At 40.2% G+C, this 72,089-nt stretch overlaps 1 long non-coding RNA gene, 1 other non-coding gene and 1 pseudogene across 2 annotated transcripts; 1 reads left to right on the plus strand and 2 right to left on the minus strand.

Moving 5' to 3' along the window:
- The first annotated feature begins 4,013 nt into the window (after nucleotides 1–4,013).
- Nucleotides 4,014–17,349, plus strand: LOC132673585 (uncharacterized). Its single transcript, XR_009608114.2, has 2 exons — nucleotides 4,014–4,285; nucleotides 17,287–17,349. It is a non-coding gene; the product is annotated as an uncharacterized LOC132673585 (long non-coding RNA).
- Nucleotides 17,350–34,256: 16,907 nt separating this feature from the next.
- Nucleotides 34,257–34,359, minus strand: LOC132674012 (U6 spliceosomal RNA). Its single transcript, XR_009608340.1, has one exon. It is a non-coding gene; the product is annotated as a U6 spliceosomal RNA (small nuclear RNA).
- Nucleotides 34,360–36,956: 2,597 nt separating this feature from the next.
- On the minus strand, nucleotides 36,957–37,274 carry LOC144617047 (protein PET117 homolog, mitochondrial pseudogene; annotated as a pseudogene).
- Between the last annotated feature and the right edge of the window lie 34,815 nt (nucleotides 37,275–72,089).

Below are 72,089 nucleotides of genomic sequence, written 5' to 3' on the forward strand. Positions count from 1 at the left end.
CCCCATTTAACCTAGGAGCCGTGTTTCTGCAATCTACTGTACGACACAGGGCCACACACACACACACACACACACACACACACACTGTCACTGCTATGTCATTGTAAGTCTTAGACACTCCAGGGGCCTGGGGCCTGTTGGGGGAATGCATGGTTAGTGACCAATACAACCCAACAGAGCAGACATCATCATCTGACAGTCGGCTCAGACGCTGGAGACAAGTGAGGCACCCTCCAGTTTGGGGTCTCTGCACACCCTGGAGGGATGCATCTAACTCGGACAAGGGTGTGTCCCTCTGGCTGAGTTCTTTACTGACCCCTCCGTGATGCATTCCATTGCCATTGAGTGATGGCTGCATTTCAATGGGAACAAAGCAGCTCCTTTCTGGGGGAGCCATAGAGGGAACTGATGATTTAAATGTATTTTTTAGGGGCGCCTGGGTGGCTCAGTCATATGAGTGTCCGGCTTTGGCTCAGGTCATGATCTCATAGCTTGTGAGATTGAGCCCCCACGTCAGGCTCTGTGCTGATACCTCAGATCCTAGAGCCTGCTTCAGATTCTGTGTCTCCGTCTCTCTCTGCCCTTCCCCACTCGCACTCTGTGTGTCTCTCTCTTTCTCAAAAATAGATAAACATTAAACAAATAAAAAATATTTTTAAAAGTGCATTCTCATTATATGCTTTTTTCATTACTGCACCATATGAATAAAAATCTTAATCAGTGAAATTTATTATGCTTGAATATTTAATTCCTGTCCATGTAAAATTTAAATAATCTCTTTCAAATAATTTGCTTATAGCCATTAGAATTTCTTTTTTATTTAAAAAAAAATTTTAATGTTTATTTTTGAAAGAGAGAGAGAGAAAGAGCTGGGGAGGGGTAGAGAGAGAGGAAGACACAGAATCTGAAGCACGTTCCAGGCTCCGAGCTGTCAACACAGGGCCTGATGTGGGGCTGGAACTCACAAACCATGAGATCGTGACCTGAGCCGAAGTCAGACCCTTAACCTACTGAGCCACCCAGGCACCCTACCATTAGACTTTCTGAAGGACCTCACATAACAGCTCTTGCAGAAGCATGAGGACTCCTTTTGACAATAGCAAACTGGCCATAGGACAACATTTCTAGCCCTGTCCCAGCACAATGTTATTATAGGGATTCACAGCAAAGTAACAAAAGGAAAGAAAGTCTAGACTGGACAAAAATGTAGCAATCTGATGTATTCTCAGATGGGCTCTATAAGAAAGCAAATTCGCCATATTATTCTCAAGAGAGTTATGATTTAAAATGTACTACTTAAAACAGGCTTGCAAATACATGGAGAAAATTCTGCTTGGCCTTTATTAAGTGTTCAACAAAGTCAAGTTAAAATTCTAGCGGCAAATTGAATTTTAGAAATGATGGGTTTCAGCCCTGTGGATTGTAACAAGTCCAGCCCATTTGCAGGGTCTTCTGTTATAAAAGAGAATGATATATACTTTATATGGCAGCCCAGAATCTCTTCCTTTCTGTGCAGAAAGCGGGTTTCACTTCACAGGAAGCTTTTGCTATTCTTTTCCCCCAGTTCTCCTTAGGCGTGTGCTCAGATGGAAGGGCCTCCCTGTCCTCGCTCACCCCCTTTCCCACGGCCCTAGAATCTGTGTGTCCTTTACTTCCTGGCAGCAACCGGCTGCTGGGTTTCCTGAGAGCCTTTTGTGAAGGCAGGAAACACGGCCGAGAAGCCTTGGAGACGGAGGGCAGCTTTCCCAGGGCACAGCCTCTGCTCCACCCCACCTGGCCCTAGGCCAAGGGCACTGGGGCAGCCACGTGACCAAACCCGTCCTCCAGACAGAAGCATCTGCCTTCCCCCACCTGCCTACACCAGAACCCCGCGCTGGAACCAGCCCTGTCCCCTGAAAACGAGCTGAGCAGTCAGGAAGGGCTAGCTGGATACAGAGCTTCTGTGGCAACTGCAAATAGACACTTGTGACATCTCAGGTACAAAATAGGCCAGGACTGCATGCTTCACACCGGCTTGTTTAAACTAGCGTTCTCAACCAAGGGAGTTTTTCAAAACACCTTCAGCTTTTAATTGCTCTGTTGTATCCCTAGCCATGGTCTCAAATGAAATAACAAAGTGTAAATGTATCTGTTAAATATCAGTTTGGCTGGATATAACAAATTCCTCTGATGATAATGACTTACGCATAATAAAAGTTTAATTTTTGCTCAAATAAAAAGAAGCTGACTTTAAGTCAGGCTTTTTTGTAGCTCATCTTTCTGCCTAGAATGTGCGACTAGACCAGTTTTCAAGCTTTTTATTTTCGGGACCCCTTTATGCCCTTATAAATTATTACTTAAAATTTTTTTTAATGTTTATTTATTTTTGTGAGAGAGAGAGAGAGCACGAGTGGACAGGGGCAGAAAGAGAGGGAAACACAGAATCTGAAGCATGCTCCAGGCTCTGAGCTGTCAGGACAGAGCCTGACGCGGGGCTCAAACCCACAAACCACAAGATCGTGACCTGACCCGAAGTCAGACACTTAACTGACTGAGCCACCCAGGCACACTTATACCCTTAAAAATTATTAAGGCCCCCAAGGAACTTTTCCTTATGTGGGTTAGTTTATTAGAAATTAAAACTGAGGGGGTGCCTGGGTGGCTCAGTCGGTTAAGTGTCCGACTTCAGCTCAGGTCACGATCTCACGGTCCGTGAGTTCGAGCCCCTTGTGGGGCTCTGGGCTGATGGCCCAGAGCCTGGAGCCTGCTTCCGGTTCTGTGTCTCCCTCTCTCTCTGCCCCTCCCCCATTCATGCTCTGTCTCTCTCTGTCTCAAAAATAAATAAACGTTAAAAAAAAATTTTTTTTAAAAAGAAATTAAAACTGAGGGGTGCCTGGTGGCTCATTCGGTTGAACATCCGACTCTTGGTTTCAGCTCAGGTCGTGATCTCATGGTTGTGACTTTGAGCCCACATCAGGCTCTGTGCTGAACACAAGGAGCCTGCTTGGGTTTCTCCCTCTCTCTCCCTCCCTCTCTGCCTCTCTCCTGCTCACTCTCTGTCTCTCTCTCAAAATAAAATAAATAAAATTGAAAAAATTAAAAAACAATTAAAACAGAATTATTGTGCACACTTATTTAATCCATTTTAAAGTGACAATAAACCCATTGCATGTAAACACTAATAACACAGATTTATGAAAAATAATTATATTTTCTAAAACAAATTTGGTGAGAAGAGTAACGTGTTTACATATTTATAAATCCCTATCTGAAAGAGGTTAGAGTGGAAGAGAGCCAAAGCATAAGAGACTCTTAAAAACTGAGAACAAACTGAGGGCTGATGGGGGTTGGGGGGGGGGGTGGGTGATGGGCACTGAGGAGGGCACCTTTTGGGATGAGCACTCGGTGTTGTATGGAAACCAATTTGACAATAAACTTCATATATTGAAAAAAAAATAAAAATAAAAAAATAAAATAAAATAACTTTATAAAACACACACACACACACACACACACACACAAAATCCCTATCTGGCTCCCTTGAAGCAAATATCTGCTACTGTATGGAATCTATTGCAATGTATTGTTTTGGTTGAAGTTTCAGGAGAACATTCTAGGTTTTATATAAATATGTGATTGGCAAAGGAAACTGAAACCTGGGAATTTCTTGAATAAGGGTTTGGGGGATGCTGTGTGTCCTCAATACACATTTTGAGAACTGCTGCCTTAAACCTCATAGCCTAAAAATAACTGCTGAAGTTCCAGCCATCATATCCACATTGAAGATATCATGATAGAGAAAAGGATGAAGGAAGGATTAGTACTCTCCCTTTAAGAGGAATCCCTGGAAGGCTCACAGCATTCCTGTCTATAGCTCTTTGGCCAAAACTTTCACATAGCAACATTAACTTCAAGAGAAAATGTTTTAGTAGGGCAACAATGTGCTTAGCTAAAAATGTCTAAAAAGGGGGGGAGAAAGGATACTGAGAAGCAATTAGTAGTCTCTGCCACAGGAAGCACAAGTTAAAAGCATTCCAATGACCCAAACACTTCATCTGCTGTTTCCATGGCTGCAGATCATCAAAACACCACAGATCCCTTAGGAGTCCCCTGTGAAGAAATTATTGTTTACTCTGCTAACTGATTGGTCTACGGTGTTTGAGTGCATTTTAAAGCGTCTACAGAGGAGCAGGGTGTGGGGGTCTCCTGCTGAGAAAAGCGAGCAAGCTTTGGGTTCTCTCAGAAGTACTGACAAGGACCATGTTGTGAGATGGTAATGACAACCTCAACCAGAGAGCGCATCGTGGTGAGATTTTATGGTAGCCGTACAGATAGTCCTCTGTTTGGGGAAGACTTCACGTAGCACTCGAAGAATAGCTGTCCAGGACAGAGTCTGTTGGGGGAAGAAAATTAAGTGTTTTGTCTCTAGCAAAGAATGACAACGTAGGAGTGTGTGAGTTAATGAGGAAGAGTTAAGACACTAGGCTAAAATACTTTCCCTGAATGCTTACTTTGTGCCTGTCGGGATTCTAAGCAATTTACACGTATAATTGACTTAATGTAATCTTCATAGCAACTCTGATAAGAAGGTGCCATTATTATCCTTGTTTTCCTGGTAAGGAAATTGAGGCACAGAGAAGCTGAGCCACTTGCCTAGGATCCCACCACCGACGAAAGTGGCTTTGGCTCCATATTCTATGTCCTTGAAACCATTGAACAATACTCCACATACATACTGAGGAACTTGGTGCTGTGGCTGATATTTAAGGAAGTTCATTCGATGAGATATAAATTCATCAGAATACAATTTAGTGATAGGCTACATACTACCTGGAATGGGATGCTGTCATCTATTTTAAAATATATTTCAAGGGGCGCCTGGGTGGCTCAGTTGGTTGAGCGTCTGACTTTGGCTCAGGTCATGATCTCACAGTCTGTAAGTTCAAGCCCCACATCGGGCTCTGTGCTGACAGCTCGGAGCCTGAAGCCTGCTTCGGATTCTGTGTCTCCCTCTCTCTCTGACCCTCCCCCGTTCATGCTCTGTCTCTCTCTGTCTCAAAAATAAATAAAAAAACATTAAAAAAAATAAATAAAATATATGTCAATACTCCCTGTGTTTAAAAGGAAGTAGTAGGGATTGCTAACACACGTCCTTCAAATTTGTCAGAGTGGTATTTCTATAGAAGGACTATTAGTTCATCAAGGTAAGTCTCATGTACTCTCAACACTTTCATTCAATAATCCAAACCAAACACTGCATACCTGTGACTGCAGATGTCCCTTCCATCATTAACCCAATGGCAGGCATCTACAACTGGAGCCCCAGCTCCTAATAGGAAGTGGCACCTAAACAGGAAATAATCAGCCTTGTGGGACGTATGTTAATAACCCATACCTTTTCAGCAGAGAGTGCAAATTGGTAGCCCGCAGGTGAAATCTTGCTTATGACATGCTTTCTTTGGTTCATAGAGTGTAATTTAAAAGGTGTGCTGTAGATTTTTTTTTAGCCAAAATCCAAAACCAAGATTTCATGTAAGAATCCAGATGAGAGCCTCTGCTTCTTTTAGATAGGCCATATTCTCTCCAGTTCAGCTTAGCCCCTGTCACTCCTGTCCTCCTACGTTTAACCTCTTCATGCATTTATGTTACCTGTCTGTCCCTGCGGGCATTTGAGTTCATAACTCTGTCTTTACAGATATTAAACTCCAAATCATGTTAAGTCCCATATTCCATTGTAGCAGAACCTGTTCTGAAATTACTTTACCTTCAATTTTCAGTTGAACTGATTATTTAGTCACAGCTTATGTACATGGTGGGTTCTGCAATCAACGGAGACATAGAAGTTATGTTCTAAATTGCCTGCTGGTAGGTAAATGATGAGCTGAAAATGCCAGGACAGGAAAAAAAATCACAAAATATCGGGATAAATGTCGGGGGTTTAGTAATGCAGACCCTGGTACATCGTAGGTATTTAGAAACTTATTGATGAAGGTTTGATGATATATAGGCTGAGGTTTACTAAAGTGGCTGGAATTCCTGTTCTGTCTCGATGATTATTTCTGTTACTTCTGTGAATGTCACAGATGCCGTTCACCAAATATTTCTGGCTCTCTTACTTTGGGCACATGGTAGGATTGCGCTGCCTGCCCACTTGACGTTGGGTGGGATCATGTGACTAGTTCTGTAGAATGAGTTGTGAGTGGAGGTGATATGTGTTGCTCTGGGCCAGATCATGTAATTATCAGAACAAGATCCTCTAGAGCAATCTTTCCTCTGACACGGTGACCAGTGCTTGAGATGGTGGCAGCTCCATTAGCCTGGGACTCTACAGCCGGTGGAGGTTTCTGCCAAGCTGTGATAAACATGTTGCATGAACAAGAAATAGAACTTTGTTATTATAACCCAGTTAGACTTCTGGGGTTGCTTTCTACTGCAGCATAACGTATCCTGTCCTGTCACTAAATGTTTATTAGCAAGTTCTAAAAGTGTGAATTCAGTGATGTGGAGCATCATCAATTCTGAAGCACTGGAAATGCTTCTTTAGACCATTTGTCTCCAGACTCACTGACTCTAGATCCCTTTTCTGAAGCCTCTTGTCACCCATGAACACTTCTCCCACCTTCTTAGCCTTATCTTTTGTAACTGAGCTTGTCAGTAACAGAGTGTTTCTTCTTCTTGCTTAGGGAAAGATTTCCACCAAGCATCAAGAGGCAGGGGGACCTCTGAAAGCAAATGTGTAGAATCTTCCCAGAGCTACATTTTGCAGAAGGCTGACATTCACGGCCCACAGAGGATAATAATTATGGTCTCACAGCACCACAGAACCTCGGCACAATCCCTACCATCAGGACGTGTGTGTCTGGTGGTGGCCGAGCTAGGAAAGGTCAACATCCAACTGCTCTTTAGAAAGACTTGAACCTGACTCCAGTCTGAAGTATAATCCATTTCTTATGGGGTTCTTTCTGTGTGTGTGTGTGTGTGTGTGTGTGTGTGTATTTTTAACATTGCAACTGTAATTGAATTTGTCTTCTAAACTAGGGATGCATTTTCTGTTGCTACTGTCAACATTTAAACAATCAATCTCTTTTAGGTTTATTTTTCAAAACACAGGAAATATCCCATAGTATCTACCCACTTGGAAGCATATGATCTCATTTGTCAGTAGAAATTACCTATCTGGATAGTAAAGGTTTTCATCAATCCTATTTTAGAGGTTTTTTTTTTTTTTTTTTTTTTTGGCCTAAAACAAGGCATGTTTGGAATGGTCGCTAGTGGTTTCAATATATTGTTGGAAAAATTAGTGTCTAATTAGTTCTTTATTCTGAACTTTTTCATACATTTGAAAGTACAGTAAAACCTTGGTTTGTGAGCATGATTTGTTCCAGAAACATGCTTGTAATCCAAAGCACTTGTATATCAAAGCAAATTTAAGAACCATTGGCTCAGTTGTGATCATGTGACACCTGGCATCGCGAACTACTCGTATCACAAGACGATTCTCATTTATCAAGTTAAAATTTATTAGAAACGTTTTCTAGTCTTGTGGAACACTCGCAGAACAAGTTACTTGCAATCCAGTATTTCAGGGGGTGCCTGGGTGGCTCAGACAGCTGAACATCCTACTTTGGCGAAGGTCATGATCTTGTGGTTTGTGGGTTCCAGCCCCGCATCAGGCCATGTGCTGTTAGCATGGAGCCTGCTTCAGATCCTCTGTCCCTTGCTCTCCCTGCCCCTCCCCCACTCATGCTCTTTCTCTCTTTCTCTCTCTCTCTCAAAAGTAAAAATAAAAAACATTAAAAAATAAATAAAAGTATTCCAGTAAATCTAGCAAGTGCTCTTAAGTAGGCAGGCAGGACTATCCACTTGTAGGTTTCACCATCCATTTACTTAATCAACTAGGAATTTATTTAGCAGCTACTAGATTATGACTGACCCCCTCCCTGGATGGGACTGTGCCTTGTTCACCTTTATCTCTACTGACTAGCCTTGTGCCTGCAATTTAATGAGTACCCAATTACTATTTAAAATGCCATGTTAATGCATCCAGAGAAATAAAGAGGTCTTCACATTTTACGAACTAATACTCTAGTAGATTAAAGTCAATGCACCATCAACTATGGCAGTTATGAAAAAAATTATTTGAATATTAGAAGTGTGATGGAGAAGGGATGGAGAAGGGATGAGGGGTGGGTCCACAAATATTGCAGGAACTTGGAGTCCCTGGTTTTATTGAGTCTCCACTGACTAACAGTGTGACTGGAAAAGTTGTTCAACATTTCTGGGCAACTGTGTAACTGTTAAATAAAGGATTCATCAAGGTTTTCACAATTAGAGATTTTAAAAAATTATATTATTGCACTTGAAAGCATTCTTACAAATTTCAAACAATGCAGATAGAGCAACAGTTCTCCACTGCTGTATCTGCATCCCATAAATTTTGTTATGTTTGTTTTCATTGTTATTCATCTCAAAGTATTTTATGATCTCACTTGTGTGTGTGTGTTTTCTTTGACACATTTGTTACTGGGAATGTTTTGTTTCATTTCCACATATTTGTGAATTCCCAAAGTTTTTTCTGTTATTGAGTTTTAATCTCCTTCTATTGTGATTGGGAAATACATACTTTGAAACATTTCAATCCTTTTAAATTTATTGACACTCCTATGACCTAACATACAGCTTGTCCAAGAGAATGTTCCATTTACACTTGAAAAGATTATGTATTCTGCCATTGTTGAGTGGAATTTCCTATAAGTGTCTGTTAAATCTAGAGCTATTTTTTTATAGAGCTATCCAAGTCTATTTCCTTATTAACCTTTGGCTAGTTGTTCTATTTATTATTGGAAGTGATATATTGAAGTTTCCCATTATTATTGTTGAATTGTCTATTTCTCCCTTCAATTCTGCCAGTCTTTGCTTCATGTATTTTGGGCACTCTGTTTTTCACCATGTATATATTTTTTATACTATATATATGTATAATATATGTAATATTTATATATTATACAATATAATATATGTATAGTGTTTATAATATGTAATACTTATACAAGGTGCACATATATATGGTATTATATATTTATTCACATATCTATCATATATATATTTTTTTATCATATATATATTGTTACATAAATGCTATATTTTCTTGATGGATTTACACTTTTATCATAAAATACCTTTCTTTTTCTTTAACAATAACTTTTGTCTTCAAGTATATTTTATCTGATGTTAGTACAGCCATTCCAACTCCATTTTGATGTGGAATAAATATCTTTTTCCATTATTTTACTTTCAATCTATTTGTGTCCTTGAATCTAAAGTATGTCTTTTGTAGATAGTATATAGTTGAATCATGGTTTCTTTAATGTATTCTGCCAATAATTTCCTTTTGATTGGAATACTTATTCCATTTACATTTACTGTAATTACTAAGATGGTTTTATTGACTGAATCATGTCCCTCCAAAATTCATATGTTGAAGCCTAGATCCCCCATATGACTATGCTTGGATAAAGAACCTTAAAGGAGATAATTAAGGTTAAATGATGTCATAAGGGTGGGGCCCTTATCCAGTAGTACTGGTGTCCTTATAAGAAGAGAAAAAGACATCAGAGATCTCTCAGTCTTTCACAGAGAAAGGGCCATGTGAAGACACAGCAAGAAGGTGGCCATCTACAAGCCGGGAAAAAAGGCCTCACCAGAATCCAACTCTGCTGGCAATCTGATCTTGAACTTTTAGTTTCCAGAACTCAGAGAAAATAAATGTCTGTTGTTTAAACCATGTATACAATAGTATTTTCTTATGGTGACCTGAGAAAATTAATATAGGTAGGATTTATATCTACCATTTTGCTATTTGTTTTCTGTATATCTATGTTTTTTTTGTTCCTCTCTTACTACATTATTGACTTCTTTTGTATTAAATGATATTTTTAAGTGTATTATTTTAATTCTCCTGTCATTTCTTTTAGTATATATTTTTGGATTGTTTTCTTGGTGGTTGCCCTGGGGATTGTAATTAATATCTTAATTTTTAAAAATCTAGTTCAGATTAATACCAACTTAATTTTAGTAGTGTACAAAAACATTGTTGTTATATAACTTCTTTGTGCTGTTATTGTTATAAAAACGACATCTTTATACACTGTGTATCTATCAGCACAGATTTATAAGTATTGCTTTACGCAGTTGTCAATTAAATTAGACAGGAGGGAAAAAAGTGTTACAAATTAGAAAATACATTAATACTGTCTCAGTTTTTGTTTATTTGGGAATGTTTTAATTACTTCTTCAAAGGATAGTTTTGCAGGATGTAGATTTCTTGATTGACACCATTTTTCTTTTGGAACTTCAAATATATCACCACATTACTTTCTAGCTTCCACGGTATCGGATGAAAATTGGCTATTGATCTTATGGAGGATTTCTTGTATGTGATGAATTCCTACTCTCTTGTTGCTCTCATGATTTTTTCTTTGCCTTTGGCATTAGAGAGTTTGAGTATGATGTGAATCCTTTGAGTTTACACAACTTGGAGTTTATCATAAATTCTTAAATATGTAGTTAATGTTTCTTATTAAATGTAAGCAGTTTTCAGGCATTATTATTCAAATATCTTTCTGCTACTTTCTCTCTTCTCCTTTTGGAACTCCTATCATGCATGTGGTAGTATGTTTGATGATTTCCCACATGTGTCTGAGACTCTGTTCTTTAAAAAAATATTTTATCTTTCTACTGCTTTATTCCTTGGACTAGATAATCTCAATTAATGTATTATCAAGGTCACTGATTTTTTTCCTGCCTACCCAGGTCTGCTGTTGAACCCCTCTCATGAATCTTTTATTTCAGTTATTGTCGTTTTCAATTCCAGAATTCTTTTTTGGTTCCTTTTTCATATTTTTTTTATTTCTATACTTATATTCTCTATTTGGTGAGATATCATTCTCACAATTCCCTTTAGGTCTTTAAACATGGCTTCGTTTAGGTTTTTTGGATATATTTAAAAGAGATGATACAAAGTCTTTGGTAATTCTAAAGTCTATGCTTACTCAAGGACAGATTCTATTGTTTTTCCCTTTCCATGTATGGGCTACAGTTTTTTTGTTTCTTTGTATGTTTCATATTTTTTGTTGAAAACTAGACAGCTTAAATAATATAATATGCCAATTCTGAAAATCAGATTCTCTTACCTCACTCCCCAGATTTGTTATTATTATTCTTTGTTGTTGTATTTGTTGTTTGTTTAGTGACATTTATGAACTAATTATGTAGGGTCTGTATTCTTTGTCATGTGTGGTCACTGAAGTCTCTGCTTAGATAGCTTTGTAGTCATAAGTAATTAAACAGAGATTTCATTATCCAAAAGTGAGAGTTTAGGGCTTCAGGTCTTTTCTGATCATGTGAATAGTTCTGACATACTGATAGTCTTGTGCATAACTTGTATACATAATCACTGAAATTAAACAATTTGTATATTGTGGTTTATATATGCATATCTATTTTATTCTTACTAGAAAAGTGAGAACATTGTGCAAAATTCAGCTGTTTTTATGTCAGTTTTTGATACACACACATTCTATAAGTACTCTCTACCTTTAATTTACTGATGAGTAAGGAATGACTGTAAGGAAAAGGAATTACAGGTTGCCCTGTTTTCCTTTGCTGTACATCATCATTTTCAGCTTAGGTGGTTGGTTAAGGCAGGGCAGTAACCTAAGTAAGAAAGGGCATGATAGAGCTCCTAAGTTACTGATTTTTCTTAGAATGCCATTACTTTCTTTCTGTATTTGAAGCAAGTTCTGACTTAAATGGAAAGCAGCACAGCCTCTCAGGGCAGTCAGTGCCCCCATTTACTCAGGGATGTAACATACTTACTTTGTATATGCTTTGAGTCTCACTGAGCTTCCATGCATCATGAATCCACCAAAATTCTTTCCTTGTGGGGTGCCATGAATGTTGTGTGCAAAAAGGGACAATAAGACTATGAACATGCATATTGCACATACCTCCTGGACTCATCACATGCCCCATTGTCCCATTGGACTTCACTTACAAAACACAAATTCAAGGATAAAGTTATTAAGGATTTCAAGATGGCTATAACAGAGCATAAAACCAAGCATGGGGTCCTGTGTGACTACATTGGCCTCATACCCACTGGGCTGGCCCTGTAGAGGAGACACCTCTAAATACCTACCTAGCTAGCCTTCCTTTCTTCTTTATGGAAAAGAAAAATAGGTTTTCTGGTTTTTGGGGTTTGTTGTTTTGTTTTGTTTTGCTTCACTTTTGGTGTCATTGTGCTCAGCTAAGGACCTGTATATCATGGCCTCCCTTGAAGCTAGAGAGATGGTGACAGAGTTCTGACAATGAAACAGAAATAGAAGCCTACTTCGACTTATGGAAAAGTCCTTATTTCAAGACACATCCATTATTCCTTGTTTCTTCTTTTTGTTCTTGCTGAAAATAGGAACATGAGATTAGAGGATGGGCAGCCAGTTGCCCATGAGGCAACCAGCACAGTGGTAACAGCACGTGATAAGGAGGCTGGAATGGAAAGCTGAAGGGAACGTAGATCTCCCAAGGCTCTACTTGCTATGTGAGGAAATAAATCTCTGATTAAGCCACTATTTTTCAGGTGTCTGTTACTTGCTGCAACATGCAATAATAACTTATACCCATTAATTTTAAATACCACATTTATCATGTACTAAATTCCTACAGATACATGATTCTTTTTCTATACTCTGTTTTAAAAATGTTTGTTTATTTACTTATTTTTGAGAGAGAGAGAGAGAGAGAGAGAGAGAGAGAGAGAGAACACACGCACAGTGCGGGAGGGGCACAGAGGGAGAGGGAAACACAGAATCTGAAGCAAGCTCCAGACTCTGAGCTGTCAGCACAGACCCCGATGCAGGGCCAAACCCACGAATCAAGCCAAGTCCAACACCTAACTGACTGAGCCACCCAGGCACCCCTCTTTCCATACTCTTACGCCATCTCACTGATTTAAAAAATACATTTCTATGCTAAAAACCACACTCTAAATAGTTATAGACTTATAGTATGTTTTGCAATCTGTTAAAGTAATGCCTCTTGTCTTCGTTGTTGTTTTTTTAAAAAAGGTCATAGTTAATTTTGTCCATATTTACATGTATTTTAAAATAAGCTTCTCAAATAAGTTTAAATAATGAAAAAATAAAACAAACTTATCAAGTTTTGTGAAAGCTCAGTGGAATTTTGATTGAAATTACATGGAATTTATGGATTCATTTGGGAATAATGAAATCTTTAAAATTTTCAGCATTTCCATCTAGGAACAAAGCCTAATTCTCTATTTATTCAGCTCTTTCTTATATCCTTCAGTAGAGCTTTAGTTTTACTTACATAGGTCTTGGACATTCTCATTCGATTTATTGCTAGGTTTTATACCTTTGGTTCCTGTTGTGAATGGGATTTTCTCCACTGTATTTTCAAATTGGTTTTTGCCAATTTATAATAAAGTTATTGGGTTTTTAAATTAATCTTGATTTTGCATTCAGCCAGCTGGTAAATTATTCCCCATAGGTAACTTCTAGATCCCATTTCAGCTCTAAACGTGCTGGAATTTAGGTGTTAGGTGGAACTTCTTAATTGGAAGAAGTTGTATCTGGTCCAGGTCAATGAAAGACCTTCATGGAAGGAGTGAGATTTCATTTTCTCCATTATTTAAAGGTGTCTAATTCCTCTGGGGGGAATGTCTCCAAGTCTGTTTATATTTTGTGACAGGCTATTTAGGATTCCTGCAGGCTCCTCTATATTTCTTTATTGTTTAATCCTTATCTGCACAATTGTCTTCAAAGGTGATATAATATGATAGGCTGAGTGAGGACTGCAACACAAAATCCGAAAGCATCTCTAGCATTGCTCACAGTATTCTTAATGGTAGTCGAGATCCCCTTTCATTCCCAAATCCAAGGATCTGATACCTGGATTCAGATTCCCTTTACTAGGAAATATATTGAAAGGCCACAACCAAGTTTCTTATTCAACATTTTAGGTTTTTGGCTTACTAGATTAAAACCGAACTTACAATAGTTTTGGAAAGAATGGCTGTCAGCGAAAAAGATCTTCTCTCCCTCCACAGCCCTCACTCATATCTCCGAGTTCTGAAGCAATGTGTCTTCTATTGATAGTGTTCAAAAATATTTAGCACTCAACCTCCAATGCCTCGTTTTTGATCACGGGAATACACATGTGTTAAAGGGCCAGTGTTTAAACTTGGACTTGCCATGACAGCTGCATTGCATGTCATGAATGTATCTTCACATCTGGAACATTTTAGACCCTTGCAATGTGAATCCGCAGTGGGGAGAAGCAGGGAAAGATAGGAAGCCTCATTTTCAAAATAGACAAACCTCTGAAATTTCTCCTAAAAACCTTTGAAAATATCTCTCAGGGTAGTGATTAGAGAGTCAAGAAGCTTGCATAAAAACCTGGCTCTACTACTTACTATCTATGCCACTTCCATAATTCATTCTCAACCTTCCGAAGGCTAGTTTTCCTCTCACAGGAATGTTGTAAGGGTAAAATGAGATGAGGCTGACACCAGAACTATGTAAACTATAAAGTGCCATGCAGAAGTGAGTTGTTAGTAATTTCAGAATGTTGAGCACCTCTCATCTTTCTTTGCCTGCTATAACATGCTTAGGGATGTGTTGCCCAAAAGGGAGAAGAACCCCCAAAGAGCCCCAATACATGAGAAAATCATATTTAAGTATGCTGAAAACCTTCACAAAATATATAATTAAAGTAAAACTCATGACTTCATAATAAAATATTAATGAAAATGCTCAAAAAACAAGTCATAAAATATAAATGCAAAGTAGTTAGCATTGTTTTGATGTTTGAAATCTAGAAAGCAAAAAACGGTGACAGCTTGATTGAATAAGATGCACAGAGAATTACTTCATTTTTACCAAGCTCCAATATCTTTCTCTAGAACTGGACAGCACACATTGCTTTGGTCGGTTAGGTTCGGCTTTTTGATTGTGTGTAGGAGGTCCTGGTTTTCAGATTATTGTCATCATCATCATCGTCATCATTGCATTAACTTTCTATTTGCTGCTGTACCAAATTACCAAACTGCCAAAAACTTAGTGGGTAAAAACAACACAGATTTATTATTTTATAGTTATGGAGGTCAGAAGTCCAAAATGAGTCAGCAAGGCTGTGTTTCTCCTGGAGGTTCTAGGAAAGAATCTGTCCTTGCCTTTTCTAGCTTCTACAGGCTGTTAGCATTCCTTGGTCAATGACCTTGCATGTCTTTGACCTCTGCTTCCATCATCACATCACCTTCTCTGACTCTGACCCTCCTGTCTCCCCTTTATATGGGTCCTTGTGATTACACTGGCTCACCTGGATAGTCCTGGATGCCTTCCCCCATCTCAAGTTCCTTAATCATCTCAGTAAAGTCTTTTTTGCCATGTAAGGTAATATCATTGCAGGTTCCTGTGAAGGAGGACATCTTTCAGGAAGAGGCATTATTCAGTCCATCATAATTACCAATGATTAACACTTATTGAACATTTTTTGTGTATGCCAAGAACTGTTTTAAAAACCTCAAATAGGGGCGCCAGGGTGGCTTGGTTGGTTAAGTGTCTGACTCTTGATTTTGGCTCAGCTAATGATCTCACAGTTTGTGAGATCGAGCCCTGTGTTGGGCTCTGTGCTGACAGTGTGGAACCTGCTTGAGATTCTCTCTTTCCCTCTCTCTGCCCCTCCCCCATTTGTACTCTCTCTCTCAAAATAAATAAATAAACATTAAAAAAAGAAAAACCTCAAATATACTAAATCATCAAAACCTTTAAGGTCATGCCACTGAGGCACAGAGAGGTTAGGTAACCTATCCAAAGTCACTGACTTCGCCAGCAAACACTTAAGATGTAAACAGGTGGCCTGCTAGACTTAGGGTAGTCAGAAGATCTTAGATATAGTTTTTGATGAGGCAAAAGCTTTGTAACAATAATGGTAATATCTTAGAATGTTAAAATTGTGGTTTACAATTTCTAAAGCACATTCCCAGCAGTTTTCCATGAAACTTTCTCATAATCCTGTAGCTCAGAATAATTTTCTCCTCCACTAAATCCTCTTCTTCTTAGATTTATTTACGTAGCAAGGATTCATAGTGTACCTTCCACTGGAATTTGTGTACCTGTGTGTTTGTTCCGTTTCAACTGTGAGATCCTTAAATAAAGGTAGAAACAAGAACCGCCACCCAGTTAAAAAAAAAAAAAACTTAATATAGTGACTTGAATACTGAAAGTATTCAATAAATATGCGTTCACCTGGATGGTAGACATGAGGCAGAGTATTATTTGGAGGTACTATGGAACTTACAGAACAGATGTGGTAGACTGTTCCTTTGATGACTCCCATGAACTGTGTCCTCCAAGATTCATGCCTCTGTGTAGTCCCCTCTCAGTTGACTCTGGATGGAGTCTATAACTACCTTAACCAATTGAATATTATGGAAGTGATACTGTGCCAGTTCTGGGACCAGCTCTTGCTTGGCCTGGAATTTTCTACTTTCTCCTGCTTAGAGCTCTCCCTCCTGGTATGTTCTTTTTGGAAACCAACTACCAATCTGTGAGGCAGCCATGTGGAGAGGCCTAACTGGAAGAAGGCTAAGTCATTTACCAACAGCCCTGGTTGAGTTTCAATAGAGTCTCCAAGTGACAGCAACCATCACAGTTCACTTGGTGTCACCACAAGGAATTGCCCACACAACATACAGAATTGTGGGAGAATGAATTGTTTTTGAGCATCTAGGCTTTGAGATGGTTTGCTATATATCAATATATCATTGAAATACAGGAGAGTCAATTTCTGCAGCACAGAGACACCATGTTCTCTCTTCTTCCTGTTGAAGAACTGTCGTTGGGATCATAGATTCTGGGTCAAGGAGGCAGAGACTCTGAGACTCTACCTACAGACCATTGAATGAGTCTCCTGCAGGTTGGAGCAGTCTCCTTCAGGTCAAAGACTACAAAATAAAGGCTGGATGTAGCCCTCAGAGTTTGGGGATGTGAATTGTTGGAGGAGAGATTGCTGGAACCTCATGTTCGTTTGAACTCCTCAGGACCTGAGTCTCAATGTCCTCTGTCTTTTTCCTTTGAGGACTTAGTGACTGATATATGCTTTCTTTTCCCCTTTTCTATTGATGTCACCTTCTCTTTCTGGGTAGATGGTTTTGTTTCCTGTTTTATAGTCTTTTGGCTTCTTTGTTGACTTCATCTCCTTGATCCAAGCCTTTTTTTTTCCTTTCAGGTTTTAGTTCTCCATCATGAGCAAAACCAAGAAATACAGAATAAAATGGATTTGATCCCTGAAGCCAAGTGACCTCAACTGCCTAGAGAGTTGTTTCTGTGAGACTCCTGTGTCTGAGCTTGGAGGCTTTGCAAAAGGTCTGTGGTCTAGATTTGCAATAGGAACATGCAGTAGTCACAAGAAGGAGAATCAGAGTAATCATGGGGCTTGAAGAAATGTGGCTCAGGAGGGCCTTCAGAGTGGAGAAGGCACCCTTCCCATTTCATAATTCTTCCTGTCTCACACCTTCTCCCTGCCCTCTTTCTAAGGCCTTGTACAAGAAGACAAAGACATTGACCTGTGGGCATTTGGTCCAGCATGAGCTTCTTGTGCTAGTGCTTGCTTGGGGAGGGGGTGAGATGAGTGAGGGTGAATGGGAGCCTGAGAGTTATGAGGCATGAGTGACAGGAATAGTCCTGGTGACAAGGGAGAGGGAGAATGCAGCCAGAAATCCTCTGCCCTCCTCCTGGTACTTTCATCTACCACCTGCCGGCATAAAATAAACCCCATTCTCTACTGACGCTGGGGTAACAGGAGGAATGGGGTGAGGTAATGTAAACAGTCGTCTAAATCAGCTACTGCAGGAAGGGAAAAAGGAGTCTGGGAAGATCACTGAAATTACTGTACCCTGAGAAAGAACCCAGTCCCTTCCCCTATAGCCTTGCTCAGAACCTATGATTATTGTGTTTTTGTAGAACAAGGGATAGTTGTTTATGTAAAGCATGTATACATAGCTTGACAAGAGGTTGGTTAGATTTATTTACTTAGCAAGTCTTTATTAGTGCCTGTTATCTGCCAACTCCTGTTCTAAGCACTTTCCAAATATTAACTCACTGAATTCTTGTAACAGTTCTGTGTCAGAGATACTCAGAATACAAAACTATTTTTATTTCCATTTTGCAGATGAGGAAACTGAGGCTCAGAGGGTTTAAGGGCCTTATCCAGGATAGAGTTGCCAGACTCAGCAAATAAAAATACAGGACACCCAGTTAATTTTGAACTTCAGAGTAACAAATGATAATCTTGTCGTGTAAGTCTGTCCCATATATTACGCTCTCATATTTTTTGCTAAAAACCCAAATCTTGCATATGATATATGAGACATGCTTACACTACAAAAATTACCTATTAGACATTCACATTCGATTTGGCATCCTGTATTTTACCTGGCAATCTGAACTCCAAGAATAGTAAGCAGCAAGCAGTGGTAGTAAGTAGTGGACTAGGACTTGAACCCAGAAGGTGTGTGGCTTGCTAGTCCAGGCTGGCAAGTACCTGACAAGGTAGGCCCTCCAATGAAGACTGGAGTGCTAATGTGCCAAGACAAGACACTAATCAAGCCATGTTTTCTCATTGCCGGCCATCTGAGAAAGAGTAAAGGACCTTGTCTCTTTATTCCTCTTAGAAAGGTGGCCCGGGTGGGATTCGTACCTGGTGGCTTACACTTCCCTCAATCCGGGAGAGAATTGAGAAGCTTTCATTCCTCCACGTGCAGGCCCCTGATGCCCCAGGGCTGGATTTCCCAAAGTTGAGGGGACTGAATCCAAAGGCAGGAGGCTGGGCTGTTCCAGGCCCCAAGGGGGTGAGGGGCTTGCACCACGGTAGGAGGCTCTTGAATAGGGTTGGCTGCATGTTGTTTGTGGAGAGGCTGGATACATGGCCACACTTGGGAATCTCGGCCAAGAGCCTGACATCCCAACGCTGGCACAGAGGACGCAGGGCACGTGCCTCTGGGTGGATTGGTGAGGGCTCTCCGGATTCCCGGCAAGCCCGGGAAGCACTGTTGAGACCCCACCCCAATTTTTCTGAAGTGTCAAAACCAGAGAATTTGAGAATGACTCCAAAAGGAGGAAAGGGGTGGCTCTCCCTTCCACATCATGTGGTGGAAAAATCCCACCCAATATGGTTAAAATGAATACATTTAATGAGCAGTTATGGTGTTCCTGGTACCTGCATGAATTTCAAATCATTTGATGCTCTTATGCTCGCACTTGAAAACAGAGATCTATCTCAACCGAAAGTTCAGGCTCTTAGCCACCCCCTCATACTACCTCTCCCAATTCAATTAAAGTTGCATCAAATTTAACAGTCTAATTTCCTGATGCTGCAGGGTGATGTTCAAGAACAAGAATTAGGAAGGTTTTCCTCCTTAGGCTTCACGGAGGAAAATCATACACAAACATTAAGTGCTGCTTGATTAAAGAAATTATATTTCAAATAGAGTTGTTATTTTTTTTTTTCAGGATTAAATACTCTCCTTTTTAAAATCCTGGGTTTAGGGGCGCCTGGGTGGCGCAGTCGGTTAGGCCTCCGACTTCGGCCAGGTCACGATCTCGCGGTCCGTGGGTTCGGGCCCCGCGTCGGGCTCTGGGCTGATGGCTCGGAGCCTGGAGCCTGTTTCCGATTCTGTGTCTCCCTCTCTCTCTGCCCCTCCCCCTTTCATGCTCTGTCTCTCTCTGTCCCAAAAATAAATAAAAAACATTGAAAAAAAAAAAAATTTAAAATCCTGGGTTTAAAATTTTAAACCAAGGCACCCACTTTGGTAGAGCTTTAGATGACGAGCATGGGCTTCTCTCCTCAACACAAAGTCTCGTGTGATGTGACCCTAGTCTTGGCCACGCATCTCTGCATCCAGACCGCTCTGTACAGTCATGCCTGAGTCACTGCTTCTTGACAGCCAGAGCTCTGAGGACCTCGTGAAAGGCCCTGTGGGAACCAGAAATTCAGTACACTCAAAGGAGTTGAAGATGTTTACAACGTGAATCAGCAATTAATAGCACCTTTCCCCCCCCTAAAAAGTCACATCTTTCATACAAGCACTACTAATTACGCTGTTTAGTTTTGTTTTTCTAAGGCGAATGACAAGAAAAATGTATAACCAAGGGACTGGTTGACAGAAGTGAAGAAATATGAGACAACTAGAACAGAGAACAAAAAATAATGAGAAAAATGATTAAAAGAACGGAATTGTGTGGCTTGCTCTACTGGTAATGAGGCTGAACTAAATGAAGAAGTTGCATGTATTTATGGGACCTGCAGGAGAGAGGGAGGAAGTAACTTTCTCCCGATCTCTAACTGGATTATGTTTTCAAACTGGGTGGATAATATAAAAGCAGCATGAGAAATCTGTCCTGGAGGTGCCCCAGCTGTGGCCCTCTATGAGGAGCTAGCTACATAGATCACTTCCCCTTAGATTCTATTCTGCCTGGACTTAGGAAATTCACGGCCATTCACACCCAGTTCCATCTTTCCACACTAACATACACAGTGTCTCCTCCACTCCACCCTCAGGCCTGCTGAACAAGAATCTCCCTTCCACCCTATATGAACTTCCTGTGGCTGTGTAACAACCCCAAACCAGGTGGCTTAAAAACAACAGAAATGGATTCGCTCGCTATTCTGGGGGCCAGAAGTCTGAAATCAGTATGTCGGCAGGACCAAACTGCCTCTAAAGAGTCTAAGGGAGAATCTTCTCTTGCTTCTTCTGGCTTCTGGTGTCTCCAGGTGTTCCTTGACTTGTAGCTGCAGAACTCCAATCTTTGTCTCTGTTCTCACATAGCCTTTTCTTCCCCCTCTGCCTTTCTCTTGCAGGGATGCTTGTCATAGGATTTGGGGCCCATCTGGATAATCCAGGATGATCTTCTCTTGAGATCCTTGACTTAATTACATCTTCAAGGACCCTTTTGGAAGCAAAGTCCCACCCAGATGTTTTGGGTGGATACATCCTTTGGTAGGTGCAGAAGGCACCACTGCACCCTTTTCCCTAAATCCAAGGATTTCTTACTCCCTAGGTAAGAGACTAATCAATCAAAAAAGAATCCATTTATATACCAGCAAGGCATTCCTTGCCTCTTCAATTTTCTTATGAGCCCGAACTATCTAAAATCATCATTCTCTTATAGACTTCTTCTCAAATCTCATAGTCTATTTGGCTTTAGGGTTCTATCTATTCAGCTCTATTTATTCCTTCTGTAGTTTTTCTTTTATTTGTTTTACTATGCAGGTTGGTTTGGATCTCCAAACCAATGGTGGTACATGCTCTTTGCCTGAGACAGTCCAGGATTAAGCCTGCTCATCCATCCCTGTGTCCTTTCTGGTTGGTACCTTCTCTGATGCTCAAGATCCTGGTTTTGATCATACCTCCAGCTGGAACACTTTCCTTTTTGGAGGGAGGACTTGAGAAACAATTGACATAAAGGATTCTGTTTAGTGAGTGATGAGTGGTGAGAAGGGAGAGGTCTTTGCCTCAACCTGCAACTTTGGAGGCTAAAACAGGAGTGGGGAGGTTCTGAAGAAGAGAGCTGGCACACACAGGAGGCCACAGCATAGATTATGACCAGACTTCTGTTCCACTGACTAAGGGCCTCCATTTCCCTATCTGAAATAGTCTAAGAGCAACTAGCTTCTGAAGTTTCAGTCTCTGATCCAATCGTACTATTTGCTTTGGTGAAACATGGTCTCCACAAGTTTGTAAGCAAAACATTCCCCAGAATGATTTGGTGACAATTTAAGAAACTTTCTCCACACACACCCCTCTTCTACCCAAGGAACCAAGGGATTCTATCATTCAGGAGATGTGCAAATAGAACTATGGGCTTATCTTCACCTCTTTCTATTTCTCAACACTCAAAACATAGGGACATGTTTAAAGAACTCAGCATATTGTTCTTTATTTGGAGGGAATGTGCCTGACACAGTCCAATAAATCACCAAAGGGAGTATGAAATGGCACAGCCACTTTTGAAAACAGTGTAGTAGTTTCTTAAAAGGTTAAATATATGCTTCCCCTGTGATCCAGTGGTTTCCCTCTTAGAGAAATAAGATGATATGTTCATAGTAAGAGTTATACAGGAATATTGATAGCAGTGTTACTAAGAATAGCCCCAAACTGGACAAATCCCAAGTGTTCATCGATAAGAGAATGGAATTGTGATATAATCACGTAAAGAAAAACTAATCACAACTTAAAAAAAATTACTGGTTAAATCAATCAATACCCAAGTCCCGTAGATTCTACTTCCAAAATGTATCTGCTCCCTTTCTCCCATTATCTTCCTATCTCCCATTATGCTGGTCTAAGCTGCTACAATCATTCCTCCCTCTGACGATTGCAACAGTCTTCACCTGGCTTCTCCCCTTACCCTCTTTCTTCCTCAAAACCATTCCCCCCACAGAGCCAGAGTGAACTCCCAAAAACCTGAATCTGATCTTAGCATCCATTTATTATGACCCTTCAGGGGCCACCTTCTCCCTTTGGGATAAAATCTAAACTCGCTGTAGTCTACCCTTCAGAATCTGCCCCCGGCCTGATGCTCTTTCAGGGGCTGTGCCCTTATTCACTGTGCTACAGCCATCTTCCCATCCCCCCTCCCTCCCAGCCTTGCCTCCAGTGTGTCAAACTCTTTGAGGCACTGGGGCCTGGCCGAGGTGGTTCTGGGTGCTGCACCTCACTCCCCATCTTCTCCTGATCAATGTACTCCTCCTGTCTCCTCCAGAAGACATGAAATTGAGGTAGGTCCACTCTCAGCCTGCTTTAGATTAGGACTCTGTTAGCTTTCTGCTGGCTCTCTGTGCTTTCCCTTCATGGCATCCTCAACAATGATCATGAAGCGGCATTTAAAATGGTTATTTGCTCTTTTTTTTTTCCTTTTGTATTATTTTCCTATTGCTAGTGTACAAATCACCGCAAGTGTAATGGTTTAAAACAAAACAAATTTCTTATCTTACAGTTCTGGATATTGGAAACCTGACCTGGGTTCCACTGGCCCCAAATCAAGATGTCAGCAGAGTCATGCCTCTCTGGAGTCTTCAGGGACGAATCTGTTTTCTTGCCTTTTACAGCTGCTGAAGGTCAACTACATTTCTTGGTTTATGGACCCTCCTTCTATCTGCTGGTGGTGTAGCATCTTCTCTCTGCTTCCACCTCTGGTTGGCTATCACATCTCTCTGATTCTGGTCCTCTTGTCTCCCTCTTATAAGAACCCTGGAGATTACACTGGGCTTATCTAGATTATCCAGACTAATCTTTCTATCACAAAAAACCTTACCTTAATCACATCTGCAAAGTGCCTTTTACTGTGCAAGGTAACATTTATAAATTCCAGGGATTAGGATGTGGACATTTTTGGGAGTGGGGGAAGGCATTCCTCAGCTTATCACATTTGTCTTGTCTCTAAATTTTAAGCTTCACTAAAGATAAGAACCATGTCTGTCTTGTCCACTATGAACTCAGATTGTCAACCTGAAGTTTTGCACATTTCAGGTGCTAAATAATTCATTTTTGTGTAAAGTAAGCATATTGGAGCCACTTGAATGTAAATGGCTTAGATTTTATAATATTTATTTATTAATTTCATTTCCAAGTTTAAGACTGGAACATCTTTTGTTACTCTCTAGCCACTCAGGAAAGAGGGCCCATTGCACTTGGATTTCCTAATTTCAAGCCAACATTGTTCTAAAAAAACCACCTGGGGGGCACCCGGGTGGCTGAGCCAGTTAAATATCCAATTCTTGATTTCGGTGCAGGTCATGATCTCACGGTTCAATGAGCTCAAACTCCACATAGGGCTCTGAGCTGCCAGCATGAAGCCTGCTTGGGATTCTCTATCTCCTTCTCTTTCTGCCCTTCCCTCTCCTTCTCTCTCAAAATAAATAAATAAACTTAAAAAAAAAAATAAAACACCCGAACTTTGACTCCATTACTCACTATTTTTGTTCATAGAATTTTCCTGCATTAAATTCTTTTTGCCTAATCATCTAACAGGACCAAACTCCCTTGAACTCCTCCTACTTTAAAAGGGTTCTCACCTACCTTATGAACACAATTCACATGAATCAGCATGCATCCTCCAGCTCGACAGGCTTCTAAGAGATTTATGCTCCTGCAGTATTTCTCCAAGCCAGATTTCTTCAAACTCTGTTCCCAATCTCCATACACCATTTCACTGGCAACTTCACAAGCGGAAAATCTGATATCAGTATTCAGAGAACCAAATGACACCATAAAAAATGTAGAATAATTACAGCTTAATTATACTAGTGTTGTTTTAGCCCCTATCTTTTTGAGAATCTCCCAGCTCAGGAGATGAAAAGAAGAGATGGCACAAGGGTGTGTGTGTGTGTGTGTGTGTTTAAGCTGGGAACATACTATAAATGCACATTAAACCATTTCAAAATAGAAACTTTCTTAGATAAAGTGAAAGAAGTGAATTATTCTAATCTACTAAAATAAATGTAAAGAAAATTAAGTCAGCCAAACCAATTCCTTGATATCATGTGGTCAAGAAAGGAAAAATTGGTTATCTGAATCTTTAAATTTTTACCACTGTTTTAATCCTATGTAGACACAGTCTGAATGTGAAAGCATTACCCATCTGATAAAATAATTCAGCAAAGAGATTTAGGACACTGCAAACTTAATTCTGCTCATGAACATCTTGTCTCACCTGATATTTTAAACTCTTGTCTTGGCTTGCTTCACAGGGACCTTATGAAAGTCCCCTCCCCCCATAAATACAGTGGAGCAATCCAATCGTTAAGCCCATTGTCTCCACCTAGGCTTGCCTGGATATCCAGCATGATGCCTGGACATATGAGGCTATGGAGCATTATTCATTTCTCACAGAGAGGCCAAGTGAGTGGGGATTAGCCTCAACAATGAGTACTGCTATTTGCTATTTAGCCAGGAGCAAGGTTCTCATCCAACACAATGCTTGTGCACGTTCAGCTCATTGCTTGTCTGTGCAGATCCCCACATGCAGAGAGGACTTTTACAACCCAGAGTGACAACCATGTGTCCTGCGGCTCTGTTCCCACCAGGGAAGGCCATAGGAAGGCCACTGCTCAGCTCTCTGCATTTTATGTTCTCCACTGCTGAGAGTGATGCAATGATATGGCAAAGGACTTGTGTTTTCTTGGTCTATATACAGATAACTTATACTGGTTATTAAGGAATTTTCATTAATAAAGAAGGATTTTGACTTAACCTCATGTGGACACACAAAAGTATCCAGGCATTATGACAAGAACTTGACTGAAAAAAAAAATCTCTTCAAGAAAAGAGAAATATGGCCAAGAGTCCTATACAACCAGTCTTCTATTGGGGGATATTCAGGCTCATGTTTCTGAACATAAGTAAGAAGTTTGAAGAACAGACAAATTTTACAAAGGGAAAGAGGATTTTCCGTTACAGGTGTTACAAATATTATAGCATTTCTGACTCCAGGTCTTGTAAAGCCATTGCATTGTCTTCAGTCTTTGTGTAGTTCGGGTCCCCTCTGTGGGTGGGGATGGAGGATGGTGAACTTTTTTGATTCACAGGAAGCTAGTGATACAAAATACAAATACAAAAAGTTTGCATAAAATCCACCCACCATTTTGAGCCAAAATATTTATTGTAGCAAAGGAGGCTGACAAAGTAATGGGCACTTTGGATTTAGCCCTTTGTGCACCTCCTTTATGCACAGTGGTGATGATCACCACTGTATGAGGAAGCCTCCATGTGGGAAGTTCTCCCCAACAACCTCACTCTTGAGACTAGGACAAAAAGCAACCCTTCTATTCTATACCTGTTTTACTTTCCTAGCACTGCTGTGATAATTACTACAAACTTAGTAGTTTAAAAAAACACAAATGTATCACCTTATAGTTCTGAAATTCAGAAGTCCAAACTGGGTCTCACTGGACTAAAATTAAGGTTTTGGTAGAGTTCTATTCTTTCTGGAGACTCTAGGGGAACTTCTGTTCTCTTACCTTTTTCAACTTCTAGAAGTTGCCTTTAAGCCTTGACTCATGGCCCCTTCCAGAAATCCCATCACTCTGACTACTGCTTCCATTGTCATATTTCCTTCTCTGAGTCTCCAGTCTTCTGCTTTCTCTTATATTATAAGGGCCCTGGTGATTATACTGGACCCACCCAGGGAACCCAGCGTCATCACTCCTTCTCAAGATCCTTAGCTTAGTCACATTTACAGAGTCCCCTTTTGCCACATAAGGTAATATATTCACAGTTGCAATGAATAAGACTTGGACATCTCCAGAAGCCATTATTATGCCCAACACAATGTTCTTTTCCATTTTCCAACCAGAAGCTTTTGGCCATTTTTATACTTAATTCTTTCTTGACTCATCTCAACCAACCACCTGACCTTTTTTTTTTTTTTTACACCGAAGTGCATTTGTAACTTCCTACTTATTTATAAGATTGAGACTTCTTGGAAGAGGAGATACTGTATTTTACTTTATTGTACTCTTCACAGACCTTAGCAGTGTCTTGTATAAAACATGTGCTCAGAACATTTTGTATTTTTTTTTAAAAAAAGGAGAAGATATTTGCTATAGAGAGCTAGATTTTGAAGCTCAGTGTGGAGGAGAGACTGGTGAGGCTGAAAACATAATTTCACTGCAAACATGGCAGAGGGATTGGGTTCCAGGGTAATTCAATGTGTGAAAGGACAGGCTTTTCAACAGGTGTGGTGGAACAACTGGATATTCACAGGAAAATATAATCCTTGAACTTTACCTCATACCATACACAAAAATTAACTTAAAGACTATAACATTTTTAGAGAAAATGCAGGAGAAAATTTTCATAACCTTGAGAGAGGCAAAATTTTGTCTTAGATGACACAAAAAGAACTAATAAGGAAAGAAAAAAGTCAATAAAATGGACTTATTCAAAATTAAAAACTGCCCATCAAAAGACCTCATTGAGTAGTGGTGCAAAATTAGACTTAGATGGGATTTCTGCTTCCAGGCAGGTCTAAATAACAGGGACCAGATTTACCTTCCTTCCTGAAAAACTAAACAAAATACCACCTTGGTGCAAAGGTTATCAAGACTCTGGTCATTAAGCAGTGAAAGACACTGAGCCCTAAGAGACAGAAAACAAATGCAGTGAGACCTACACTTGCCCTAGTTTGCTGCAGGGAGAGTTTCTGGTCAATGTGCAGAGAGGGGGATCCTAGGCAGAATACAGTGGTCCCATGGGATAAGAGAGAAAAAGGAGTCTGTGTGGTTAGAGTCTGCAGGGCAGAGAATCAGAGATCCATAGAGAGTCCTGCTGGAGTCTTCAACTGAGTACTGATCAGTCCATGTGCGTAAGGACACTGTCTAGGTCCATGGAAAGAACTCTCTGAAAAGATTAGAGAGATGGTACCAAGAATTCACACAAAGCCAAGAATAATTCCTGTTCCTCCCAAGCAGAGTGGAAAACCTCATAATTCATGGGACATTGGGTAGAGTCCTCAAGTCCTAAGAAAGTTTCACTTTAATATTGAGACAAAGGTAACCCCTGAATAAAGATTGCTCTAGTTGTACATAACAAAGCTTAAAAGCAAGTTCTGAAAGGGATGAAGTGTTTTGCAAGTAATTCAACTGCATCCCAGAGGTTCAAGAATGCTTACAGGAACACAAAAATACCCAGCATCCAAAAGGTAAAATTTACAACATCAGACATCCGTTCAGAAATGAACAGAATTAATATTCCCAATTAGCATTTGGAAGCAGGAAAGTATGACCCATAATGAGGGCAAAATCAATCAGTTGAAACCAATGTAAGAATTATACAGATGTTAAAATTAGTAGACAAGACATTAAAAGAGTTATTATAACAGTATTCCATAAGTTCAAGAGGCTGGAGGAAAGATTGCACATGAAGACTAGAGAAATAGAAGACATAAAAAAGATCCAAACTGAGCTTCTAAAGATGAAAACTATAATATTTGAGATAAAAAATACATCAGCTTAAACATTGGAGAAAAAAAGATTAATGAAATTGAAGACATAGGAATAGAAGCCATGTAAAGTGAAATTTGCAAAGAATTTTTAAAAATTTGAAAACTAAAATGAGCAGAGCATCAGTGAGACAACTTTAAACATCAAATATACATGTAATTGGAGTCTCCAGAGCAAGGGAGGGATTATTTCTAATTCTAATCTATTTTGAATAAAGCTGCTATGAATATTCATGTATTATGTGGACATATACTTTTTTAGGGGTACAGACTCAGGAGAGAAATTGCTGGGTCCTAGGGATCATATATCTTTAACTTTTTAAAGAAAGTGTCGAACAAATTTTCAAATAGTTTTCCCTTTTTACTTTCCAGCAATTGTTCCAGCAATGTATTAAAATCCTACCTTCTTCACATCCTCGCCAATGTTTTGTGTTATCACTCTTTTTATTTAAAGTTTATTTATTTTGAGAGAGAGAGAGAGAGAGCATGGGAGGGGCAGAGAGAGAATCCCAAGAAGGCTTTACGCTGTTAACACATAGCCTGACGTGGGGCTCAAATCCATGAACCGTGAGATCATGACCTGAGCAGAAACCAAGAGTCAGATCCTTAACTGACTGAACCACCCAAGCACCTTAAAATGAAGGCACTCTTCTTAATCTTAGCTATATTAGTGGCTTTGTAGTGGTATCTCATTGTGGTTTTAGTTTGTAATTTTCCTGATGCCTAATATTATTGACCATCTTTTCATAGGCTTCTTGGCCATACATATGTATTTATTTATAAAATATCTCTTAAAATATTTTGCTTATTATTTCACTGGGTTCTCTACTTATTATTGTGTCAGTATCAATTACTTTGCATTTTCTATAATTTTTTATACATGACATCATATAGTATTTCCTTTTTTTCCCTGGCTTCTTTCAATAGTGTACTTATTTTCAGATATAGCCACACAGTTTATGTAACACTTCTCTTTTTATTGCTGAGTACTAGTCCATTATATAAGTATGCACAAGTTATGTATTTTGTATTTATCCACATGATGATGAGCATTTGAGTAGTTTCCAGGTGTTGGCTATTAAAAATAAAGCCTTGGGGCACCTGGATGGCTCAGTGAGTTGAGCATCTGACTCTTGGTTTCTGCTCAGGTCATGATCTCACGGTTTCATGAGTTTGAGCCCTGTGTTGGGCTCCATGCTGTGTGAAACCTGTCTCCCTCTCTTTCTCTGCCTCTCCCCCATTCACACTATCTCTGTCTCTCTCAAAATAAATAAACTTAAAAAAATTAAACTTTAATAAATATTTGTATAACAATCTTTGCATATATATATGATTTCATTTTTCTTTTGTCTAAAATCAAGAACTTCAGCATCCACCTTATGATGTAGAAAAAGAAGAGCAAATGAAATGGATAATAAGCAAATAGAAAGAAATAATAAAGATTAAAGATCAGGGTAGAAATCAAGGAAATAGAAAAAAAAACAATGGATAAAAATTAATGAAAACAAAATCCATTATTAGAGAAGATAATCAAATAGATAAACTTCTGGCAGACTGATCAGGGAAAGGAGATACTGAAAGATCATGTATATTTACATACATACATACACACACATACATATGTGTGTATGTATATATACTATTATATATATATACATACATGTATATACATATATATATACTATTACATATATATGACATATAATTTCACCAAAATGAAGAATGTCTACTCTTGAAAAACTAGACAAAGGGAATGAAAAGACTCAGGAGACTAGGAGAAAATATTTGCAAATTATATATCAGATAAAAGACTGTATCCAGAATGTATAAAGAAATCTCAAAACTTGATGATAACAATAATTTTTTTAAAAAAGGTAAAACACAGGAAAAACTTAAACAGTTTCTTTACCAAAGAAAATTTATGGATGGCAAATAAGAACATGAAAAGATGCTGAACATTATTACTCATGAGAAAGATGCAGATCAAAACCATAGCAAGACCTAATTATATGCCTCTTATTTATTGCTATTTTTAAGTTTATTTACTTTGAGAGGGGGAAGAGGGGTAGAGAGGGGGGGAGAGAGAGAATACCAAGTAGGATTTGTGCTGTCAGCACAGACCATGATATGGGACTCGAACCCACAAACCGTGAGATCATGACCTGAGCTGAAATCAAGAGCAGGACACTTAACTTACTGAGCCACCCAGGTGCCCCAAATTACATGCCTTTTAGACTATCCAAAGTTAAAAATATTTCTATTGGTGAGGATGTGGGGGGACAGGTAGTCAAGTCATACTTGACTGGTAGGGATGTAATATGGTACAACCACTTTGGAAAACAGCTTGAGATTTACTCAAAAATCTAAACGCACATCTACTAAATGACCCAACCGCCCTACTCATAAATATTGACCAAATACAACTTAAAATCTGTAGATCTGAATAACCCAACCAGTGGAGGGAACATCAAGTTTGTGGTTTGGTTTCCTCCCCAAGAAAGTGTTATTCAGATGTCTAATGAAGACAAAATGGTATCATCACTATCTACATCTATGTGAGTTTTCCTGTTGCTCTCTAGACAGCCAATAGCAGTCTCAAGGTTGGAATATTATTTCATGTCTTTCTAAAGTCATAATATTTTTTGAAGAGCATCCTTCACTTATTCAACATTTATTAAACACCTACTTTTATTCTTATCAGTACATTTTTTTACTTCCTTGCCTATGGAAAGACCTTAAATAAACCTGTAAACAAAGTAATTCTCATTAACTTGATCATGTCTATTTATTTATGTATTTATTTATTCATTATTTTTAACGTTTGTTTATTTATTTTGAGAGACAGACAGCTTGAGTTGGGAAGGGGCAGAGTGAGGGGGAGAGAGAAAATCCCAAGCAGGCTCTGCACTGTCAGCACAGACCCCAGTGCAGGACTCAAACCCACAAAACCATGAGATCACGACCTGAGCCAAGATCAAGAGTCAGCTGCTCAACCAACTGAGCCACTTAGGCGCCCCTAACTTGATCACTTTTAAACTCTCTTTTAATGTGCCATTATTTTGCAGATTTATCAAGTATCTATTCCTGACCATCTAAAATCCCTTAAGGCTCAGCCACATCGGGCATATTTTTTTCCCCTGGCCTGGCTGAGTTCTTCCATTTTGACCTCTAGTTCATATTTCTAGTAAGTTAAAAAAAAATTAATTACATGCATTTTCATTTTGGAGTCTTCAAGACAAAATTTCAGCCACCAGGCATCTGATACTTCAAACCTAGAAACAAATTTAGTGCTTGTTTCCTTTGTGCGGTCTCTGCTCTGGACATGAGCAGCAGCTGAGTTTACAGATCAGCAGATGTGATATGAGGAACACACTGGGTCAAACCTCTATCATGAGATCAGGGAAAATAAGTTTTCTCTCCAGTAAAAACAGAGCAACTCGTTTTCAAGTCTCACAGCTTCCAGCAAGCCCTGGTGTTTCCTTTTGGTCTGTGAAACAGTTCAGCCTCACACTCTCCTGCTGTTGTGACAGTCTGTCTCCACCCCGGCAGCACAAAGACCGAAGGAAAAAGGGATTCGGTAGCTGCTTTTCTTGCATTGGGGAGATATACATGATTTCACAGTAAGAGAAGATATCTGATCTTTGTACCCCCTTTGTTTCCTCTCTCCAAGTTTTACAGCCTTCTTTATCTGTAAATAAAAAAAAAAAGTTGTACATACATTTTCAAAATGTGCTGCATAATACAACTTCATACATTTAGGAAGCTGACAGCTGCCCTCTGAGGTATAGCCTGACAGCCTAAAACCCAGAAATCAATCATTTGGATATAGTGGGGCCGTGCTATTGCTCCCAGTATGTATTGCAGCACCCAGGAACCACTCATCTGAGATACGCCATCGGAACTCTGATAGATTAAAGCACCACATCCTAGAAACAATTGTGTGTGGTGGGGGAAAATGCTCTCATAGATCTGCCGGGTACCAGCCCAGAATCCAGCAGGCAACCGGGCAGGGCTGTGCTGAATCAGAGCTTCCAGAAACCCGGGAAGCAGCAGGATGACAGTTCTGTTCTTCAACAGCCCATTATGAACTAATTAGCATACATGAATTGCAGATTTGAAGCATTAAAGTGATGTACAAATCATTAATTTTTTGTCAAATCCGTGTCACCCTTGTGTATGCCTTCCTATTTTAATGTTGCATGACAGTGAAAAGAGGTACAATCCTCTGTATATAAAGAGGAGAGATTTGGTGTAGCTGATATAATGAGACCTATTTAAACACTATGTATTTTTCGGCTTTGAATATATCTGCTTGGAAAAATGCTACACTTGTCCTATTAGGGTTAATTGTGAAAGGATGTTAATGTATTCAAAACCCCAGGGGTAGTTCTACATGTTGTCTGAATGAAACAGGGGATGTAAGACCAACTTCACATTTGAGCTTTCTTTTTAAAAGTCCTCTTTTTGATGAATAAAAAGAGCCATAAAATCTTTCTCACTGATTATGGAAGGTGTAACTATTTAGAATGAAAGCTGAGCTTTTCGGTGTGTGAGAGCTCCCATGCAGCAGATCTGTTCTCGTTAACTCAGTGCCAAACTTAATTTATAAAGATGTATAATGGAATGGAATGGAAAAGGGAAAATAACAGCAAATCTGGGTTTCATACTGGAAAAGGCTTCTAAGCATTAATTTGTGGTTTTCCGTATTGTTTCTGTGTATTTAATTACTAAAGATATTTGTGCTTAAACAAATGCTTGGTGTTTCATTTGAATTTCTCTTTTCTTATTACAGTGGAGTCACAATGCTTAATTTGTTAGTACTGCAATAGTTGCCATGGTAACAGACTCTAACGTTATATATAAATATGTATGTGGCATATATGTGTGTGTGTTATAAATATGTACTATAGATGATTATGACTTTATTGAGAGCACATTTCAGAAGACTTAGCTCTTAAGAAACACTCTAATTAAAAATGTAGATATACTTTGTGAACCTAAAGATATATGGTCACAGACTTGGGTCTCCATTTTCACATGGGGAAGAAAGGAAGTTCTGAGGAAGGGGGAGATGTTTTCATGCTCTCTTCTTGTAGGTTTTCCTCTGTCTGTCAGCAGAATCCTCCTTGGGTCATACTCTATGGGCCTTCTCCTCCTCCCCACTCCCTTTTCCAACCACTTCTTTTAACCATACGAAATCTAGATAAAATGAAAACCAAGGCCAAACTCTAGGGGCAGAAGTTTTTTTTTTCCGAAGAACATTCTATCAAGAAGACTAGGGATGCATTGAGAAGGGAGGAGGAGAGGGTGAGATGATGTGGTCCATTCGTATTAGTGAGAGAGGGGAATTCGTAATAAAGATAACTATCCACGTATATGCTGCTTGAATTAGGGATCCCATGCACCTCTCAGGAAATATTTAGGGTAGAAAGTAGACTCTTCATTGTGGAGCTAAGGAAACTGCAGCTCAAAGTGAGTGAGTAAAAATTGTCATGAAGATTACTTCTGCCAAAGCCTCCGTTCTTTGTACAATGTCACCTTATTACTCTGAGGCCTTCTTTAGTGCAAGGTACCAGAGCCATAAACCCACTCCTTCCAGACTAATTAGCATCCCCCATGCAGTCAAATCTGGGGCAATGACAATGATATGCTTTATGCTGGAGATGACTTTGGTAGTAAACCAAAAATAAACCCAATGGAAAGGGAAAATAGCATGGCCATCTCTCTCAGTAGGTATTATTTTCAACTCCATGCAACAACAATCATACAATAGCAGCAGCTTAGCTAAATGGTTTATTTTTCATAAATCATTACAAATCCAGAAATAGGCAAGCTTAGATTGGTATGGAGTCAACATACTTAAATGGAGCATTTAGGCAGTTATTTATCTCTCCACTGTGCCGTCCTTAGTGCGAGACCATTATCTTCATGCTCATAAGATAAGTGAGTTATCTTCATGCTCATAAGATGGCCACCGCCCCACTTGACATCACAACTGTATTTCAGGCTAAAGGAAGAGGAATGAATAAAGGGCAAATAATGAGGGGGCTGAGCTGGTCTCTCTCTCTCTCTCTTTCTCTCTCTTTTTGTGGAAAAAAAAATCACAATGTCAATATTGGATGCCACATATTGTGCTTTGACTCATACAGTTTCCTTGGGATTAACCAATGGAGTGTCCTATGACCTCTGGGAACTGTGGAAAATATGGAATGCTTCAGAGATATGCATGTCATCCTTGTGCAAGGGCCACGCGAATCTCCTCTGTATCATTTTATTTCCAGTATGGGCTGCCAAAGCAAGCGCAAGCTTGTCTCTTCTTGGCGATAAACATAACTTTTCAGGAAGCCCTAACCAAAACAGTGTGCTTACGCTGGGCAGCCTGCTTCCATATGGCCACCCCATAGACGCAGAGAAGTCTGTGGCACTGAGTCATTTTAATCAAGCCTAATGTTGCCCTTGGTAAAATGGGGTTCTGTTAGTAATGAATGGAGAATGGTTATTGGATAGGCAACTACCAATGGTCATCTTCTGTGATCGATATTTCCTTGTGACTTCATCAAGAATACGCACCAATGTAGGTGTGTATTTTGAATCAGGGAAAAACATTAAATGCATATTCTGGCACACAGCTGAACACCAGCTTCGACCTTACTCATTTTCTTGCTATTTCTTGAATCTTCAGCTTCCATTTCCAGGAATTCTCCATTTAATCCTTCCAAGTGGAGTACTTATTAGCTGCCTTATTGGTACTTAACCATACTACCCTAGTATGATGGTGGCAGAGTTCACGGTTTGAGCAGCTGAATTTTGCAGAATCTGTGTAGAAGAGCAGTCAAGGGCTAAGGATTCACACAGAACTGAGTTAAATTCAAGCTTCACTTCCTATAATCTGTGGACTTTTATGTAAGTCCCTTAACTTCTCAAGGCCTTGGTTTTCTCATCTGATAAGTGAGGACAATAAAAACACCTTCTTCAGGGGGCCCTGGGTGACTCAGTCCATTAAGTGTCCGGGTTTAGATCGGGTCATGATATCACGGTTCATGGGTTCAAGCCCCACATCAGGCTCTGTGCTGACAGCTCAGAGCCTGGAGCCTGCTTTAGATTCTGTGCCTCCCTCTCTCTCTGCCCCTCCCCTGCTCATGCTCTGTGTGTGTCTCTCTCTCAAAAATAAATAAACATTTAAAGAAATAATAAAAATGCCTTCTTCAGAGGGATTCTATGAAGAGGAAACAAGTCAATACACATAAAAGACCTAGTGGAATATCTGACCCATGGCAAGTGTTTGACCAATGTTAACTATTATTACTATTGCTATTAATCAAGTTGTCCTGGATTCAAATCATGAATCTGCCATTTTCTTGCGCAAGTTACTAAAAACCTTTGATCCTCAGTTTCATCATGTGGAAGATGGTTACTGGGTAATGTTAGAGATGGTAAGTATGAAAACTACCTGTTAAACTACTAAATAGTAGGAACGCTAAATGCTACTAGTTGCCTGTCAATATCTATTCCCCATTCCCCTTCTTCCTTCCTGTTGGGATTTCACTTTGTTCAAGATGGTGATATGTCCTATTAAAATTATTCCCTTTCCTAACTCCCTTGCAGCTAGAGGATGACAAAGTTCTGGCCATGTAATATAAATGGATTTCCCTGAAGAGAACTTTATGTCTTGAATAAAAAGGCAAAACCTTATTTTGTAAAAGTTCTCTCCTCCCCTATTGATTGCATGCCTGGAGGTGCTGCAGCCGTATTGAAAATGGGGGGACCAGGACTACAAACTAATGATGACGGAGCAGGAAGATAGACTTAAGGTCATTTATTGCATCATTGAGGCCTTGTACCAGATTTAGATTGCCCAACTCCAGGTGTATTATATAAGGAGAAAAAAAAAACTTTGTGGTGTAAGACAGTATTTCTTGGGTTTTATTTTATGTGCAAACAATCAAATGGGGACATAGCTTTTTGCCATGTGGAAATCATATTAATAATCATTACCACCACCACCATCATCATCATCATCTCTATCAATGACATGGCCCCAGGATATCTAATCTGTGTTCTGTTTTTACGAGCAGAGCAAAGGGTTTGACAATGGTCCTAGGGAAGAAACTTAGTCTACAAGAAGCATTGATCAAGACTCCAGGGAACTGAAGACCTTGGAGGGAACTGGAGAAATTCTTTTCTTTTTTTTTTTTTTTTTTTTTTTTGAGAGGTTGACAATAGTTTTTATTAGCACAAATGTGTCTATGCTTTATATAAATCTCTCATTAACCAACTAAATTAACCATAAAAATAATAATTATCTTTTATTTAGGTCCATTTTACATTCATGTTTTGTTCACAGGTTAGAAGAACAAACCTTCGCATAGGAACTGACAAATCAAGGGAATTAAGAAGCTCCTTACTGGCCGGTATCCATTTTTGGCACTTGTCACAGAAGTAGGACAGCTGCTCCTCCATCCAAGACATATCTCCTTCATCACTGTTGAGGGAATCCCCACTCTGATCATGAGATAAGTCCACCGATACCTTGTCTTCTGATTCAACTATCAGGGCAGTCTCCCCCTCCACCTCTCCCTCCTCCAGCCCTTCTGAGGTAGATGTTCTCGTGGCTTTATCATCATGACGGCTTATCAAACTACTTAGGTGGATATTACTATCCATACCTTCCTCTCTTAGGCTCTCAAGCGCTTTTCACGAACAATCCTAAACTCTGGATACCAGGCTTAAAGGGGCTACTACCAAGATCACACAGGCAGACACTCTTCAGAAGAGTGACCACTTCTTTACTGAGATAGAAGGGACTTCTAAAGCAATTGTTTAGAATATATGATCCAGTGTCATTGTCTTTGGTCAAGTTTGAAAGGGCAGTAACCATGAAAAGGTTGAATACCTCACAAAGCTATTCTCCATCCACACTCACATACTCACACTTGACAATGTCCCTCAGTATTTGACATCCATTTCAAGTCATGTTTTTTGAGATCCTTTTGCCACTATCATTTTCTCTGTTTCTGCTTCAAGTTGCTCAGTCAAAATAATCTGTTCTCCCAAGAGACTTATGTTTTCTTTTTTCCAATTTTGCCTCTCAATGTCTCTGATCACTCCACCGTGAAGCCTCTGCAGGTCCTGCCGCTGCTTCAGATGCACCCGGGCCACGGTGGCCGCCATCAGCACCACCGATAGGCCTAGCACCACCTTCGGGCTCCTAGACATCCCCGCACCAGCCACCATGACCTCCCACTACCCGCCTGGGGCCCCAGGGCCACAGCTGAATGCTACTCAGAGGCTGCCAGAACTGGAGAAATCCTAACTGCTTCCGGGACTTGGGGCATGGACCAGACAATTGTCAGATCAATCTATAGAATCCTGAGGAGACTGCTAACCCAGGAAAGCTCTGTGCATGCACTGAATCCCACTGAATCTCTCTGAGTCTATAGTTTGGAGATCTATGAGTTTATTACCCACTAATTGCCTATAGACTCCTGGGTGACATTACAAATATCTGGGATGGAGGTAAAGAGAAACCAATGTTAGGTGAAGGGTAATATTGCAAAAGTTATTTTGTAGATAATGGTAACCACCAATAATTAGAGATGAATGAGGAGTAACTACCTTCCACACAACCTCTTCACCAGTTTATGTTGAAAGTAATCTCTGACAAAATTTGGCCACACATAAAGATGCATATTAAACATTTATTAAGAAGCAGGCACAAAACACTTATGTAACATACAAGCTGGTAGTTTGCTATAGTAGATATCAGACCACCAGTGGACTGAGGACTGAGTCAATGGCTAGACAAATTTTTTCTAGAAAACACCTCTGGAGGCTAGTTAGAAGACTAGTTGATTAGAAGACTGGTTGATGACTCCTAGGGAGTGAATTTTTGGTTAGGGCAAATGACCACCCTTACAATGTAACTTAATCTAATTGACATATACATATACTTCCTATAAAGTATAGTAGGGAGTTTAAATTACAGACCCCCTATTAAGTAGCCCATATAGTTAATAAATAGCAAAATTAGAACTAGATCTTGTGTCCTCTGACCCCCAAACTTGAAAGTTTTATCACTATAGTATCTGAACATGGCAATAATCCTACCAACAGTCCAAACTTGTTGCCTTAAGAGGTAACCTTCTCAGGGATACTTGGGTGGCTCAGTCAGTTAAGTGACTGGCTCTTGATTTCAGCTCAGATCATGATCTCACAGTCCTGAGATCAAGCCCTGTGTCAGGCTCTTCACTGAGTGTGGAGCCTGCTTGGGACCCTCTCTCTTTGCCCCTCCCCCACTCATTCTCTCTCTCTCTCTCTCTCTCTCTCTCTCTCTCTCTCAAAATTAATAAGCATTAAAAAAGAGGTAATATCTAAATCAACCAATTAATATCAAAAGATTCCCCACTTAAAGTGAAAATAACAAATTTAGTTGCTGATATTAATCCTGGAACAACATGTAAATGGGTATGGCAGGATTATGAAACAGAGCATAAAATTATGAAAGTTTGGACTTATAATGAAGAGTCAAATGTAAAATAACAAATAGCTGGTTATTAGAAAATTAAGAGAAGACATGATAAATGTTGAATGAGAACTTCAAAGCAAACCTCGTTTGCTAAAATCTCGCTTCGATTTTGACCCTGCAATGTTTGTATTTTGCATGACCTACTCTGATTTTATAAGCCTTTATGTTCATCTTTTTGATCATTTCTTTTGCTGTTAGTAAGCATCCACTTCACGATTTTGAATCTATTTTTATACAGGAAAATTATTTATGGAACAACAAAGATTTTGCACGTGTGATCTCTGGTTTGTAGTGGTATTTCTTATACTTTCAAAGTAGCTAAGACAGATTCTGCTATGGAAATTCAGTGGTCATCTGAAGAAATAAAGAGCATCTACACTTATGATTCCTGGGCTACTTCAGAAGTCTAGGCTCACTGCTCCACTCACACAGAGAAGAAGCCTTCTGATTCCTACACTTGCTTTCTGGCTTTATGTAAATGTGTTTACTGTTCTTTGGCTGCTCTTCTGAAGGAAAACTGTTCTCAACTGTGCTCTTTTGTTTATTCAATTGTTGTAGAAGTGAAGACTGGAGATTGCCAATACAACAGATCGAGAAGATCTCATTTTACGGGAGAGTGTGGTTCAGTAAGAACGCACACTGATTGAAGCCAAAATTATGATGAAATTGTTAGATGTCTTGAGGGAGTGATGAGGGATGAGTAGAATTAATTTCCACCTAGATATATTGGTACTTCCCACCCCCCCCAAAACAATGGTACATTGATAATTCACACTTTATCTTTGAAACGATAGTTTTTTAACCTCCTTCTTAGAAATGACAACATAAAAGCTCTTATAAAAGGCTTAGTTAGACGCTAAATGTTAAGTCAGTTCTTAATGATAATCCACTGAAGTCTTTACTGCTTGATCTTCTGGGAATTAAAAATCACTGGGCCTTCCTTGAGACTCTCCACTGGGAATAGCATATGGTTCCTATATTCTGTGTAATTAAACTTCCTGGAAAGGAGGAGGCTGGAAAAGTGTAGATCACAGAGTCTGATAGATTAGATTAAACAAAATAACAAAAACAAAAACAACTAATACATAAATGGGTTAAATAGTTAAGTGGTGATCCATCTGAGTATTAGCCCTTCCTCTATTAAACCTGGTATCAAAGGATGAATGCCATGATAAGAAGTTCAAAAGCACCCTCAGCTTGAAACAGCTTTGGAAAAACCAAGCTGGTTTAACTGATATAATTATTGTGGATTCATTGAAGTCTGAACAGCAAAGTATTTAAAGCACTGTCAGGAAACATTAAATCTCCCTCCTGAGACTAGGATTGAAAAAAGGTAGGACAGCTCATTTTTTACATGAAAGCAGGATTGGACCTGATTAGTATTTGAAATATTTCTTTCCCAATTTTGGGCAGCATTAGATTTTGGCTAGTGAAATATAAATGAACATCAATTGTACATGACAACTGCTGATCCAAACCACTTAAAATTCCCCGAATGTCCTTTTCTCTCTTAGACTGGCTGCCAGAGCCTCATCATCAAAGCCAGCAGAGCCGACTAAAGGCGGCTCTGTGGTGGGGGCCTTCCTAAGCTGTGAAGGGTTGGAAAGATAGCTGTTTGTTTTGTGCGGACACGAATCGCTATCAGGGCCATTACAACAGTTTAAGCTAGGTCACACAACTCCAAGTCAGTCTGAATTTTGCTCCGAGTCCAGGGAGCTCAGAGACTGGTTGCTTTTTGTTCCAGTGGAAATCAAATCCGCTTGGTCACAACTTCCTCCTGCTTTCGGATGTGACCGAAGAGTTGAAGAGAAGCATGTAAGCACTATATACCATGTTAAAGCCACAATAATACAGATTTTGCCTGGTAAATATGTTTGCTCATGATGTGGAAACTGGAGGAAGATAAGGATATTAACTATCCTTCGGTTGTCCTTGGAGGAAAATTTAATCATAGTTAGTCCTTGGCCATCATAATGGGTTCATGGAAGCATCTTTCCAGGCCAAAATAAATAGCTCATTATACAAAAATGAAGTCAAGAGATAAGGTTGATTTGGCTCTTTGGAATCGAGGTCCTTATCTTTCCATTAGTCTGGTTTAAAAATATGGTAACCGGGTTCACCAAAGACTCCAAGCTCTCTCCAACACCCTCCTCCCCCCATTCAGATTCCATTTCAAGATCTTATCTAAAAGATCTATTAGAGCAAAGAGCCCACTAATTAAGCAACTAACCCCAAGACTATGCTGTTAGCCTGGGGGGACTTGTTTTATTCCATTAATTTGAGAGCTGCTACTTTATCTCCAGTGGTAATTGTGTGTTCAGTCTCTCTCTACCCACTTCTGTGGGAGGAAATACCACAATTTACTCTAATTTGAACTCAATTTTATACCAGAGTTTGAGACCAGTTAGCCCCACATTTTTCTTTGTTAGTGATTCTTGAAGAAGCATCCTCTATTGTGTTTCGGAAGACTGCTCCATCTTTATCTGTTACCCATGCAAATGTTCTGTGTTTAGCTAACACTGTAGCTGATAGAACCAAATGCTTAGCAGATTTTGGATTGATTCTGCTCTCCACAGCCCAGTTTGCTCTTTGCTATATGAATTGAGCACGAAAGGTCACAGTGAATCAATCCTGGCCTGGGTTTGCAAAAATGTGAATAGAAGGTAGTCAGTCATGGTAGCTCCCTTTTGTGAGAAGGTTATTAAAGTTCACTGGAAAACAATTTCCCCAATCTCACATTTATAATTGAATACTGCTGTTGTGAGGTTTCAATGAGATGAAGTATGTGAAAGTGCTTTGTAAACTCTGTAAAATAAAAAGTCTGAAAGAAGAGCTGCATAGCTGTTAACTGTGGTTCATGCTGGAGAATAGGATTATGGGGGAAATGTCACTGTCTCATTTATATACTTCTCTAATGTTCGAATCCCTAATGTTGAAAGCTATAAACGTGTATAACTTATAGAACCAGCGAACTCTATAAATCTTGTCTTTTTAGAGGGTTTCCCACAAAGAATGTAAAAAGTCCATCTTTTGCCATTAAAATTCACCGGGTCCTGGGTTTCAAATAACTTAAACAGGGGTAATCATCAACAGTTTCTTGAATATCACATATGTAGTCAAGAATAGGAAAAATGAAGCTAGAAGTTTCTCAAATCATAACATATCCTGTAGGTATAATTTGAAAATTGCTTTTTAGGAATTTTAAAATATTTTATTTTGCCTTGAGCTGTGGGTAAAAACAACACAGCCATGAATATTCAGGGGAAGGTATTTATGAATGGAACATGAGGCCATTACAGGTCACCAAGTAAATTGTCCCGCGTGTGATTCCGTGTAAATAAGATGGGGACAAATATAGAAACTGAAACCTTACGCTCCAGGGAGCCTAAGGGGGTCCCTTTGTGAAGGAGGCAAATGCCCCACCTTTCATCTCTTCTTTAAGAAGTCACCGCTCTGCTGTTCTATCTTCTTCTGTATTCTCATTCTGGGCTCCAGATACCCAGGCCTTCTTTGTACTTCAGAGTTAGAAGATCCAGGTTCCAAATCTAGCTGTGCCATTTATTGCTGCTTAAGGCTGGGTGCATGATTTAAGCTTCTTGAGCCTCCTCTGTTGAATTGAGGTTGGTAAGGATCAAATGAGATTGGTACCAAAAGCAACCCAGACAGCGCATATCCACGAACAAATGTTAAGATGGAATTTTATTTATTTGCTTTCCATACTACCTTGTCCTTGTCAACATGTATGCAACTGAAGTTCCACCGCCTCAGGACCTTGTTTTCAGTAGTTAATCCAATAAAGTAAACTCTCCTCAAGTGTTAGGAGGTGCTAATGAGTGAACTTAGTACCCTTCTCAGGTAATATATTTACATTTGGAAGGAACTAAAAGGAGCTTTTCCTATTTACGTATGGGAAGGGGAGGTGGTGAGAAATGTGTCTGCGGCTCAGTGCCTTCCCCATGTGCCAGACACTTTGATGGGAGCTCCATATTCATGGCTTTTAAAATCCACGCATCAAACCTATGAGGTGTGTATGGATGCAAGATTTCGTAACAAGCACTGGCTATGTGTAAGTGGACCAATTCATTAGGGAAAATTTAAGGTTATAATGTGATCACAGCAGGAACAGGCATCATGATTTGAAACTTGCATCTTAGGAAAAGAGCTGTTGCTTGCAGTTCAACTGCATTATTTAGTGCTCCGTTTATCTTAATGACGATGGGTAATCAGGATTATAAGGATGTGTATGCAACCCAAGGCTGATGATAGTTCTGGAGGGGATAAGAAAAGGAAAGGACTCTCTCTCTCTCTCTCTCTCTCTCTCTCTCTCAGTAAAAAGTCAAAAAAAAAAAAATACAGTGATACAATGAACCTCCCCACATAGCAGATCCAATATAGATTCAGTGTTTATTCAGATTTCCTTCACTTGTTTCGTCCAGCTCTTCCTTTCTATTCTGAAATATATTAAAGCAAATTAATGACTTTGCGTTATTTCAGCATGACAAACAGTGATGAAACATGATAATTTTTCTGTAAAGAAGTACTTTCCTTCATTGAACATGGCTGATTATTCTGAAATATAGTTCATATAGGAAAATTAGTCTCAATGCTTAATTTTTTCCCTGTAATTGCCAATTGTCAGGGTGAAGTATTATATACTGATCACCTCCAATGATGACTAAGGAGGTTTTGTTTGTGTGCATTTGTGTGTTTTTTGTTTTTTGTTTTGTTTTGCTTTGCTTTGATTGTCCCTTCTTTGTTTGAGTGCCATAATGGACTCACGAGTTTTTTGTATATTCAGTGTTGTAGAAGATGTTGTGAGTGCCCTTCTTATATTACTTCAACACTCACCATTCCTGGAAATGAAGATGGCAAGCATCTGAGAGTTTTATCTCAGCTTATGCACAGGGCAGGTGGGAAGTGCCAGAGAACCGACATGCTAGGAGTACCTCTCAGTGGTATAGGAGGACAAGTCTGAGGTGTGTTCCACACTGTTTCCCAGGAGTCCCAGCAGAATTGAGCCCTCATTGCCCTCCAGGATAATCTGCTTATTAACTACCTTGCATTGTCTTTTAACTCTTCCCTGTCTTGCTTTCCTACTCTGTGATCCCTCCCCCCTAAAATCATCCCTCTTGAGGCATATGCACTCAAATCCTTGCATCTGCTTCTGGGGCCACGCAGCCTAAGAAAGTTGCTACTAAGAGTAGCCAGAGGGAACAGACATTCAGAATGGGATAGTGATGGGATAGGTATGATAACGCCATTACTGAAAAGTAGGGCAATGATTATCTTTAGCATGGCATATCATAGATTTCATTATATTCACCTAATCATTAGATTTCATTATATTCACCTAATCATTAGATTTCTCCTATAATGGTTTGAGAGGGAGAATGTGTGGATGGAACGAGATGTACTGCTTCTGCAATAGCTCTAATACTTGAAAGATATGGAGCACGGGAAATTATGAAGATTGGAAAATTAGTTGGCTGTTGTTAACATCCACAGGAAGAAAGAAAATAAAAGAGGTCAACAACATATCAACTCAAGATGGCAGCTAAACTCATGGTGAGCATAACATAACCTATCAACTTGTTGAATCACTATGCTGTGCACCTGAAACTAATGTAACTTTGTGTCAACTATACTTCAACAACAACAAAAATCTATCAACCCAGGGCATAGTATGAAAACCAGGATGCCTCAGTACAGTGTTTAGAGATCCTCATCTCCTATTTTCAGAAGGCTATACTAATAAACCCAAGACTTAAATGTAAGAGTAGTGGAACTTCAAAGAGGCTGAATTCACAGCTCAAGTATCTCCTACACTAAAATCAAGTCCCTGATACCTAGGATGAGAATTTCTGAGTGGATGTGCTTGTGCACTGTCAACCCCCAGAATCCTCTGATCCCTGGACCAGCAGGGGCGACACTCTCCCCTTGGCTAGAAGAGCAATCTTCTAATACTTCTGAAGATTATACAAAATCCTTACTGAGATGGATGACCTCAAGTTGTATTTGCCTCCCTAAGATCTCTGCCCCTTCCCAATTTCCTTCATTGCTTCTATACCTGTGTTGTTCAACCCACTAGCCACTGTCCACATGCAACTATAAATCAATTAAAATGAAATGAAATCAATAATTCTTTTTTAGCTGCACTAGCCATATTTCAAATACTCAATAACTACATGTGGCTAGTGGCCACCATGTTGGACAGTGAAGATTATATATTTCTATCATCAGAGGAAGGTCTGTTGGACAGAACTTATCTAGAACAGGAATTGGCAAAGTTTTTTTTAAAGGGTTAGTTAATAAATATTTTAGGCTTTTGAGGCCATATGGTTCCTGTTTCTACTATTCAACCCTGCCACCATAGCATGAAAGCAGCCATAGACAACAGACAAATAAATGAGTGTGATTGAGTTCCTTAATTTTACAACAGTGTTAGATGTCCAGCCCATGGGCCCTAGTTTGTCAGCCCCTAGTCTATAATAAAACCTAGGGTCAGGTCTTAGTGTAGTACAAGAAGGAAGCACTGTCCATGCAATGGAAAGAAAAAGAATTGTTCACCAAAGGGCTTGTATATACTAACATGTTTCACAACAACATGTCTGAGAATGTAACTTGAGGTTGCTCACAGAGGATGAATATAAGTTTTGATAGGGAATAGTATATTGATATGAGTGCTGGCAAGACTTAGCATTCTGGCAAGGACTTCTGGAGCCAAGCCTACTATACTGCAGGAAATGCGACGTAACTCTCAAGCCTCCCATTTTCGGGAGGCCTCTAGTAAATGAAGTAGAGATGCCAGAACTGTCTTGGCAGAGTATTAAGGAAGGGGTCAAAAGAATCAGAGATGTGAACATGTTTGAATGGATTTATTGCATAATATAAAAAGAAAAAGACCCCAGGTGTCTGTGATTTTTCAGAGGGCCCAGAAGCTATTCCTTAACTAAAGCAATAAGGAAAGAGAGAACTAATGGCGATTATCATTTGTGGGCCAGGGGTGGAATGGAAGGTTGTTATAGACCAGGGCTACTTAGCATCAATGGGTATGATGAGCTTCTGGCATACTAGAGGCCAAGTGGCAGCATTTAACCATCAGAAGCAAGGTGAATGTAATTTCTATAATGGGGGTACAGATGGAATGACAATAAGGAGCCCATGACCCACAGGAATTTGTGAAGATGTCTAATAGACCATGGTATTCCTAGGGGCAGGAAAGTTGACCCGATGATGATGGTGTTGCTTGACATATACAACCAAAAAAATCAGCAGTGGGAGAGCAGAAAGCTGATGTCAAGCACTGTGTTGGAAAATCACAATTCCTTATACTGTTCTCAGAACCAGAGTCAATTGAAGGGGAAGCTATTTCCTTTGGAGGAAATGTGCTGTGATGTCACAAGAAGTATGTGCAGTAGCTATTTTCCCAATCCATCTCCAAAGCACTTAGGGTCCTTTGTCAGATAATCATACAGTTGGTGAAAGCAGATCTTTCAAGGGCTGTTGGGTACTGGATCATAGGTGATACTGATAAAGGGAATCAAAATGGCTGTAGAGCTTATGGAAGCTATATGATAAATGGAGTCCTGTCCCATCAATATAATGGTTCTGTAGACCACCCTACAATGATTTTCTCAGCCCTAAATGCATCATTAGAATGTGTTTACTTAGAACAGAACCCTCACATTTATTACTTGATCATAGGCTTATAATTGGGGAAGTTAGTGGAAATATGGCAGATAGAATAATGGCCCTTCAAAGATGTCCATGTCCTATTCTTGGAACCTATATGTTAGGTTACATGGAAAAGGGTAATTAGGTTGCAAATGGAACTAAGGCTGCTGATCAGAGGACCTTGAGCTGGGGAGATTATTCTGGATTATTTGGGAGGCACAGTGTAATCACAAGAGTCCTTATAAATGGAAGAGGTAGACAGAAGAGGAAGTCAGAGGCAGAGAGAAATTTGAAGATGCTATGATGCTGGTTTGGAAAGTGGAAGAAGGGATTGCAAGCCAGTGTATGCAGGAAGCTTCTAGAAACTGGAAAAGTCAAGGAAACAGTCTTCTCTGGATGTTTTAGAATGAACACAGTTCTTTCAATATCTTGATTTTATCTCAGTGAGACCTGTTTTGGACTTTGGACTTTCAGAACTATAAGATAGTAAGGTTTTGTTGTTTTAAGCATTAAATTTGTGGTAATTCGTTATAGCAGCAATAGAAAACAAATATAGGAAGCTGTTAAGTCTGCACCACTATTCTCCACCCCTGCAAGGAATTAAAATTAGAGCAATAACACATCCTGGATGAATGGCAGAGATGAATGGCACTCTCAAAGACAAACAGCATGCTAAGGTGGTACATACTATTCTCCTTTAATTCCTTGTACAGTCCCTGAAAAAGCAGATGGATCATGGCAGAGGATGGTGAACTACCATAAATTCCGACAAGTGGGAGCCCCAATTGCAGCTGCTATGCTGAATGCGGCATCTTTACTTAAAAAGATAAAAATAGCCTCTGGCACCTGATATGCAGCTACCGAGCTGGTGATTGTGTTCTTTTCAACCTCCATCAGGAAGGAGGATCAAAAGAAGTTCAAATTCACCTGGGGTTGAGAGGAGTACAGAGTCATTTACAGTTATGCCTTAGGGGTACGATATCCTCCAAATCTTGATAGTCTTGATATTCCAAAGCACATGATGTTGATCCAACATATTAATGATATCGTGTTAACCAGACCTGTTGAGCAGGAAATAGCAAGTACTCTGATTGCTTTAAAACAGATTTGCACAACAAGATGAGAGAGATATCTTATGAAGATTCAAAGACCTCTCACACTGGTGATGTTTCTGGGGGTCTAGTGTTTGAAGTGTACAAAGACACTCCCTCCAATATAAAAGATAAGTTATTGCACTTAAGCCTCCTACCATGAAGAAAGAGATACATTTTAGAATTATTTCCTTGTTTTAATTTTTTCATACAGAAAAAAATATAAATCTTAAATGTACAACTTGATCTTATATATATATGTATACATATGTATGTATATGTATATATGTGTGTGTGTATAGAGAGAGAGAGAGCACAAGAGAGCGAGCATGAGAGAGAACAAGCATGAGAGAGACAGAGAGGTATTTTTTTAATTTTTTTTTAACGTTTATTTATTTTTGAGACAGAGAGAGACAGAGCATGAACGGGGGAGGGTCAGAGAGAGAGGGAGACACAGAATCCGAAATAGGCTCCAGGCTCTGAGCTGTCAGCACGGATCCTGATGTGGGGCTCAAACTCACAGACTGTGAGATCATGACCTCAGCCGAAGTCGGATGCTCAACCGACTGAGTCACTCAGGCGCCCCTACAGAGAAGTATCTTAAGTACTCATGACTCAGATCAAGATATGGCCCAAATCAAGAATATTCCTATTGTCCCAGAATGTTTTCTTTTGCCATATTATATATATATATATATATATATATATATATATATAAATTTTAAATATTTATTTTTGAGAAAGAGAGAGAGGGAGAGACAGAGCACGAGGGGGGGGGGGGCGGGGAGGAGCAGAGAGAGACGGAGATGGAGAATCTGAAGCAGACTCCAGGCTCTGAGTTGTCAGCACAGAACCCCACTCTGGGCTGAAACTCACAAGCTATGAGATCATGACCTGAGCAGAAGTCAGACGCTTAACCAACTGAGCCACCCAGGAGCCCTTCTTTTGCCAGTTCCAGTCAATACTCCCCTCAGAGGTAATGATTATTTTGACTTCTATCACCATAGATTAACTTGGCCTCTTTGTGACTTCATTTAAATGGAATCATAGTGTACATACTTTCGTGTTTGGCTTATTCTGCTTAACAGGTTGCCTTTGAAATTTAACTGTGTTGCTTTATGTTTCAGTAATTGGTTCTTTTTTCTTGTGGCCTAGTACTTCATTGTATGGATACACCAAAACATGCTTATCTATTCTTTTATTGATGAATGTTTACGTTGTTTCCACTTTGGGTATATTATGAATGAAGCTCTTATGAACATTAAGACTTCTTGGATAAGTCTTTTTGTGGATATATACCCTCATTTATTTTGGGCATATAACTAAAAATAAAATTGTTAGTCACAAGGAGAGTATATTTTTAACTCTCTTAAAAACTGTCAAAATTTTTCCAACATGGTTGTACCACTTTATATCTCCACTAACAACATATGAGAGTTCCAGTTGCTCTACATCCTTGTCCACACTTGGTTTTGGCAGTCTTTTAAAAATGTCAGCCATTCTTGTGTTTGTGGAATAGCATCACACTGTAGTCCTAATTTTCAGTTCCCTCCTGATGATGATGTTGGCTATCTTTTCATAATATTATTGGCCACCCAGATATCTTCTTTTGCAAAGGGACTCGTAAGTGTTTTGTCTACTGTTTTTGTTGGATATTTGTCTTTTTCTTATTGATTTATAGTTCTTTATATATTCTTGATATGAATCCTTTGTTAAATATATGCACTGCAAATATTTTCTTGTAGCCTTGGGCTGCCATTTTTTACTTTCTTCAATACTTCTTTTGATTAGAAGTTTTTAGTTTTGATGAAGTCCAATTATTATTTTTTTTATAGTTAGTGCTTTTTGAATTCTGTGCAAGAAATCTTCACCCTAACTAAGGTCACAATGCTATTTTCATGTTTTCCTCTAGAAACTTTAAACCTTAAGCCCTCCCACTTAGGTCTATTATCCATCCCAAGTTAATGTATATGTGTAATGTGAGCTAGCAGCAAGGTTCACTTTGTCTGCATAGAGATAGAAAGTTAATACAGCATCACTTATCGAAAAGATCTTTCTTTTCTCATTGAAAGGCATTGGGATCATTACTAAAAATCAAATAATTGAATACATGTGGGTCCACTTCTGAACTTCCTATTCTGTTCCATTGATTTATTTATCTATCTATATCCAAACACTACATTCTCTTGATCGCATAGCTTGCTTTATAAGAAATCTTAAAATCTGACAATGTATAGACCCTTCAATCTTCAAGATTGTTGTGACCATTCTAAGTCCTTTGCATTTTTAGATAAATTTTAAAATCAGCTTGTCAATGTACATAAGTAAATCTCACTAGGATTTTGATAACACTGGCTAGGACCTCAAATCCAATGTTGAAGAATAGTGGTGATAGTGAAAATTATTGCATTGTTTCCAATTTTATCATATTTATCATGCAGAGTATTTTCCATTGCCCTAAAAATCCTCTGTGTTCTATTTATTCCCCCTTCTCCCTGCAAACCTCTTCATTGATCTTTTTTATTGAATCCATGGTTTTTCTTTTTCCAAGATATTTAGTTGGAATTATATAGTATGTAGTCTTTTCCAGGTTGCTTCTTTCACTTAGTAATATGCATGTAATGTTTTTCCATGTGTTTTTATAGCTTGAGAGCTCATTTCTTTTTAGCACTGAATAATATTCCATTGTCTGGATATACCACAGTTTATGTATCTATTTACATACTGAGGACATCTTGGTGGCATACAAGTTTGGGTAATAATGAATAAAGATGGTGTAAACATCTAGAGGTTTTTATAGGTACATAAGTTTTCCACTAATTTGGGTAAATACCAAGAAACACCAATACCCACAATTTGGGTAAATACCAAGTTGCTGGATAGTATGGTAAGAGTATGTTAAGTTTTGTAAGAAACCACCAAAGCGTCTTCCAAAGTGACTGTGCCATTTTGCTTTCCCAGCAGTAATGAGTGAGAGTTCCTGTTGCTCCACATCCCCATCAGCATTTGGTGTTGTCAGTATTTTGGATTTTGGCCATTGTAATAGGTATGTAGTGGTATTTCATTGTTGTAATTTTTGTGAGGAATGTATAGATTCATTTGTTTTCACATGTTCATGACCAGTTGCACCAGTATCATATGTTGAAAAGAAGTCTAGGCATTGGCTTGTAGATTGGGTTTCTTTGTAGGCAGTACTCTATCCCTTGTAATCTCCAGACCCAGTTTTTTGTTTGTTTGTATTATTTTGCTTTTTAGCTTGGAGTTCCCCTACCTGCCAGCTGAAAACTTTATGCAGCTTTTGACCAAAGAGCTATCCTCTGTCACCTTAACAGTAATTAACCCTTTGAGTCCCAGCTGCTTAGAAATAAAGCAGCACCAAGATCATTATGCCGAGGGTTCAGGACAGCTGGCACATACCTGGTAGAATGTGTTAGCATAAGGTAAAGGGGGAAAATACGGTGGCTTTATGATTCATAGATTGAAAAATTGAACCTCCCCCCACCCCCCGCCATGTACCTCTGCCGCAAAGATGACGGGGGCTAAGAATAAATAACCAACATAGAAAACAATAAACAGTGGAGAAATATAGGATCGAAAAACACATTGCCAGTTCTAGGTTTTCCAAAAGTTACTTTGGGATAGTCCTTCTTGGGGGATGCTCAGAAGGGGCTCACATACTTCCAAGTAATGGTGTGAGCCTCAGGTCCCTCTTATAATGACATGTGAAGAGCTCCAGACTTCCAGTGAGTAGAGGCAGCAGAGCAGAGGGGTAGGCAGGGAGAGGTGAAGGTGTAGGTGGGGAATGGGCTCTGCATCTGGACTGCCTGTGTCTGAACACTGGTTCCACTGCTTACTGGGACACATCTGTAACTTCTTTGTGCCTGAGTTTTCCCATGTACTTATCGAGGACACAATAGTATATCAGGCTATAGTATGGGTTACACGAAATAACTGGTATAAAGTTCCCAACACACAGAGTTCAGTAAATGTCAGGTGATGGTGATGTTATCATTTTCTTTCTTATGCCAACATTCCAAGCACTGAGTTGGCTCAAAAAAAAAAAAAAAAAAATGTTGGGGATTTGGATGTACCTACTTTAGATCCCAGGATTGGATAGCTTATTCTGCCCCAGCTATTATTTCTTCCCACCCCATGCAAGCCATTTCTGGCCTATTTCCTCTCAGATCCCTCTATTTTGCAGGGGGACTAACCTCTGAGGCTGGTGCCCCAGGCTCCCATGTCTGTTAACTCCCATTTCAGTTAGTGAGAGTCACTGGAAAAAGACTGGAGGGTGGGAGGAAGGCAAGTCAGGGTATTTCCCCCTCTCCATCAACCTCAGGGGGTGTCTCTGGAAGTTTCTCAGTCTCTTCTTTGGCTCCAATTCCTGTGGCACAAACCAAAATTGCTCCAAACTCCGCGGGGCTCTGGTAAGTCTGCCTTCCCGTGGCTCTTCTACTCTAACGTGCTAGTGTCTTCCTATTCTGGCTTATCTCTGGGTTGATTGTTAGTTCTTTTTTTTTTTTTTTTTTCGATTTTTTTTTTTTTTTTTTTTTAGCATTTATTCTTGATAGAGAGAGACAGAGCATGAGTGGGGGAGGGGCAGAGAAAGAGGGAGACACAGAATCCGAAACAGGCTCCAGGCTCCGAACTGACAGCACAGAGCCTGATGTGGGGCTCGAACGCATGGGCTGTGAGATCATGACCTGAGCTGAAGTCGGATGCCCAACCGACTGAGCCACCCAGGGGCCCCTGATTTTTAGTTTTTCCATTATCTGTGCAACCAATCACTTCAAGTAAATTCCCTCTTTTAAAAAACAGAGTGGTTTCTGTTTTCTGGGTTTGATTCTAACCAATAACCTCCACATTCCTGTCCCAGTCATCCTACCGCTATCTGTGGCCTGTTTGAAGTAAAGGGACATCACCTGTAGTTGTGGCTTTAAGAAGTGGACACTGGATGACCCCACCTCCCTCCACCTCTGAAAATTCTCAAAAAGTTCTTAGGGGTGGGAAGTCCCTCAGCTACACACAAAGGCTGTTAGATAGCAGTATTCCCCAGCCCGAGCTGTGTGGGATGATTCCCCAACAGTCCCAAACACTGCTGCTCTCTATATGACAGCAAAGAAATGTTTTGGCAGAAGCCAGTCTGGGCATCAAAATGCTGAGGCCCATATGTTCCTGCTAACTTCCTGCCAACATGTTGTTGTTTGACTTAGGAAGAGTATAACTTTCTAATCCAGAACAAAAAGGGAACTCTAACCCATTGATACATTTTAAGCTGAAAAATAAGAGAACAAAAATGAGTTTAAAAAAATATAACAGAAACGATCAACGGGAGTAATTGGAACTGAGGGATTAGGGAGGCAAAATCTAGGAAATGTGTAAAAGTCTAGAGGTTCCTACTGTCTGCCTCATCGTGGACTTTCAAAGTTTGGGGCTCTCCCATGCACAGTGAGGGACTAACTTCTAAAATGAAATTGGAAACAATGAAACATTTTCATGTAACTGGATCTTTCCACTTCTATTCAGCCAATCCTTGCTCACCTGGTTTCCCTGATGTTTGGATTCTAGACTCCACCCCAGAGTAGATGCTTGCTTCTGTCCCTCTGGCTTTTGTGATTCCCCAATCCACCACCCCCCCCCCCCACTTCCTCTCTTTCTCCATTTCAGGTTTACCACTCTGCTTTCAATCTTGCTTGCTACCTTGATTAATGCCACCTCTTTAGCTTCAGTAACAAGTTCCCATGACTCCTCAAGAATTCTCCCAGCTTGGCAGGCCTGAGCCCTCGAATACCTTCCTGCCAAAGAAGGAAATCTGGCACTGATATAGAACAAGAAGGAGAACAGTGACCAAATCTAGTACAGAGAGATAAAACAACATAGACTCGAAAGTAAGCACACTTTCCAATGTATTATTTTTTCATTCCTTTTCAAAAATCATAATTTGTATATTTTAAGTACATTTAAGAGTTAGCAATAATAGGGGCACCTGGGTGGCTTAGTTGGTTACTTAGCCCCCTTCAGCTCAGGTCATGATCTCGTGGTTCATGAGTTTGAGCCCCGTGACTGGCTCTGGGCTGATAGTTCAGAGCCTGGAGCCTGCTTCAGATTCTGTGTCTCCCTCTCTCTCTCCCTCTGCCTCTCCCCACTCATGCTCTGTCTCTGTCTCTTTCTCTCTCTCTCAAAAATAAATAAACATTAAAAAAAAAAAAGAGTTAGCCATAATAATAAAAAAAAAAAAGGAGAGTAAGAGAGAGAAATGCTGGAAAGGAATTGTGGCTACCTGGCCCAGTGATTCAGAGATCCAAAGGAAAACTTGTTTTATTTTTAAGCTTGTTTGTTTCTTTGTTTGTTTGTTTAGAGAGGAAGAGAGAGTGTGAGCAGGGTGGGGCAGAAAGAGAAGAGAGAGAGAGAGAATCCCAAACAGGCTCTGTGCTGTTAGCATGGAGCCCAACATGGGGCTTATCCCACAGACTGTGAGATCATGACCTGAGTTGAAGTCAAGAGTCTGATGCTTAACCAACTGAGCCACCCAGGTGCCCCAGGAAAACGGTTTTAAACAGGCTCCATTCTATTGGCGTCCTGCCCATAGCTGCAGGCCTACACCAGAAGTTACCTGCAGATAGTTCCCAGATATGTCAAGAGTGTCTTGCCTCTCTGTGTCTGTGGGAGTTTTGTCATTGGAGGAGCATGTTTATTTATGCACAAAGTGGAGAGAGTAACACCCCAGGAATGGACTTCAATCACTGAGAGAGGAGTTGATGGATAAACACTCGGGTTCTTTAAACCTTGAAGAGACAGTTACAAAGTATATTCTACAGAATGTCCTAAAAGTCCCCAGGCAACTCCCAGTTGCCCACTATGGTAACCTAGTCATTAACATATACCTTATTGCCTTTACTTTCTTCTGTCTCCGTTCCCCAGTCCCTTACCATGTTTCTTGGAATAACCTCTCAAGTCAACTATTTGCACAGAAATCCTTGTTCCAAGTACTTCTCAAGGGGGGAACCTAATCTGGAGACAACATCATCCCCTCTAGCCCATGGAACTGTTCTTCCTATCATATCCTTTGGTAGCTCTCCAACCTACCCTTGAACTAAGGCTTTTGAAAACAACACTAATAAGGAAAGCCAAGACCCCAACAAAAAACTAAAATTTCATGTTAAAGATGCAATCAACAGACTTCTGAAAGGGAACTTGCATGGTCAAAACTGCTTCCTGTGAGTATTTTATAAAGAATACTAGACCCTGGACATGAATATCATATCCTTATATGTAAAACTAGGACAAATTAGAAATACTCCACTGAGTTTTTATACATTTGTCTAGGAGAGACTATTCTACATCAAATATTATGCTAGAACTTTATATGTCTTGGTGTTAAATCCTCGCAATCACGTTATTAATAAAATTAAGGTTAAATCAAATGAAGCTCATTTTATAAAGAAAACAAAGAATTGATGGGAAAGTAACTTGCCCAAACTCTGAATTTCTTTTGTGGGTATCTTTGGAATTGATATTTTGGAGATAACATGCAACAGAGACAGGATACTTCAGCTCCAAATCCATATGCTCCACAATGCTTCCTAGCTTGCCCTTCAGTTAGGTTAGGGCTTTTTAATGGGGTTCTGACCAGTAAAGGATGAGTTGAAATAATGTAAGCCGCTTCTAGACCATTCCTTAAAGTTTTCCAGTGTGGTTATCCAGCCCTTGTATTCCTGCGATTCAAAGAGGTATTGGTACTTTAGAGGCCAGGTATCCAAGATGATATAGCTGTAAGATGGGAGAGGGCCATGTGCCATACATTAAACATTGTGGGAGCTGGAAATAATATTTATTTTTTAAGTCACTGAATCTTGGGAGCTCATCTGTTCTGGCACCTAGGGTGCTTTTTTTGTTTTTACATAGTCCTGGAACTCAAGGTACCAGTATGTGGCATTGGATTAGTGGATGGCCACTAGATGGTAAAGAAACTAATACTGGAGGCTGGAAAAATCTTGGCTCACATTATGCAAAGGGAAAACATTTGGAAAATCTGCCACCTACAATAATTTGAGACAGGACATGCACTTACTGAGCTGGCACATCTAAGGAAAAAGTTTAGAAAACAGTATGTTAATATTGTGTATTGCCTACTATCAACTGTGTTTGGAAATATATAAACAAGCAATGAGCTCAGGAAAGAGCTGACCTCTTTACAAACAGAAATCAGGACCAGACATTTGAGGCATTGTAGGGTTGTAAAAGCCATCTGCTAGCTTCCAAAAGGTACGAGGTGGAGTTTAACAAAAGGTTTTGAGTAACAAACACAGGATAAAAAGTAAAGTGACTCTGAACACAAATCGGATTAAGGGCACATGACCTTCCCCTCCAAACTTGAAAGGTAGCCACCATTAAGCTGAAAGAGATATGAATAAAGGTAAAGAATAAGGAAATACAGTAGACTTGAGGATTGTGTCTAAAAGGTAACTTTTGTTGTATTTATTACCATGCGGAGCTGATTAGAGTCAAAAAGATCAAAAGTCTACTGGATTTTTGAGGAAATAGTATTCCCCCCAAAAAACCCAGTGAAACTGGAATAAGAAAAGCCTTGGATGGTTTGAGCTGTATTACAACCTCTGGTTTCTAATCTTCCATGAGCACAAGTGTCAAGGCTACAGTCTGGAGGAGACATGATTCCTCACGCCCAACTCAGGTGTGGTCAAAGAAGATGATAAGCAAGAAAAGTCCCTCCCAGAGGACAGAACCAGGACGAATCAAGGAACCTCCTTCACCCAGGGTAGTGGTCTCCAAAATGTGGCCAGGAGAATCTCACAGCTCCAGATGTGTGATTGTTTTGTATCTTTCTTTCTTCCTTTTTCTGAATAGGAGCATTTATTGTGATAATTCTATCTTCATTCCACCATTGTACAAGGGACAGGACAGATAATTAAACTTTTTAAAATTCACTGGTCTCTGGACCAGGAGAAACCACATCCAGACTCGACAGAGACACAACAGTGCATCACCCAGAGATTTTAGGCTTTAAGCTGAATGCAGTGGATTTAGGGTCGACTCTTGGGGGTTCTTGGGGAGTGGTAACTATTTCTATGTGTGAGAGGAAAGAACAAAGGGCTATTTGGAGGCATAAATTAAACTGAAGCAGAACTACTGGCACTCAAGTACTATACATCAGTTCCTGTTCGTTTCCTTTCCAGTTTTGTAGTGGGTTGAAGATATGGGACTGGGTTCTGGCTATCGGATGTAGGTAGAATCACTCCATGTGACTTTCCAGCTCTCTTCTCCTCTGCCATGGTGGTCATGAAGACCTCACATTCCTGATGGTGTGTTGACAAGACGAAGGAGGACTGCCCCACACACATTAGACATTGTGTGAACTAGAAATAAACATTATTGAAATTATGCCACTGAGATTTTAGAGTTTATTGTAACTCTATCATAGCTTAATCTATCCTGACAAACATCCTCCCCTATGCTATCAGAGAATATTAGGAATATGGGGGGTTTTGAGATACTTTTTAAATCTAGGGAAAAGGACAGTTTTGAAACATTGCCCTAAGAAAATTTGGGATGAAGGCAGGCAGAGGTTTTTTTCCTTTTAATTTCACAGTAGAAATTATAGGTAAGATGAAATAAAATTTTAGAATTCCATGAGATGAAATTTTATATAAACTGAAAATTAAATCCAATGATCTAAGTATTTCCAAACAAGTTTTGGAGAAAATCTCTTTTGAAAAAGGTTGCATTCTGCCATTACTAAAAGTTTTGGTTTGGCCACTATATTTGATCTTTCTTGTCTCCTCAATATAAGGTTTGTCCTGACATTAAAGTCTTCTTTCCTCTGAGCACAAATCCATCAGTTTTCCCAAGAAAAATCTTTGTGTTCTTTCATCTTCTGGGTCAGGAAAGAGACCTGCTCAAAAATGTGTGTGTGTGTGTGTGTGTGTGTGTGTGTGTGTGTGTGTAGCATTATTTTGAGCAAAAATGAACGATGTAGTGTTCTTTAAACTGAAGACATCTTCAAAATCTTTGACAATGCTGTAGACTGATGCTCCCACTTGGAATTCTGGACATTTTATTATTAAATGATGTAAAGTCAGTTTACCATAGCAGAATCTAAAACATCTGGGCATAACAGATATTATATTAGATATTATATTAGTTACTTTAGCAATCTTTTTAGCATTTCTTGATTGACAACTAGAAGGAAGACTGGTCTTCAGAATGGTGCCAGAGTCCTTGCCCTACAAAGACATCTGGGACAACGATTGTGTATCCATTGCTGCAATCCGTAGCACTTGCATATTTGGAATTTGGCATTTACCAGATGAATAAAGCTTGAATGGAAACTGCAACTTTGTCTGTGTTAACCAGTTTGCTGATATAAACCTCAACATATTCAAAATGGACTCCAAGTCCATTACTTCATACTATGATCTTATAGTCAACGTCACATGGACAAGGAACAGCTCTACTAACCTTTGGAATAATTAATGATTTTCTTCTTATGAGATTGAAGAGCAGGTCACAAACTATTTTCTCCAGCTCCAGCTGTTGGCTTTATACCTGCTTTCTAATTCCAGGAAGAACCAAAAAATGACAAAATGTCCTTGTTTTCCTCAAACTCAGATACTTGTTTTGTAATTCTTCCTGCTTTCTCTATCAGTACTCTTACCTCCACACGGATACTACCTCTTCTAGGAATTTACCCCATCTCACATTCTTACTCAGAAACAAGTTCCTAATGTAGATCCTATTGGCTGTCTACCAAACATCCTTTCTTCTTTTCAGAACCCACATTTTTTTGTTTTAGGTATCCACCCATCCAAAACACCAGGTTCCCCTTGTTATTAAGCTTGCTATCTTTATTTCTGATGCTGTCAGGCATTGATTTTCACCCTACACCTACATGATGTGCTTGGCTCTGGCTGTGAAGCAGCTGTTTTTCACAGCCCTTCCCTGGAACAACCATTGTCAGGCCTCCGGCACTTGCTGGTCCCTCTGCATGGGATGATTTCCTTCCACACAGTTCCATCACTTGCTTCCTCATCCTTCCAGGTCTTTGCTGAATTCTCACTTGCTCAATGAGGCCTTCTCTGACCACTTTATTCAGTTTCTAGCTCCATCCATGGAATCCCTGATCCTCCATCTACAAAATCCCAGATGCACTAGAGCATCTGACAAACTACACATTCTTTTTTTCATTTCTTTCTTTATTGTCTGTTTCTCCCATTTAGATGCCAAGCCCCGTGGAGGCAACAGTTTTGTCTGGCTACTCACTGTGATATCCCCAGCAACTAGAATAGTGGCTGGCATATGGAAGTATGATTTGTGGAGTAAATGACTAAATTGAGCTGCTTTTTGTGATTTCATAATCACATGAGGAGATTCAAAGGGTGAATGCAACTTTGATGTGTGCTCTGAGAAGTGTGAAGGGCCCAGAAAGGCAAGTCCAGTGCCAGACCAAGGCATTTGGGGTCTGAAACAAAAGGGAAAACTAGTAATGCCAATCCTATATTTAACATGTTGATATTTGGTTTACCATGAATTTTATTCATAGCTTTTTAAAAGATCTTACAGTAGGATATTTTTAATGTCTACTGAATTTGTCATGCTCCCTTAAACTTTGCATCTGAGGCAAGTGTCTCAATGGCCTCCCCCTACTCCTGGCCATGGAAAGGGTATATACAGGACCCTGGAATTAATCACTGAATATGTGCTAATTGACAGAGGGTCTGGAGGACCCACTGCATTTCTTTCCAAGATGCTCTCACCATACAGTGTGTGAAGAAGGGAGACTCCCAAAGTGTAATCTCTTGAGGGGAATTCTGAGAAAAATGCCAGAAGAGGGGATTTCCATACTAACAGTAGGGATTTGTGACAGAGCGTTAGTGGTGACATAACTACCATGATGGTGATATTTTTTTTTAATTTTTTTTAACATTTATTTATTTTTGAGACAGAGAGACACAGAGCATGAATGGGGGAGGGTCAGAGAGAGGGAGACACAGAATCCAAAACAGGCTCCAGGCTCTGAGCTGTCAGCCCAGGGCCTGACGTGGGGCTCAAACCCATGGACCGTGAGATCATGACCTGAGCCGAAGTCAGCCGCTCAACCGACTGAGCCACCCAGGTGCCCTCATGATGATGATATTTAAAGTGCCAATGTATCTAATGAGGGAATTAGAATATCAAGTCAGAGCCTAAGGCAAAAATGACATTCCATCAAGTTCTCTTGATACAGTAGAGTTATGCTGGAGAGTGAAAACCCACAGTTCTGAGTAAGCCTATTGCATCTAGTTGTTCTGTCAAGATCAGAGCAAATGGTGCTTCCTCATGTATGCACCAGATGAAGTAATTGGCTTACATTTGAAGGACATGCTGTGTAACAAACACATACCTTGAAGATCTCCTCAGGGCAGGGTAATGAAGTCATGCAGGAGCTGAGACTGACCCAGGAACTCAGAGACTCATAGCTCTCTTCTCATGCTGGATCCAGGGCCCATACCTATTTTGTGACAGTGCAAATTGAATCAATATTTTCTCTTTTCCTTGGTCTGTTGAAGCCATACACTGAGGTGGATTAGCCCAAATTAAATGTAAGGTATAATTCTGCTATCTTGAGTACTTACTATGTGTGAACATTGCGCTAATATCATTTAGTTTCCCAAACAGCTGTCTGAGGCATTCTTATTATGCTCCTTTTATAGATAAGAACACTGAGGATCAGAAAGGTCTACTTTTTCCTAAGGTCACATGACTATTAAACCTTGGAATTGAGAATCCAAAGAGGAATTCAAAGTCCTTTCTCTTCACAACTGTAATATTGTCAACCTTTGCCTTCAGGTCTCTTCAGTCTAAGATATCAGAAGGTCTTGACCTTGGTCTCATTTACTGCCATTCCATCTTATTTGACTTTTTTCTACATAGTACAACACCTGACTTGGAATATGCATGACTGAAATTCTTCTCTTTGCTCTGTCATTGGCTTCATTTACAGTTTTAGGAAAGTCCCTTGGTTTCTCAAAGACTGAATTAAGTCAATTGTAAAATAAAGGTCTTATATCTGATTATCTTTCATGTCACCTGTTTAGCTCAAACCTTCTGTGATTTCACCCACATTAGATTATAAATAATCTAATAATTATTATAGTAGTATAATCAAATAATTGAGTTAGCTGCCATAAAACACCTAATTGGAAAAGACTTATGGCAATGTTTTATTTGTTTGTTTATTTATATTTATGTTTTTATTTTATTTTTGAGAGAGAGAGAGAGAGATAGAGAGAGACAGAGCATGAGCAGAGGAAGGGCAGAGAGAGAGAGAGAGACACAGAACCCAAAGCAGGCTCCAGACTCTGAGCTGCCAGCACAGAGCCCAACGCAGGGCTTGAACCCACCAACTGGGAGACCATGACCTGAGCTGAAGCCTGAAGCTCAACCAACTGAGCCATCCGGCTGCCCCTACTTATATTTAAATTCAAGTTAGTTAACATACAGTATAGTGTTGGTTTCAGGAGTAGAACCCGGTGATTCATCACTTTCATTGGACACCCAGGGCTCATCCCAACAAGTGCCCTCCTTAATGCCCATCACCCATTTAGCCCATCCCCCTACCTATCTCTCCTCCAGTAACCCCTAGTTTGTTCTCTGTATTTAAGAGTCTCTTATGGTTTGCCTCTTCTCTGTTTTTATCTTATTTTTCCTTTCCTTCCCTTATGTTCATCTGTTGTGTTTCTTAAGCTCCACATATGAGTGAAATCATAGGATATTTCTCTGATTGACTTATTTCGTTTAGCATAATACACTCTAGTTCCAACCACATTGTTGCAAATGGCAAGATTTAATTCTTTTTGATCTCATGGCAATGTGCTCCGAAAGCTTGGAGCAAAACATATAAACAAGTCATTACAGTAGAGTGCAATAGGAGACAGTAATGGAAGTATTTATAAGGTATTGAAGTAGTTTGGAGAAGGGAGGGATTAACCCTCTCCTGGCATAGAGAAAGCCCAGAGAAGGTATTTCAGAGTAGAATGCTGAAGAGATTTGAAGTTGAATAGGACTTTTCTAAACCAAGGGAGTACGAGCTAGGACAGAGTAGGGAGGGATAGGTGTGGAGGTTATTCCAAGCAGAGGGAATCACATGTACGTGCAGGTATACAGTTGGGGAAGGGGAAACTGGCAGTTTTGTGTTTCTGGATTACAGAACATGAAGCTGGATGGAATGGAAGATGAGAGTGAAGGCAAAAATAGGGTGCTGATCCTGTGTGCTTGATATAAGAGTTTGGATTTTTATCTCTTCGTCTATTCAATGAGGGGGCTGCTGTTGAACTAGTTGAATATAGGAGAATGACGATGTTAAGGTTGCTTTTCCCGGTTTCCTTGGGACTGTGTCCCCGAGGATAATGCAGACCACACTCAGAATGGTCCCTTTCCCACGAGCATCAACAGAGGGTAATGGTCCAGATACCTCAACTGTCTCATACCTCAGAGGGAGTCCTGCTCCCCGCTGGTATTGTCTGGAAAGCTGTGGTTGGCAGAGGACTCAAGCTTCGTGGCACAGGACCTGACTCTTTGTTCCATTTCCACTTGTCTCAGAGAGCCCATTGGGTCCTAATGAAAAGAACTTTAGTTCTGGAGAAAGTTTGGCTGATTCTGTCCTCTCTTGGGGGCATATCCTGATATGCATGATCTAGTGTGTTCCAAGAAACAAATCAACTCAATCTAATTAAATGAATAAAAATAAACATTTAAAATACATCATTTAAAGATGCATTGGTGGCTCAGGGAACCTAAGGACACTCAGCCATCAGGAAGGTCTCTGCCTGGAATCTGGAGTCTTTAGACACATGGACACTACTCTCTCTGTTAATCTCATTTTTATCTTTTTCTTCATGTTTTCTATAATCCTTTTCTTTCTCTACAAACGAACTTTCTTGGCTATCCAGTGCAGGTGGAACACTTTAGTTCCCGACTATCTATCTTGTCGATCCAGCCATAATGAAAGACTGCCTATGTGCCAATTCCAAATTCCCCCAAGAGAGGATCTGATTAGGCTGCTCAAGGATTACTGCTGGTCCCACAGTCATCTCCCGGGCAGGTGTCACCCTCCTAACCTGGCTCACAGAGTTCCACACCTGTGACTTCAAGAATCAGATGTGGAGTGTGGGAGGCAGTCTTAAAGTAAGGAAAATTAGTTGAGAACTGGGCAGATACCCTGAAAGTGTATTCTACAAATATAAACACAATCACACACACACACACACACACACACACACACACACACACACAGCATCCAAATGTTCACAGTATTTAAGAACTACTTAAACAAAATTCTAATTACTTATACTTCCATAGTGAGAACAAAACATTAAGTAAAATTTCATTATTACGGACTTTTTATTTCCCTCAGAGAAGGAGCTGAATTCCATAACCCATAAGGTTTCTTGTAGTGTCCAAACTCTTTGATTAAAGCCATGAGGACTGTCAGGCACAGGGAATGTGAATTTCCATCTCTCTTGCGCTTTCCAGCAGAAACTTAACTAAGCTCAGTAGACATTTTGCCCCAGCTACACTTACAGAAGATCTTACTTAAATTAATACTTAGCTGCTCATCCACTAGTTACCCTAGATCCAGATAATATTAAATTATTTGCAAAAATCAAACCCACCCTGAAATGACAAAAATTTTTCTCCATTGACAACATTCAATATAAAATGCTGTAGGCTTTAGCACCAAGCCCCACTGTGGTGCTAAGACAAAACAAAAGCCACTATTAAAAACTAAAAGCCAAAATGACAAAACTTCAGTCTCTCGAGGTAACTGCTTTGAAAGTCTCAATATGTAAAAGTCTGGGCTACCTACAAGTTTTGGAATGTGTGTTAAGAAAATGAAAAAGTCAGGGCACCTGGGTGGCTCAGTCAGCTGAGTGTCCAACTTCAGCTCAGGTCATGATCTTGGGGTTCCTGAATTTGAGCCCCACATGGGGGCTCGCTGTTATCAGTGCAGAACCCACTTCAGATCCCCTGCCCCCCCCCACCTCTCTGCCCCTTCCCCATTCTCGCTCTCTCTCATTCTCAAAAATAAGCACTTTAAAAAATTATTAAAAAATGAAAAAGTCTCTATCATTACCTTATTATTTGTATACTTGTAATATTTAGGCATTAACAGTTCCTTATGTCAGGAACTGTTATAGGGTTCAAATATTTGCCGATTCCACTCTTCCTATGCTCTTACATAATCTCATTCTTCAGTTACACTCTTGCTTTCCCAGGCTAAAAGAAGACAAGGGGTTAATATATACAAAGATCCCAAGGTGTATGTGAATTCCCCTGAAAACTGAAAAGAAAGGGAATAGACGATGTGTATTAATGCCATGTCAGCCTCGTGCATAATTTAGGGCTCTCTGTAGGCTGATTTAGTTTAGATCAGTGATCCTTTATATGGCTACATTCACATACCCTTCTCTTATAAGTCTGCTTATTAATTTTTTGCCAGAAAGTATTCTGGAGATGATTCTGAAGTCAGAGGTCTTCACATCCATGATAATGGTAGACGTGTTGTCGAATATTCTTCTGATTTCTTTCAGTCTAACGAGCCATTTCTTCCCATCGCGTATTTAGAAGCCCTCAAGCACAGTGGCAAAGCAGTATTTTTAAATGGACAAAACAAAATCTTCATCCTGTATTTATTTCCATTAGTAAGAAAAAATATGCAAATCTTCTGTCGGAGTGCAGCTGAGGGATACATAGGCAGTTGATGAAAAGACATTCATTTGAAATACAATTTCTCTGCAGTTGTTGGATTCCCCTCCCCATCCTCTATCCCAACTGTCTGGACTAGGTGGGGGAGAGGTTACTGAGCTATGAATGTATTTCCCATACTGGATCCGAGGCAGCAGTGGAGCTAATGTACTGTGTATTCAAATGAGACTCTTTAAAGCAGAGCTGAATTGAAGGCAGATGCAAATCGCAGTGGCAGGAGCACTTTCTGCTGCCCTTTGCCCTCTCTGTCTGTGTCCTTAAGCACACAGTCAAGGACTCCCAGCCGAGATGCTTAGCCTTCTGAGAAAGTAAACAATCTTGTCCTCCCCCTCTTAATATAGACACGGTCATGATGTGCCCTGCCTGCTGAAAATGTGATGGCAAGAGTGTTCTCATCAGACAGGGGCTGTGGTTGGGGGATGGTTCCTGCAGGACTGACCAGACAGAGAAAAGGAAAGAAAGCAAACTCTCTGCTGGGGAACAGAGAAGCATTGGAAAGAAAGGAGGTAAGAAGAGAGATCTGCAATGTGTTAGAGATCAAGAAAAAAAAATAAAAGTGGAAAAGAAAGAAGACTCCTTCAAATATGAATAAAATGCTGTATGGTATCCATAACTACCCATAATTGGTTTCTCTACACCTTACAGTCAGTCAATTGCAGGACCGAAAGGCAAGGCCAACACCCCAGTGATAAGGACCCTTTCCCACTTGGGATGCTCTGGGAGAGATAGCAAAGAAGATAATTTGCCCTTCTCTCCTCCTCCTCAGGAAATGTGGGGTATTGTTATTTAAATGAAATATTGGGCTTAAATGTGGTTCCCAAAGGGAAAATGCCGTGTCCCCTGAGCTCACTGCCCACTAAGGCCTTCATTCCTGAAAGAATTCCTGCCTAGCAAGGCTTTGCCATTGTGTGTGATATTCCCATTTGATAAGGAAGAAACAAGCTTCCTTCCAAGTGCACACTTACCAGCAGTTACACACAATTAATCCCCTTGAAGCCAAATGAAAGTTTCTGATTCCACATGCTCCCCCGGTCTCTTGTCTTTCTGCCTCCTCCTCATCTTCTGCCCGTCCCCCACGACCCCTCATATAGGTCAAAGATTCACTGGCAAAGCGATGCATGGCATTGGGAGAAAATTATCCAGATCGTTTGACTGGAAACGGAGCCCTGCACAGCCATTTCCGGGGGATGGCAGGAACTGTGTCTGTATACTCTATTAGTGGCTGAACTAATGTAAGAATAAAAGAGCATGTGATCTTCTTAAAAAATTGCTGAATAAAATTCAGTGGGCTAATTTAAATATATGAGCTAATTATCTGTTGTTAGTGAATTAAAAATATGGAAAATTTCACAAGGCATATTGATTTAAAAAAAATAAATAACTACGTCCACTAACTAAATGTCAACACCAACGGCAGGGGCCCATCCTGTTCTTTTTAGTTTCCACAATTCTATTCATTATTCATAAGAAAGCTTCCTATTTCATAATTCTGAAATGAGAAACATCCTCCTCTGAGTGGACACGAAAAGCAAAAGTTTGGAAGGGTGGACCCCTCATGGCTTCAGCTGATGTGCTCAGTTTGTTGTAATGCTGAGCGAACGTCATACACACACAAGGTAATGTGGGCTCCCTGGAGACATGTATAGAATCAGCATACACCGACATGAAAAGCACATAGCCACGATGGGATTTGGTCCACAGCAAGCAAGATCCCAGGTTCTTATCCAGTGATGACTTCTGGTCATGTTATCAGGCCTACCTCGGAAAGGGAGAGGCACGAAGTTGGCCCTACCTTCTTTATTTTGTCATTGCTGGTGATTGCTGATGGTAGTCCCTTCTGTGGGCAGAACTGGACTTCCCTGAAAAAGATGTCACTTCCTGTGACTGGTGGCGAGTTAGAGGGTGTATTTTTTTATGTCTGTAAAGGAGATTGTCTACCCTCCTCCATGCCTTGTAGCATCTATGTCACCTCCATTATTTTATCCTCCATTATTCCAGTATCCAATGGGAAACCAGAATAGCAAAATATCCAACAACATACTGCATCAGAGAGACCCTCAGAAATCAAAACAATGTGTATTTCTAGTACAGGTGGAAGACAAGAGGAAAGACGGTATGTTTTAAAAGACAAGCCTCTGACCGCCAAGTGACAGCAGCAGATGAACAACATCGCCTTTGGAACACCAACTGGGGCTAATTTCCGGTGTCAGTACTGGGCAAGACTCATCGCCGGCCTGCTCAGCCAAAGAGAAGTGATGCCTGTCAGGTAGTGCCAGGCCTTTGTTTTTAAAACCCAAGAGTAAAAGTGGTGAGAGAAAGGTGGATTTTCACACGCAGCATGTAGGGGTGAAAGAGATTTGCTGGCTGCCCTTACCCAAACGAGGCTTTCTGCTGAGCTAGAAGATGTACCAGGTTCCCATGGGGCTCACATACATGGGAGAGAAACAGCATTGGGTTCAAGAACATGGGTCTGAATGATTTTGATATGCTGTGTGTGTCTCTAGACAATATAGTTTTGCCCATTTTTCAATTAATCACCTCTTCCCAGAATCTTTCTTGGGTGAACACAGAATGCAACAAGATATTTTGTAGGGCTGCTAGGAGATCAGAGGTCAGGTATAGAAATAATGTTGAAAAATAATTAATTAGCTGACATGCCTCAGAAAACTCTCTTTGGGAAAAGTCTCCTGCAACACTACCAAAGGATAAGCTGAAAGGAAAGAGGAAAAGAGAAAGGGAAGAACACATGGAGAAATAGGGTGAAGATTTATAAAAGGAAAAAAAAATCAGATTGCTTTTGTATACCCTTCCAAAAGCATTTTAAATAATATTTTCCTCCAATATGCCCCATAATAGTCCTGTTCTGTCAGTGTTATCAAGCTGGTCCCCGCACCCCCACCCCCACCCCGTGAATAAACAGCAAACTCTTTCTTCAGGAGTGAATTGTATTTACTTCACACACAATTAATCATAGTGCTTAGATATCTTTAGAGTTGTTTTCATTCACAGTCTGCTTGTGTGGAGGAACTTGGGAATACACAAATGATCAAAACCCAGCAAAATTCTCTCTATCGTCTATTCAAGAAATCTAGTCTGTTCCCAAGACATCAAAACTATCCTTACCCCTCCATGAACAATGAAAATCAAAAGCCAAAGAACTGATCATCTATGTGACTTACTAATAGGTCTTGAGATCTTCAAGGACAAAGGACAGATATGTTGGTGCGTGACCTTGCCATGGGCCCCTCCTAACTGTTTATATTTCTTGGAGGTGGCCATGTGGCTAGGGAATGGAGTGAGGTTTTGGGTAGGTAGGTGCTGTAGTCTTTCACTTAGTTTTAATTCTTCAACAATGAAATGGCAGTTATGGAGGTATCCTGTGGCACTTCTGCTATTGGACTTCTGGCCCACGCACAAGACGGGATAATTAGCAAAACCATTCCTGACAAAATATGAAAAATGAGAAGATGACTACTCACGGATGAAAATGAACTGTACATCTGCCTGCCTATTTTGATTGATAGAATGAAAATAATTGAAGGTGGTATAAGGGTCAAAAGATTTCACATCTGGAAGAAGCAGAGATCCAGAAGTTTAAAGAATAACTCAAATCTAAGTGATTCTCGGACACAAGAAATCAAGTATTGAAAAAGGACATAATAATTTAGCTGTAGGATAGGGTACTAGATTTAGGTTGTAATAATAGCAATAGACCTAAATAGCGTTTAGGTTGTAATAATAGTGACAGTAATAATAGAAACACTAACATAATATTTAGTATGACCATCACTCAACTGCCACACGGAACCGACTCAGATATGGGGATGAGTATTCATATCAAGGGGATTTTCCTCACATCTTCAGTTACGTTTAGCACTTACCATTTGCTGAGTTGAGAGGATAGTTGTTAACACGTTCACTGCCAAATTTTGAATATTCATTGACAGGAACATGTTATCAAATAAAATGTTGAAAGATGAGTTTTTAAAATCCACAGTGGAACTTCTAGTTCTCCGGGTAGCAACTCCCAAGCCTGTTGTTATTCAAAGTAGCGATTGCAAGCTTGTACATTTCAGACTGTTCTCAAAGAGAAAAGATGGTCTGTAACTGACACTCATAATACCCAGTTCTTCTTTAAAACAGTTATCACAATTGCCGTGAATTGCTGATTTTTTTGTTATTTGTTCAATGTTTACATCCCTCTTTGAGCTTACCCCTGTATTTCTGGTTCACAGCCTGGTGCCTGGCTCACCTACTCAAGAAATATTTGTTGAATGAATGAGTGAACAAATGAATGAATGACTACAGCAGCATCTTCCTGTGCTCACCAAAGTCCATTATTTTCTCTCTCTGGTAGTTATTATGCCATGGAGATGGGGGCAACATCTGGAATTTTTACCCTGCGCTCCTACTTGGCAATTCATCACGGAGTTTTCCTGTTCACCAGTAGATTCACATGCTTGCTTTGTTTAAGAGGGATTTCTGTGTATGACACAGGGGATTTTTTCCTAAGGATGTGATTATTCCTGGCTTGATCCTGCTGCTGTGATATGGCTACGTTTGGCACAGAGCTCACGTGGCATGGGATTAGGCTGTCCTCCCTGTGTGAAGTCCTCGACACGTTGCTGCGCTTATTAGCGTGGGGTGTCGTGGATCACTTTACAAAGGCAGCAGCTGCAGCCATTACTCCAACGTGATGTCATAATTTGGTATGTGCGACACCTCCGCACAGCGCACTCAACAAAAACAGTTATTCTTCTCATCTGTCAATATTATTTGTGCCTCTCATCTCTCTCTCTTTCTCTCTCTCTCCCTCTCTCTCTCTCTCTTTTGCTTCTTTTCACAAGTGACAAAATGCATCCCTATTCCCAAACAATTGGCTTCTCCAGAGAACTATTCGTGAGGCAGCTTTCTTATGGCACATTTTTGAACGATTATATATAAAATATACATGTTGCTCGATACGAAACAGGCTTTTTAAAATGCAGGGCCAGTTTCAAAGCATAAAATGACATTCAATTCACCAAATATGGTCTGTACCTCAGTGGTGAGGGCTAGCCCACGCATTCCGTTTGACTCTTGAGGCAACCAAGACTTTCATGGGATTATCCAGTCTGAAAGACATTGGACCCTTAACATAGGCCAGAGGAGGGCACTTTTCCTAATGTACTCATTCCATCCCCACCCTGAAATGATACAAGATCTGAGATGGTGTGAGGTAATCCCCCAGGGAGGTGCCAAAGGAAACCGAGCTGCAATGGCTTATCTGAAGTCGCATAGTTAATCAACAGTAGAGCAGGATGAAGCTCAGGGTGGCTGGAACACAGCTACGTGCATATCACCCTTCTTTCAAGCCATTAGTCTATAAGTTAACTTGACAATCGTTGGTGCGACCAGGGTTGAAATGTTAGGTTTGGGTGTCCCAAGGCAGGCATGACATCAGTATGTGGCAAAGGCACCACTGGTACGTGGCGGCAAGTTGTCCTGACAACTCCCTTTCTTCTCGGAGAAGAATATGACACTCTGGTGCCGTGGGCTATGTGCCTCCCTCCATTTCCTCAGCCAGAAAGTAGTCATGGCTTGCTTTGCCCCTGGCCAGCAGGCTTTTCCGAATATGCACCCCTCCAGCTGCCAGAGTGTAGGCAACCACAGGTAAGACCCGCCATCCTGCTAAAAGCTCCAGGATCTGATGAATGCCCAGGAAGAGGACGCCATGGTTCCAAAAGGTCGGTGAAAGCAGTGGAGAGGTGGACGGGGATGAGACAAAGAAAACAGTATTTACTGAGTTTCGCCAACGCGCCATGCATGATGATAGACATTTCTTTTCTCATTTTACTAATGAGACAATGAGGCTTTGAGAGGTTTCATGACGTGCCCACTTTCCGATAAAGGCACAGGCTTTGAACCTCAGCTTGTCTAATTCCAGTGTTATTTTTTTTTTTAATTTTTTAAATATTTATTTGAGAGAGAGAGAGAGAGAGAGCGAGTGGGGGAGGGACAGAGAGAGAGGGAGACACAGAATCCGAAGCAGGCTCCAGGCTCTGAGCTATTAGCACAGAGCCCAATGTGGGACTCGAACCCACGAACCGTGAGATCATGACCCGAGCCAAAATCAGACGCTTATCCAACTGAGCCACCTAAGTGCCCCTAATTCCAGTGTTCTTGACTATCACTCAGGGCCATGCCGTTTGTGTCCTAGTGCAGGGGTGCCAGGCAGAGGGTGTGAACGGTACATGAAATCTAGCTAGGACCCTCCTTGCCACCCCAGCCATCTGGAGACAAAGACATCTTTTGCTAACAACAGCCCTTCCATGACTTCCATTTTACTCTACTATCCCCATGGACAGAGTATCCAAAGAGTGGGGAAGGATGATCCAAAAGCTGACAGAGACAAGAATAGCCCAGATAAGTAAAGGGATGCGCTGATACTCTGGGAAGATTTTAACTTGCTGCCTCTATTATTGCTTATTTCCTGCTGGGTGTGGGTGGCCCAGGACAGCAAGGGGTTGATCATAGTTGGAGAAGGCCCAAATCTTTCAGATAAATCCCGGTCCTGATGGAAACAAGATCACACAGGCCTGAATTTCCCGGAGAATGTTTTTGCTGAATTTTGTTCGTCATTTGCTTTTAACTCAGAAGTGTTAGGTGAAGTTTGGGGCTGAAAGAAGTAGGCAGAGAAGCCTCAACTGAAATCGAGTAAGACCGTCTGGACTTCCAGTTCTGAACAGGAGTAGTATACCACGTTTGAAAAAGAAATGGAGTCTTCACCCCAAAATGACCAGGTTAAATCATCTCTAAAAAGAGAATGGTTTGTATGCAAGGTCTAAACCAGGCTCCAAAGCTACTTGGAGAATATGACAATTCCAGCCAGACTGGCTTAAACAATAGGGAAATTTATTATCTCACGCAATAGGAAGTTCAGAAGTAGGGAGGGCTTCAGGGTTTATTGATTCCACAGCTCAAAGGTATTTTCAGACTTAGGTTCTTTTGGTGTTTCTCTTTGCTGTCAATGGTATCAGCTTTATCCTAAAGCTGGTTCCCCACAGGGTCACGTGAGGGATGCCAGCAGCAACTGTTATAAGCATACTTTTGTGTTTATGTCTAGTTGGACGAAATAGATTGAATTTTTACTTCCAGAAACCCCAAGCGAGCCTCCCTTGCATCTTGCTGGCTTAAACTGACTTAGTTCTGCCTATGTCTGAACCAAACCCTGGCAAGAGGGATGGTACCACCTGCTTTGGCTTAGACTAATTATCTGGCGTAGGGTGAATGTTGGCAAAGTCTTCCTGTTCTCCTCTGAAATGTCACTATACCCTGAAATCCCCCACTTACAAGTATATCAGTTAGGCTTCAATCAGAGAAACAAAACTGCTATGAGTAGCAGAGAATAAAATAGTTATTATAGAGATCAGGTCTTATTCACTTGCGGGTGCTGGTAGAGCAGACTGTAGGCTGTTGCCTCTGTTCAGTATTGAGCCCAAAGTCACTATAGGTAAAATAGATAAGCAGTTGGGAAGAAACTATGGTGCCCTTCAATGTAAGACTCAGGGAAGCTTACAGAGGAGATCTGGCAGGTGCTGGATGGAGGGGCTTCAGGTCTGGCCATCACCCATGCCAACAAGGTACACCAGCAGACCAGTGACAATTATACACTGGCGGCCACAGAGCCTGGTCCTCTGCACCAACTGCAGAACGTAACCAACCATCTAAGGCTTCGATCTACCTCCCAAATCTTATACGAAATGTTCCTTGCCATCAGTGCTAACCTGCAACCACACAACGGAGGGAATTCTGGAGGGAATTTGCTCTGGCTTAACAGCACAGACAACCACGGTAAGAATAATCTAGTGCAATGATTTTCAATGAGAGGTTATTTTGCCTCCCAGGGGGCATTTAGCAATGTCTGGAGACATTTTTTGGTTGTCACAACTGGGAGGAACCTATTGGCATCTAGTGGGTGGAAGCCAGAGACGGTGCTAA

This window comes from Panthera onca, chromosome C1, assembly GCF_046562875.1.
Source record: "Panthera onca isolate mPanOnc1 chromosome C1, mPanOnc1 haplotype 2, whole genome shotgun sequence".
NCBI lineage: Eukaryota > Metazoa > Chordata > Mammalia > Carnivora > Felidae > Panthera > Panthera onca.